General features: G+C 34.4%; 1 protein-coding gene and 1 long non-coding RNA gene across 2 annotated transcripts; one reads left to right on the forward strand and one right to left on the reverse strand.

The window, feature by feature from the left end:
* The first annotated feature begins 14661 nt into the window (after positions 1 to 14661).
* Positions 14662 to 36659, forward strand: LOC149966201 (uncharacterized). The gene is made up of 4 exons (XR_016478810.1): positions 14662 to 14772; positions 34414 to 34470; positions 35908 to 35972; positions 36588 to 36659. It is a non-coding gene; the product is annotated as an uncharacterized LOC149966201 (long non-coding RNA).
* A 10669-nt stretch (positions 36660 to 47328) lies between these two features.
* LOC149966202 (uncharacterized) lies at positions 47329 to 48330 on the reverse strand. The gene is made up of 2 exons (XM_090167490.1): positions 48001 to 48330; positions 47329 to 47697 (listed from the first exon to the last, which is right to left on the reverse strand). The coding sequence occupies exons 1-2, from the start codon at positions 48328 to 48330 to the stop codon at positions 47329 to 47331; spliced, it is 699 nt and encodes a 232-aa protein (XP_090023616.1).
* Between the last annotated feature and the right edge of the window lie 23759 nt (positions 48331 to 72089).

Raw genomic sequence — 72089 nt, forward strand, 5'->3', positions numbered from 1 at the left:
TTGTCAAGTTTCAAAACAGCTTTGAAAAAAGCTTCACTAGGCAACTTTAAACTCCCAACATCACTGTTTTCTTCAGTTGTGTATGCTTTCAAAACAGTCAATGTTTCTCGTGTAACCGTTATATGTTTGTCTTCTTTGAGGAGTGCTTTTGAGCATTCCAAGCAATCGCGATGTCTTTGCATTATTTTTTTCGCAAGATAACCGCTGATATATGTTATGACATTTGATCTTTTAGAGTCTTCAGGTTCAGGTATGTTGGTATCATCAAGCGTTTCATCTTCATTGTGGTAAATATCTTCAGATTGTATCGTCGTAACATCCGGTTCTAGGGTTGCAGCCATAGACAAAATACATTGTTTTTTGTCTATGGTTGCAGCATTTCTATTTTGTCCAACCGAGTTAAAAATATTGGTTAGGTACTCGTCAGTCATAGAAGAAACATCAGTGCTACAGTTAGCAGATTCAGAAACTTTGAACAATGAAGAAGCCATGACCTTTCTTAATTGGAATCTAAATAACTGTGGTGTCGGATTGTCATTACATGCACCAATTCTTCTGACTGCAGCGTATGTGTTTTCCAAAACATCTTGACTAAGGCGGCCCGTTAGAAGATATTCTAATCCTTCATTTTCAAACAAATCTTTTGATAACTGTATTACGCACGCGATGGTGAGTTTGAAGCCATACAAAACAAGTGGTTGTTTCAATCCTTTTGTTTGAAATTCAACTGTGGAAAGCCAATCCAGCTTTTTTTCTAAGAATGCAATATGGTCTGATCCTGGTTTTATCGCCCTGCGCAAAGGTTTGGTATCGTATAGACTCTTCGAATTCAGGCAATCAAACAAACTATCAAATTATCTAACAAAATTACAAGTTTCAATAGCTTTGCCAGGTAGTTTATCTTTCGTAATGTAAAAGATAATCATCATAGCCACTGCATAGCTCAACACCTGTACTGCAAGTTTTACCCTCATTTTCGTGAAACCAGGTAATTCTAAATGTGTTCTAGTCAATTTTGGAGCAATCCTAAGCTCTTCCTCAATGTCAGCTTTATAGGCTAGTTCAATGTGTTTCCAAGATGCAACGGAATGATCTTTTCCAAAAGTAACATCATATTTTTTAAAATTGTTCCTTATTCCCTTGATTTCATGTGATGGGTCATGCATAAAGAATACTTTTTTACCCTTGACAAATATGTATGGCGTTTCTATTGTTATATTCAATCGAGAAAACACGCTCTGATTACTGCTACCCTGATCACATACAACTAGAGCATAGCGCCGAACCAATTTTCAACGGCGGCGGCGGGAACGATAATTAGTTCGGCGGCAGAAAATAATCGGCGGCGTTGAAAAAAATCGGCGGCGGCGGCAACTAAGGGGAAAAACTGCCCCCCCCCCTCAGAAATAGCGCCAGCCTTCTAATAGACCGCTAGAACTTAAACTGTTAAACACATTTTAAAAAAATACAGGTTTAATAGAATGTATTTTATTAAAATAGGAACCATTTGTTTCCAAAACGAAGAAGAGGTAACTTTGGTTACATACTATCATATGTAACTTATTTAATTATAAGTGTGCCAGAAAGACCTTTTTCATAATGAGACCTTGATGCAAGGATACGACGTAATTGACGTCACTTCCCAGTCGATGACGGTTTTATCGTCATCAAAACTAGCTTTATATAGTCTATGGTGGCTGTGAAACAAGGTCTCATTTAAATTTTTAATACAGAGATGTTAAACAGAGGCACACTTATGAGTAACTATGTTACATATGATACTATTAAACTAAAACATTTACGCTAGTAATAACAATACTGTACTTATTTACTACCATTTAACTAGTATTATTATCTATACACTCTTTTTAGAAACTTTTACTGGGCGCCGCCATTATCGTACAGACAACCAACGAGCCAGCCCTCTACCGCAGAAATTTCATCCGTCCAAAACCCGTTTTTCCCCCGCGCATTTAAGTCTATTATCACAAATTATTTTATCTTTGTATCAAAGGAATTTTTAAAATATATTAGACTAGTTATTGCTGAATGCAGCTGATATGTTTCTGTACTTATTACAAAATACGAGGCGAGGAAACTCCAAAGCCGAATTCGTTTCTCTCTCCGATCCCAGCTATCTGCTGCAGAAAATCTTGGTGCGTGCGGTGCAGTGGTGACAGATCTTTTGGAAATTATTAATTATTTCCAATTTTATAACGCTAGTACGGGACACCCAACAGCCTAGGAATCGTAGCACTACCAAAAGAAAAATCTATGTAGTTCGAATTTAGATCTCACAACGCAATTATTATACTTTAATAATGGAAATTAATTCGGCGGCGAAATAAAAATGTTATTATTAAATTTATCGGCGGCGGCGTTTCGGCGTTATCTAAATAATCAGCGGCGGCGGCGTTCGATCGGCGGCGCTATCCTCTACATACAACAACTTTTACGTTGAATCCAATGTCAATCAACTTTTCTAGGACTTTGAGAAGAATGTCGTGTAAAATGTCTTTGCGCATTGCATCTTTAACTAAATAGTATGCAAAAACTTGTTTCCATTTAGCAGCAATTCCCGACACCATAAAGAGATTAGCGTGATTGGCTATTTCATAAGTACGGTGGGATCCAAGGTCAACAAAACCCTCGATGTAATCTTCATTATCGTTGTATTTCAATCCCTCCATCAAAGCGATCTCATCAAAGGTCAGAATCGCAAGTCTTTCTTTAGTTGACATACTATGGACTTTCTTTTCCAAAATTGAGCATAAATCTGGCATTATTCCAGGGTGACAGGGAATATTTTGCAGCCATCGACTAAGTGATCTCGATGAGGGCAAAGTGAACATTTGCGAAAGAAGTCTATACGCCTTAGGACCATGATAATGAAGTGCTAAACACAATTGTCTTTCACTATTTGTATATCTTCTTCCATTCTTCTCTTTTTGTCCGGATTCAATTTACATTCGAATGAACTGTACACCATTTTCTGGCAAATACTTCAAAATTTCTGCTAGCAGCAAATTTTTATAAATTTTCGGACTAAATCTGCGCGTTAATCTCCTTTTTTTGCTATACTGCAGTCGTAACAATTTTTTCAACTTATAAACTCTATTAGTAGAGGTTTTAGCGAAAATGACAGAATTATCTTGAACATTTACTTGGATACCGATTTCTTTAAATTTAGTTTTGCAAGATTCATGTACTTTAACATTGTAGTTCGATAAATCTATAGACGCTTCTTTATGAATTAATTCGCTTTCTTCTTCTGATCTTGGTATTTCAATAGATTTTATTACTGTGTTACGAAGTAATTCGCTTTCTTATATATTTTCTTAGGATCATGGTATTTCAATAGAGTTTGAGGCTGAAAACAATTCTAATATTTTAAACACTTAATTTCCTAAGTCCTAGTTTTATTTCTAAAAAATGCAAAAGCCAACTCTTAAATTTTTTTCACTTAAGTTCCTTAGTATTTTTATGGTTGTTTCTTTGCCGAAAGTTATCAAAAGGCAAAATTTTGATATTGATTTCCCGCACTAGAGAGTACACACCTGTTGTTTCGAGGAATTCTGTTGCGACCAACGCGGCTTCATTTCTCACAACTGATACTGATACATTAGTTTCATTTACCCGATCACTATCCACGTTAATGGCCTCCTCGATGATGATTGACCCTATTTAGTTACAATTTGTCAGGATCTACATCATAATATACAGTTTTTGACTGTCTTTTGTTTATTTTGCACGCGCAAACCTGAACTGGTTGACTTGTAAGGAAGAGGCACGGCTATTTTGGTCAGTCGATGCCTCAAGGATGGATTTAGAAAGCTGGATAGTTCGAAATGTTCGCCACAAACCTTAAGATTTCTGTTACCTAATTCATTTTCTTTGCTATCTAAATCTTTTCTTCCACTTTGAGCTATCCACATTTTACACCTAAAAATAAGTTTTTATTACCAAGGCTTATAGTTCTTAAAAAAGATAATTGTTTACCTTGCACTATCCTTGGGATACGTATAATATGAAATATTTTTCGTTTGCGCCTGTTTATTATCACAGTTTACAAATGAACAGACATTACCTCCATAATACCTATATATTGGACGCTTTAAGCAATTAATTGACATTGTAGACCCTAAAGCTTTCTCAGACGCCGCCATGATTGTAAAAGAAAAATTTATGACGAAACCGATTGCGAAACCTCGTGAAATGGCGTAATTTTCCTTTTTATTTTCAGATAGCGCCACCGTCGCACAGTCGGCAAATAGAGGCCCTAATGTCCCCTCCAGTTCTAATCCTCCTTGGTACGACCGTCGCGCGGCGTCAATCTCGTCGATGGTGATAGACTCGTTGTTGTTAATTTTTAGAAGCAACATGTGGTTTAATAGACTTGTTAAGGTACTCATCCAATGATTGTCAGGGCACGGGTTCGAGTCTTGGCATTGAAGTTCAAGGAATGTGATTTTAATTTTTGGTGTTAATTTGTTGAGGTGACATTATTAAATGGTCAATAATTAATTATTTAAACGATTACATTGTTCTCTGTATTTTTTATTTTATAAGAGTAATTTTTAATTTTAAATCAAATTAATTTTATACTCATTTTTCAATATATAAATTTTAAACGTGATTTGTACTAATTATGTTTAGTAATTTATTTTGATATCTTTTTTAAAGCATTCTTCTATTAGACTCTATACAAAAAGGCATATTTTCGCGGGAAATACCGGGTACCTCAGCTAGTGTACTATATTTACAAGATGGAGTGATACATTACCAAAGTTAAATTCCGTGGTATATCTTCCATTCACGCCTAGATTACGTGTAAATTTAATTAATTAATTTGATTTCGTGTTGTAACCCAAATCCACACGTGTAGCTCACGCGTCAATTTACACTAATTCCATTTCGTGTATGGTAACCCAAAGCAACCCGCGTACATAAAGTGTAAATGTTCACTAAATAAATATAGTGTGCGCTAACCCAAATCAACACGTGTAGGTCACGTGTAAATTTACACTAATTTAATTTCGTGTATGGTAACCAAAATCAACACGCGTAGATCACGTATACATTTACACTAATTAAATCTCGTGTGCGGTAACCCAAATCAACGCGCGTGGGTCACGTGTAATTTTACACGAATTTCATTTCGTGTTCGGCAACCCAAAGGAACACGTGTAGAACACATGCGTATATATTGTGAACACGTGTATTCCATTACATTTACCAAATATCCATGAAATATACACGTGGCTTCGCTACCTAGGTAATAGCCTAGGACCGATAAATTAAAATACATAGGGAATACCGAACATTTGAGAGACAAGCTGAAAATCGGCCCATGGGTAGTTTTTGACGTATAAGAAAATATACTAAAAGGCCTGAAGTCTAGGACGCTTGCGTCGTCGCCATTTTCCAAGATGGCCGCCGTATACTATAAACTTAAAAAAAAATATATATATCTGTAACGGAAACCGATAAAATAAAAAATCAAACGGCCAAGAAAAAAATTACACGCGCGCCTATCGCCGCCATTTTCCAAGATGGCCGCCGTTTACTATACTTTAAAAAAAATTATATCTCGGTAACGGAAATCGATAAAGTAAAAATTCAAACGGAAAATATATTCTTATAAGGAACTCTATCAAGAAAAAACAACGTCCGCGCCTATCTCCGCCATTTTCCAAGATGGCCGCCGACTCAAATGCCTTTAATAAGTATATCTTCAACGGGGGGCATCCACCGTCGCATTGTAGGAATGAAACATTTTAACAGTACTGATAACTTCCATCTATTACTTGTTACATCTTTTCTGTTGAAGTCCAGAATAGCTACGTCTTATTCAAGAAAGAGGCTTAAAAGAAAGTACACTGGCAACATGGATACAGCTTGTTTTGAAATATCTGAAGCGGTGGAGCAGTTAAGTGGTGTGTGAAATAAGACCTCTGAAAAGCGCGTGGAACTTCGGGACCGTAGACAGTCACGTCATAAAGATGACACTAATAAGCTTGTGGCTTGGCTTAAAGATCACAATCCCTTCAAACGACAGTCCAAAGATTTAGTATATCTATTAAGTGGAATAGTAGCTGACGAATCTGTAAACTGAAATCGGAATGCTTTCAATGACCTCTATGGTTGGCGTTAACTTTGCGTATCAGAAATTAAAGCGCAGTAACAAAGTAAAAACGCTAGTTTCGATGGTGAATGGAATTGAAATCAGAGACGAGATTGTCGACGTAATTTCGCAGTTGCTGTTTAATAGAACAGCGGTTCCCAATTTTATTTTTCTATGGAACCATAAATTATCCACCTAATTCTGGTGGAACCCCAACTAATTTTTTTACTTATCTTAAAAGACTCTTGACACAAACAAAGATGGAAGCGCTGCGAATTCTCAGAACCCCTGTGATCCTTCCACGGAACCCTAGGGTTCCACGGAATACGTTTTGGGAACCACTGTAATAGAATTACGTGTGTGATTGACTCCAGTGAAGACATAAAAAAGTATCTGACCTACGAGCTTGCTCCTCGCTCACCATCTCTTTTTGACGATGTTTTAATGAGGAAAAGAACTAAAGCCTCTCTCGAAAAGCATTTGCTTACTATCGCCAATGAAGATACCGATGTCGAAAATAATATGATAACTCTTTATATTGTTGATGGTGGTTATTTCATGCATAAAGTAGTTTGGCCGAAGCCAGCTACGTACAAGGAATATTCTGGAGTTATATCAGTCCTACCCAAGTAGTGGTAGTATTTGACGGTTATTACACCAGTAATTCTATCAAAGTTATGGAACAGATGAGACGGGCTTCGAAAAATTCTTCAGTTAACTTAGAAGTAAAAGAAAACATATATGTCTCCACTACACAAGCAGAATTTCTAAATAATTCGCGCAACAAAAGTCAATTTATTGACCTTTTACGTGAAAAACTATATCAATCTGGAATTAAGACCTACCAAGCAGAAGAGGACGCCGACAAGCTTATTGCCACAACTGCAATTGCAGATGCCGAAAAAAAAATATTCCAGTAACTTTTGTTACTGAAGATACCGACGTCCTCGTAATACTAGTATATCTTGCAAATTCAGATTTGAATTTGTTCTTTTTGAAGCCGGGGATTAAGAACTCTCCCACTACTCTAATCAAACTTTCTTTCCTTCGGAGCCCATTAGGGGAACTTAAAGACCACCTTGTTTTTACGTATACTGTAACTGGTTGCGACACTACGTCAGACCTATATAGAAAGGGCAAGAAATCGACTTTAAAAGTACTTGAAGCCAACAAAGAATTCCGAAATTTAGTGTCGGTTTTTAATTATCATAATCAGTTGCACGACGATATAGCCACAGCTGGAGAAAAGTTCTAGTTTCATTGTACGGCGGTCAAAAGACAGATACCCTAGACTTCTCTAAAATCGGCATTTGAACTGGCAAAATTACCCCTAACAAGTGCAGTGTCAAGGCAGCATTCCCATAGGGTTTATCTCCAAGTACAAAAATGGAAAGGTGTTGACTTAAACGCGGAACAATTGGGATGGCAACGGAATTCAAACGGTGATTTAGGCCCAGTAGTAACTACACTCCCACCAGCACCAGATAACCTCTTAGAGCGTGTTAGCTGCGCTTGCAAAGTTTCATGCAAAAGGAAATGCGAATGCAAAAAAGCTGGACTCGTATGCACTGCCATGTGTGCGCGCTGTCGATGAAACAGCTGTGATATTGTGGGCTTAATTTCCTTAAATGCCGAAGATGAAGAGAATGATTAAAACTTGAGTTCGAAGCCTTAAATTAATTCTGTTAAATGTTCAAATAATTTGTCAATAAAATTTTTAACCTACGTTTTGTAAACATGTTTTGAATAAAAAAAATGGCTTCATTATGTATTAGGTAAAATTTGATTATCAATTTATTTATAAGCTGGCGGCCATCTTAGAAAATGATGACGATAGGTGCGCGTTAATTTTTTCTTAATACAGTTCCTCATAAGAATATATTTGTCGCAAGTTCTTTTATTTTATCGATTTCCGTTGCAATGATAAGTTTTTTGAGAAAATTTGTAATAAACGGCTGTCATCTTGGAAAATGGCGGCGATAGGTGACAGCTTTATTTTTTTCTTGATAGAGTTCCTAAGAAGAATATATTTTCCGTTTGAAATTTTATTTTATCGATTTCCGTTACAGAGATATAATTTTTTTAAAGTATAGTAAACGGCGGCCATCTTGGAAAATCGCGGATATAGTCGCGCGTGTTATTTTTTTCTTGACAGAGTTACTTATAGTAATATATTGGCCGTTTGAATTTTTATTTTATCGGTTTCCGTTACAGATATATAATTTTTTTTTAAGTTTATAGTATACGGCGGCCATCTTGGAAAATGGCGACGACGCAAGCGTCGTAAACTTCTTAACTTTTAGTATATTTTTTTACGTCAAAAACTACCTATGGGCCGATTTTCAGCTTGTCTCTCAAATGTTCGGTATTCAAACCTAAAGTGACTGTACTATAAGGGCCTAAAAAAACCAGATACTTAACACTGACATAAATATAACGAAATCCTCAATAACTCTTATTTAACAGCCTGAATGAAAAACAAAACTTTGTAAAATAAACATTAGGTTAAAAAATTACATTTCATAATATCTTCGCCTATGATAATTTACCATGCACATAGATAATTAAGTGCCTTATTAATTATATTTTGTGCGGTACACTCAGGGACGTACCTTTGGGGGGGACAGGGGGAGGCTCCCCCCCATAGCTTTGTAGATTTGGCAAATCGAGGTGGACTTGGCAAAATGAAAATTATGAAACATGTTAGTTAATTAAAAAACTCCTAAATCGATGGTAACGATATTGCAACAAATCATTTAGAATTTCCCAGCAATTTACGTCCCTAAAATCATTAACTATGTTTGAGATTTCTATGTAGTTGCTTCTCCTTATGTATGATAAAATACGCGAAAAAGTAGATTAGTCCATAATTAAAAGCGATAATATATCTAAATCCTAAACAAATTTGAAGAAATTAAAAAACTTACTAATAACTCGTACCGATAGGTCTTCGAACGAATCTCGGATCAAATAGATCTTCGAGTAATAAACGATATAAAAACTAAATAAAATAGCCAGAGATTCCAACGGTAGACCGGTTTCGTTCTATTTGGAACTCATCAGTACCGTGCGGGAAATCTGGCTTATGTATAACTTACAAGGCCTGATTTCTATGCTAGGCAGCTAGTGTGTCGGAACTTTAGTCCATGGTTCAGCCTTGCGGTAAAACCTTTTTAAATAGTCATTTTTCCTACAGCACCTTATAAAATGGAAAGGCAAATAGACGCGTGATAGAGAATATCGGTTGTTCGTTAATATTTCAGTGTTCATTTTCTACGTTAAATTTGCCAATCTCTATAAAAATAGTTTTAATTTCTATAGATGTTACAGTTTTTTTTTTACTTAAGGTAAATTAGGTAAGTCGTGAATATTATAGTTATATTCTTTAGGAAAGTGAAAATTTCACAAGCCAATATTCCTAAAGTTGCGTTGGGTAAAGATAACGTGTGATCATATGGTGTGATACAGTGTCGGTTGTTCTTACGTTAATATTTCAGTAATAAATGTTTGAATTGTTTATGTTATATTTGGGTATGAATAATTCCAGTTATTCAAAGCTGTTCAGTTAAACAACAACTAGTATTCGTCAGGATGAAATGTATGTTTTTTTTTACTACAGCGGGATACACGACGAGAAAATAGTAATCGGGTTTGATGGGATTTTTAAATTGCTGTAGCATCGTTCAATCTCTTTTTACTTCTTCGTGTATCTCGCTATTAATAAAGAGAGTACGCAAATGCTTCACTCACTATAACTAGACGCCGAGCCGTTTTCGCCACTGAATTGGGAATAGTACCGCTAGAATGACATATGCGCGTTCGGGAGTCGTGGTTTCGCGAAAAAAATTCTGAAATTTCCCGTCGGCGCACTCAGCCGTCAACTCTATCATTATACGGGTGGCGCCATCTATAACTTTCAAGGTACATTAGTACTATTAATTCAATTGTATAGTATATAGTTCCCGCCGCTAACAGCGGGTGGCGCCACCGAGTATAATTTTAATGAAACATTTAAATTTAAATCTACCGTAACAATCCAAACTTAGACGACTTGACTTACTTAGCCAATTTCACTTACCTCCCCCCCCCCCAAATGTACTCTCTTCGGTACGCCCCTGCTTGGAAAAATATTTCAAATTGCGTCATAATCATTTGACAAAAAATGACTGAAACAGTGAAACTAAACATTCCACTTCTCTTTTCAGATTAAAATTTCTTCGGTATAGGGGAGAATCCAAACGTTCAACCCTTCTTAGAAAAGTAAGACTTTAAAAAAGCACGAAAAAAAGTATTCATCCGTGAGGTATCACTTCCCCGATTACGATGCTCAAAAGTTGAGTAGATTATCGACAATTACTTATTTTCGGAGTTTTCCGAATTTCACGAGTTAAAAGTTATTTGCTCGTTTTATCTTAATGCGTAAAAATGTCCCTAAAAAAGTTCACTTTCTAAGATTGCAACTGAGAATAAGACATCCACAATTGATTTAATCATAGCTTAAAATCCGCAGCTTGGATTTAATCAAATTATTTTGTTCAGAACGTAAAGTAATTTAAGTTGTTAAATTTTGAATTTCAGTGGATAAAGTTGCTGTTTACGCCAACTGCGTATTATAAAAAATCAAGATTGTTAAAGATTGCAATTGATAAATATTTTCCACAGAATATCACCGCTATGACGGAAACGGTTCCTAATGAAGAACTTGAACAGGAAATAGTAAAAGCGCATTTTACTCTACCCTATTTAACGGATGGCCGCCACATCTACAGCTGTTTGGACGGACAGGGAGAGAATGACCAAGTGCTGATGGCCCAGGAAGCCCTGGGCACTAACATTTCAACCATTCTGCTTATGGCCTTCTTGACCTTCTCCCTGGTGACAGCCGTGGCATTCGACGTGAGAAGAACATCCCGTCGAGGAGGAGGACACGAGACCATCGCGAAGAGGATCTGGGACAGCTGCTTCTTCTACTTCTCGCATCTCGTTTTGAACCGTTAATAAAAGAACATTTTTCTAATTTAAAATTTAATGGAAATAACCTTTTAATGTATGTTAACAGCAACTGACTTATTCTTGAATGAGCAACAACCGGGACTCAGATTCCTCCTATGTGGCTGGTTGTTGGGGGCAGGGTTCCTCCTGAACCGCTTCTACCTTTGCAACATGAAAGGAGAGCTAGCCGCGGCGAAAATAAATTACATCGACAGCTTCCCTCAACTACTCGCTAGAACCGACATTAAGCATATCTACATATTTGAAGATGAAATGGTAATATATTCGCTATTAAGTTCAGAGCAACAGCATTTTCCATTTTTAATGTTTCTACAGAAAGATTTCAGATGCCCGGAAATGCCTGATATCAATCTCAACCTTAGAATGCATGAAAAGGGGGCTGGCATGACTGACATGATGGACAGTCAAGCGGTTTCTGTCGCCGAATCTCAATTTTTCTTTGTTCTGCTGAAAAGTCATCAAAAGAAAAAGTGCAACAATATTTACCGAGGCCAAAGCCAATACCAGGCTTATTCGTGGTATGTGGCTGTCTCTCTCAGTTTGCCATCGTGGCTCAAGGAGGCTGTCGATTATCGGTGAGTATTGTCCGCGGCTGATGAGCTCGGAGGGACATACAGTGTGTGGCGTTTGTGAAAATATTCGCTACTCAAATATATCATTTTACGGGTACATGGCATTATTTTCCAATTGATCACGCAAAACCAATGCTTTATAACTAACATAACTTATTTTAAAGAAAAGTTATGTTTTTGAAATTTCATATTTTAAACCAGCATTTGATATTTAATGACGTGTAATGGGTTCCAGTAAGAATTAATTACGGGAAATACTTATTTGCCCATGCAAAATATATTAGCAAAATTCCCCAGAACTTGCTATTTTCGGAAATAAACCATGATTTGCAAATACTAATTTGCCGATAACGTTTTGCAAAATGCTTTACTCATATTTGGAAATTTTCAGGAATTGGCCGTATTTTGCAAATCAGACAAATATTTACCCAGATCGTTTGCAAAACGCTTTACTGCAATATTTAATTAACCCTGATAAACTTTTGAATAGGTCATATTTTTGCAAAACTAATACTGATTTAACCTGAACTTTTGAAAACTGCTTCAGTACTTCTGTCCGCTATTGAATTTACACAATTATATTTTAAGAAGATGAATTTTAAAATTTAAAATAGGCCATAGTTTGCAAGTTAGAAGAAACCACCTAGAAATTAATTTCTACTTTTTCGCGTATTTTATCATAGTTTGCAAAATTGATTCTTATTTAGAATTTTTATCAAATATTTCATGGCAAAATTAAAAAGAAGGTAACGCATTTTGTTAAAATTCTTGGTGAATAAATATCATATTGCGAACTATGGCCTGTTTAAACTTTTAAAATGAATCTTTTTAAAATATAATTGTGAAAATTCATTAGCGGAGATAAGCAGTTTGGGAACGAAAGAGCGAATTAATTCTTAATTTACAAAAATCACAAACCGATTTATGAATTAAACGCAAAATTCATTGGATTTAAAATTTGAAGAATTAATTTTATCACTTATAAATAAACCAATATTGCTGTACATTGAACACGAATGTTTTGGTTCCAGAGTGACGCGATATGTGGAGACGAGACAGAGACGGCCATTCGAGATGTGGTATAAATTTCGTCACCCTGAATTGCAGCAACAGGAGAACTCTCGAATCCCTCCCAAAGTGACGACCCTCCACTTTCTGGGACCCATTCTGAAGGCGTGGTTCTTTGGCGTTTTTCTTTCTGTGGCGTCATTTACCGTCGAGTTCGCCTATCCGCTCATCGTCAACCGGAAGGCACAACGGAACAAAAAACCAACAGGATAAACCTTGGACTGGCACCAGAAACACGGTCCCGCTTTTGAACGAAAAATGTTCAATTGCTTGTGTCCAGTAGCGTAGCCAGGATTTTGTTTCGGGGGGGGGGGGGGGCACGCCATTGAAAAAAAGTAAAAAAATAAAATTAGGAATTCCTAAAACGTTCAATCTTATAAAAAGCTAATTTAAATATTTCTGGAGGTATAAAATTTAATAGTAAATAAAGTCCACTGATATTAAAATATATCACATTTAAAAATCTTAAATAAATTTTAAATTTAAATTTTATTTTATTATAAAGGTAAATAGTTACTGCGGTTTAATATACGGAAAATATAAATTTAATCAGTTGTACAAATTTTTGTAACTAAAAAAATGGCATCTTGCAAAATTCCAACTATGTGTTGAGCCGGTTATCATGAAACAGTTGGTTAGAAGATGCAGTGCTCAGTCGTGTAGCTTTTAAATACTATCTCTTTCTTAAATAACTCAAAACAATCTAACTATAAAATTAATTTTTGCAGTGATATAAATTACATCACCGGGGGCCACCAAAACACTCGAAATCCAAAACATTAGGTGAAGACTTGGTTCAAGGTCATTGAAATTTTCATTGTCATTTGTCCCCCTACACCCTCTACGTAACCTGCAAATATCAAATTCTTACATAAAATATATTTTGAGTAATTGGCTCTGTATCGTTTTTTAGTTAACACCCTGTATGAACATTTCAAGTGAGGTTTTAATTATTTACACGTATTTAACTCGAGTTATTTGATTATTATTAATACAGACATTTAGGTTTTGAGGTTTTTTCTTGTCTTTATTGGCGAAGATCATGTATACGGTTTATTTTTTTAGAGTTAAGTTAATTTTTTGAACTGGAAAATTAAAGTTAACATCGTTATCTAAGAGAGAGCCGTCAGCGTATAAGGTTAGAGAATCGTTATCATCAGAATTGAATAAATAGTTTACGAAGAGGTTAAACAATAGAGGGGATAAAATCGAACCCTGTGGGACAACGCATTTCGTATAATTTGAGTCAGATGATCAGTTGTTTACCTTAGTTTTACAACTACATGTACGTAGGATTAGATACGAGCTGATTCTGTCTTGTGACTTACCTCGGATACCGAGAATATGAAGATTTTTGAGAAGTACATCATGTCGGAGCGGATCAAATGCCTTTCTGAGATCTAGAGAAACTCCTAATAAGTTCTTTCTTTCGTCCAGATTGTTAATTATCTTTTTATATAATCGGTTTAGAGCTTGCTCAACTCCTCTATTTTACTTATTTAGTCGATAAATTTATTTACATTTGAATTGGAAATATTTCTACATAAAAGTGGAGCGTTATGATTTTGATAATAACCGAAATTATCCCAATCAGAGAAGATGCTGGTTTCTTTGGCAATTGGAGTAACATGGTCTAATAAGGACGCTGTATCAGTTACCGTTGTATAGGTTCCAATCATCAAGTATGACGAAGGTTTTGACATTTTCGAGAGTTCGGCCTTGGAAACCTACTATATAATTCTATGCCGGTTAGAACTTAAAGTTCGAAATACAAATTAAATTATTGATATGATGTATTAACTTGTTAGTTTTGAAACAGCGAACGGTGTTTGAGCTGATAATTTGCACTTTAAGTTCGTTCTTTATGAATTTCTTTCCAATTCTAGATTATAACTTAATTGTATCGAAACCACTTCCTTCGCTTAGAAATGGTGAAATTCGTCATGCTGTTGGGGGCCCTCCTCGCTGTAAATGTTGTTGATTGTGATGATATTAGTAAGTAACTAATTTCCTTATTCGCACGAAAATTTACCGAGTCGCTTCAACGCTGATCTGCGCCACTACGACTTAAGTCAAAGCAAATTTGTTGGCGGAATTCAGAATGTTCTAGATGGTGTCTTGTTGTCCACTGCAGAAGCGCGCCTTGATTTCCACAATGTATTGACCAAACAAGTAGCGAAGAAATTACAAGTGTATATTTGCCCAATCAAATACCAATGAATAAAACTGCGCGTATAGGTTTAAAAGGGATCTTAAGAAAACCAATACTTTGATGGTTTGACCTAAAGTTATTAGATTTTAATTAAACTGACTAAAATTGCAAAAGTGGTTTCTCATCATAGAGTACCATTTTTCTTTAATAATTTTTTATTTATTTGATTAATTAATTTAATAAATAATTTAATTTAATGAATTTTTTAATTTAATAAATAATTTAATTTAATGAATTTTTTAATTTAATAAATAATTTAATTTAATGAATTTTTTAATTTAATAAAGAATTTAATTTAATGAATTTTTTAATTTAATAAAGAATTTAATTTAATGAATTTTTTAATTTAATAAAGAATTTAATTTAATGAATTTTTTAATTTAATAAAGAATTTAATTTAATGAATTTTTTAATTTAATAAAGAATTTAATTTAATGAATTTTTTAATTTAATAAAGAATTTAATTTAATGAATTTTTTAATTTAATAAAGAATTTAATTTAATGAATTTTTTAATTTAATAAAGAATTTAATTTAATGAATTTTTTAATTTAATAAATAATTTAATTTAATGAATTTTTTAATTTAATAAATAATTTAATTTAATGAATTTTTAATTTAATAAATAATGTAATTTATCGTATAATTTAAAAAAACGAATAATTGAAATTAAGGAATAATTTAAATAAACGAATAATTGAAATTAACGAATAATTGAAATTAACGAACAATTGAAATTAACGAATAATTTAAATTAACGAATAATTTAAATTAACGAATAATTTAAATTAACGAATAATTTAAATTAACGAATAATTGAAATTAACGAATAATTGAAATTAACGAATAATTTAAATTAACGAATAATTTAAATTAACGAATAATTTAAATTACGTTTTTTTAGTCCATGGTTTAACCTTGTTCCAATACCAAGCTACGCACACGTTGCGCAACTGTAACATAAAGCTTTATCTCGAAAATCACTAGCTCTATCACAAAGGCATTGAGCTGCAATGAAAATCGAACTTTGTGTTTCATGAGCAATGGATTGAATTGTATCGGTCAATTTCAAGGTGTCTAAAATATCTTGACCTATATAAAATTATTTATTCCTCCAGGTAGTTTTCAAATGTCTCTTATTTTAAACCAGACGTCTGTGACAAGAACGTGAGAACTTCTGATTGTCGTCATAAGATCTTTACTACTAAAACCCGATTTCTTTTGAAGCAGAGACGAAAACAAAATAATTTAAATGAGTACCTTTTACACAGGACTAACAAATGTTTATAGGTATAGTTAAAAGATTTGGTTCAGGAAAACAAATATGGCTTCACACGGAAAAAACAAAAACACTTTTTTCTGGCCCTCCAAAGTTCAAAATAAAATAATTCTACGTTTCAATTGTAAATGTTTCTAAATCAGTTCAAGAATAATAAATTCCGAACGAGTTCGCATACCTTTCGGTTTTTAATACAGTTGTATCCTTTAAAATGAGATATAGAAGAACAAATTATGTTATTTGGGAATGAAAATTTTAATTTATAATTATTGCTTTTATATACATTACTTTGTATTTTTTATTTAAAAAATATTAATATCGAAAATATCAAATGTCGAAATGTTTTACTATTTGTATTATAATTTTACTTTATAAATTCGAAGTGATTGTTCAATATAGAAACGATCCTGAACCTACGTCCTAATGACCTAAATTTTGGTTTTAGTCATGGTCATTTGCCTTATGCAGACCCGGTCGGAGGGCGGAGCCCAAATCCCAAAGATGAGACCCTCAGTTTTGGTTTCTGTCATGGTCCTTTGCCATAGGCAGACCCGGTCGGAGGGCTGAGCCCAAAACCCAAAGAAGAGACCCTCAATTTTGGTTTCTGTTATGGTCCTTTGCCATATGCAGACCTGGTCGGAGGGCTGAGCCCAAAACCCAAAGAAGAGACCCTCAATTTTGGTTTCTGTCATGTTCCTTTGCCATATGCAGACCCGGTCGGAGGGCTGAGCCCAAAACCCAAAGAAGAGACCCTCAATTTTGGTTTCTGTTATGGTCCTTTGCCATATGCAGACCTGGTCGGAGGGCTGAGCCCAAAACCCAAAGAAGAGACCCTAAGTTTTGGTTTCTGTTATGGTCCTTTGCCATATGCAGACCTGATCGGAGGGCTGAGCCCAAAACCCAAAGAAGAGACCCTCAATTTTGGTTTCTGTCATGTTCCTTTGCCATATGCAGACCCGGTCGGAGGGCTGAGCCCAAAACCCAAAGAAGAGACCCTCAATTTTGGTTTATGTTATGGTCCTTTGCCATATGCAGACCTGGTCGGAGGGCTGAGCCCAAAACCCAAAGAAGAGACCCTAAGTTTTGGTTTCTGTTATGGTCCTTTGCCATATGCAGACCTGGTCGGAGGGCTGAGCCCAAAACCCAAAGAAGAGACCCTAAGTTTTGGTTTCTGTTATGGTCCTTTGCCATATGCAGACCTGATCGGAGGGCTGAGCCCAAAACCCAAAGAAGAGACCCTCAATTTTGGTTTCTGTCATGTTCCTTTGCCATATGCAGACCCGGTCGGAGGGCTGAGCCCAAAACCCAAAGAAGAGACCCTCAATTTTGGTTTCTGTCATGTTCCTTTGCCATATGCAGACCCGGTCGGAGGGCTGAGCCCAAAACCCAAAGAAGAGACCCTCAATTTTGGTTTCTGTTATGGTCCTTTGCCATATGCAGACCTGGTCGGAGGGCTGAGCCCAAAACCCAAAGAAGAGACCCTAAGTTTTGGTTTCTGTTATGGTCCTTTGCCATATGCAGACCTGATCGGAGGGCTGAGCCCAAAACCCAAAGAAGAGACCCTCAATTTTGGTTTCTGTCATGTTCCTTTGCCATATGCAGACCCGGTCGGAGGGCTGAGCCCAAAACCCAAAGAAGAGACCCTCAATTTTGGTTTCTGTTATGGTCCTTTGCCATATGCAGACCTGGTCGGAGGGCTGAGCCCAAAACCCAAAGAAGAGACCCTAAGTTTTAGTTTCTGTTATGGTCCTTTGCCATATGCAGACCTGGTCGGAGGTCTGAGCCCAAAACCCAAAGAAGAGACCCTAAGTTTTGGTTTCTGTTATGGTCCTTTGCCATATGCAGACCTGATCGGAGGGCTGAGCCCAAAACCCAAAGAAGAGACCCTCAATTTTGGTTTCTGTCATGTTCCTTTGCCATATGCAGACCCGGTCGGAGGGCTGAGCCCAAAACCCAAAGAAGAGACCCTCAATTTTAGTTTCTGTTATGGTCTTTTGCCATATGCAGACCTGGTCGGAGGGCTGAGCCCAAAACCCAAAGAAGAGACCCTAAGTTTTGGTTTCTGTTATGGTCCTTTGCCATATGCAGATCCGGTCGGAGGGCTGAGCCCAAAACCCAAAGAAGAGACCCTAAGTTTTGGTTTCTGTTATGGTCCTTTGCCATATGCAGATCCGGTCGGAGGGCTGAGCCCAAAACCCAAAGAAGAGACCCTCAATTTTGGTTTCTGTCATGTTCCTTTGCCATATGCAGACCCGGTCGGAGGGCTGAGCCCAAAACCCAAAGAAGAGACCCTCAATTTTGGTTTCTGTCATGTTCCTTTGCCTTATGCAGACCCGGTCGGAGGGCTGAGCCCAAAACCCAAAGAAGAGACCCTCAATTTTGGTTTCTGTCATGTTCCTTTGCCTTATGCAGATCCGGTCGGAGGGCTGAGCCCAAAACCCAAAGAAGAGACCCTCAATTTTGGTTTCTGTCATGTTCCTTTGCCTTATGCAGACCCGGTCGGAGGGCTGAGCCCAAAACCCAAAGAAGAGACCCTCAATTTTGGTTTCTGTCATGTTCCTTTGCCATATGCAGACCCGGTCGGAGGGCTGAGCCCAAAACCCAAAGAAGAGACCCTCAATTTTGGTTTCTGTTATGGTCCTTTGCCATATGCAGACCTGGTCGGAGGGCTGAGCCCAAAACCCAAAGAAGAGACCCTAAGTTTTGGTTTCTGTTATGGTCCTTTGCCATATGCAGACCTGATCGGAGGGCTGAGCCCAAAACCCAAAGAAGAGACCCTCAATTTTGGTTTCTGTCATGTTCCTTTGCCTTATGCAGACCCGGTCGGAGGGCTGAGCCCAAAACCCAAAGAAGAGACCCTCAATTTTGGTTTCTGTCATGTTCCTTTGCCTTATGCAGATCCGGTCGGAGGGCTGAGCCTAAAACCCAAAGAAGAGACCCTCAATTTTGGTTTCTGTCATGTTCCTTTGCTTTATGCAGATCCGGTCGGAGGGCAGAGCCTAAAATCCAAAGAAGAGAAGAAATCATCGTTTGAATTCTAATTATTACATTTTAAACAAATTAAGATAGTTTTTACATAGAGCCAGTAACCCATTTGTTTCAAAGTAATCGATTAAAGTTATCCTTTATAGTTTTAAGTAATACAATAAAGTTTTAGAAATGTTTTTAATGATAAATATGCGAAAAATAATAGCCTAACTCGTTATAAATTACATCGATGAGCAGCTGTGCAGGTCCATTTTCTTTACAAAATCTACAAATGAAATAAATTAAAATTTCTAATTTGAAGAGATTGCTTACCAATTTGGTTGAATTTTTTTGAGACATTTTAGGAAAACTTGGTGCATTGATGTTTTTAGGTATATGAAATACATTTAAACATTTCTACACTAGTATTTTCGCAAAACTACCAGCCGTATTTTACTCAAAAAGCAGCGTTCAATCAGTCTAAAATTAAGTTATATAGAAGAGGGTGAAAGACATTGCTGTATAATAAGAAAACGAAATTCGTCTAGCCGTTATAGAGCCTCCATAGGTTTACAACGTCGAGATAAATGAGGTAGCCGTTGAGACTCGAGTATGAATCATGCCTTTACATTTAATTCGTTTTTAATTTACTCGTTGACGCGTGAATGCAAAATAATGAGACCCGAGCTGGCATAGTTAATCCGCTTCGCACATGATTTTTCCTGCGAATGAATTATGAGACGGGAGAGGGTTTATTTAAAAAATTTAGAACCCTTAAAAATTCATCGTCTTCTTGAAATCTACGCATCGCCTTTCAAAGTGAAATATATAAAATTAATCGCAATTATTGAAAACTGAAGAATATAAAGCGCAATCTGTTAAGGATTATTTATTGCTTTTTGGAAAGAAGAGATTACCTTTTCTATAATACGATTCGAGAAATGGATACGCGTGTCACAAATATTTTCATTGCGTGTGCCCTTCCGTACATTTGTTCAATAGCGCTGCATACAGTTCTGGAAAATAACCATTAAGTGTACGTATTACGTTCGGAGTTGATTCGAATATGTCATCTCGCCTTTGGCACGTAGTCGATATATTCCGCAACCACCTCTATTCAGACATGCCAATTAAAAAAGCCTACTTTAAAAAAGATAACAAAATCTTATTTTAATTTTAGAAACTAATTCAAATCAAATTAAAATGGTTTTACCGCCGATTTAACTTAAGCCAGTTCATCATAGCTTTCAGAGTCTGATGTGTTCAATTTGTGAGTTTAATGAAAAGTAAGCTCGAATTTCTCAAACTACCCCATGAAACTGACAACCAGGACTGACGAGTTTGATTTTCTTAACTTCGCGCCCTTGAAAACATTAAGGATGAAACTAGTTTATTTAAAATTAAAACATAAACATTAGGCTTTCCAAAAAAGCACTTGAGATAAATTTATAAATATAAATCCAACAGGTCTTGAAGAAATGTTCTCTGTTACTCGTTTTTGCTGAGCATACTAAACTTTTTTAAATTAAGGTAGGCCTTGTTCGTCTAAAATTATTTCTTTAAACGGAACCTCAAGATGTCCACCATACGTTTACTAAACTTCATCGTCATCAGCGACAATTGCGTGCTCGAAACTCTTCAATTTAATTAAAAAAACCTCGCACTCAATTTTGCGTTCAGTCATGTCATAACGAAGTCAATTATTCGTTGGCGAAATGACGATTTTCTAGAGTTCTTGCAATGTCATATTCTGATTGAACGGTTGATGTCATCGCGTGAAAGAATCTTTTAACAGCATAAAAATTACTTGTCCTAATACGAACATGTTCAGTCGCTCAACAAGTTGCAACGTCCGTCAGTGATCTTCAAGCGAACATCTCTTCCTTCAAATCTGCGCTTTTTTTCGTAAGTTAATATTTTGCGATCGAATTTCTTTGGTTAGTGAATTGATTTAGTTAATCAATATTCACAAATGTAAGATAAACGTATTGTCTACGCAAAATTTTCATTTCTTCTTATATTTCCGTTCATACGACAAAGAAAATTGAAATAAACTAAAGAATAGTCTACGATTTAGTTCTCAGTATTTAGCAAATTTGGTAAAAATAACATTTCAGAAATATAAACCTTCTTAAATCATATATCCTACCACAAATCTTCAGAATATCATATTAAAGATACTTCAATGTTGAGGGACTACTATGACCTACTCGATCGCGCATTACGTGCTATGATTATAACAATATTCTAAAATGATACTACAAGGTTTTAAGTTTTAAAGTTTACTATTTTATTTAACGTTTTTTAAAAAGATTGGCTATTAAATTTTTGCCCTATGTTTGAGACATTTTGTTGTCCCATGACTATCCGCTCCCAGATCTTCTTTCAATCTGCCGTATATTTCGCTCACGAAACCCAAGTCATCCTTTTGGCGCGAAAATGGTGGTCAGCGCGCTCGGGAAAACCAGGGCGACTTTGGGAATTTTCCAAAACGCCGCTACGTTGCCTTCTACAAAGTGCTTACAATACGGCCTATGGTTTTTTTAAATTGTCCATGAACGGATATTGGAATTTTACCAATACAACAAAATACAAAACTTGAAAAATACATTAATAAATTGCTATTACAATACACTAAAAATGCTAAAACTAAAATATTACACATTGAAATTATTCATTTTATACACTATTATTATTAATTAACAATTAACACTTATAATTTAATTAAATTTAATTAGCTTGTTGGCTAAGTTTTCTACATCTGGACAGTGCTCTCCAATTTCTATTACTTTTACCCCTAAATATTCCAATTCCCAAAACGCTTTCAATCAATCGCTGATATTGAATTCGGATTCTCCCTGAACTACTCCCACTTTCAAAATGCTTACTGTCCCACAACTGTCACCTTCGGAAACGACGACCATGTTCGCTGCTATATCGGCTCCGTTTATGACCCATGCGTCAGATTTACAGCCCGGTGTACCGGTAAGATTCAAACCACACCACCGGAGGTCTATCATCATAATGCCCTACGCCAGCGTCCACAAGCCCGGACAGGTGACAAAACCAGCATGGGTAGCAGAACCTTACTACTGATGGTCGCACCTTTGACGCAAGTCACTCAACCCAGCAGAAGGTGCAGCAATGGATCGACCAGCTACCACTTCGCACACAGCAGTGGGAATAAGAGAGGATGCTCTGGCAACGCCGGCCGACACCCTACCTAGGAAGGTAGAGAGCCCATTGGAAAGAGCTCCTAAAGGGGAACGGTGAGTGCACAGCAGTCCCAGTAACCCGGCACAGCTGGCACCGGATATCCCGGTGGGAGTCCAAAAGGCCGGGAAACAGGACCGCCGTGCTTTCATACGGAGGCCCACAGCCCAACAGCAGGCTACCCAATCCGCCGAGGCGGCCAGTTGGCCTGGACCTTCTCCGTTAACCTGGGCCGAAGCCCAGTTAGCAGCCCACAACGGACCACAATCGGAGGTGGAGATAGGACCATTTGGACAGAGCTCACATCTCCCAGTGCGCCACCGCCCGTATGGGTTACAAGAGCCGGACCCGGACTTCCCGGTTAATCCACCAGTTATCGCACACTCCGACGAATTTGGGGGTGTGTATGGGGTTTCCATATGCATGTCCGTTTCATCTTTCTAAAAAAACCATGAGTAATTTATTTATGAATTTTTAATTACCGTCAGCTTTTATATTTGAAGCCGCAATGGCATTTATTCATGCTAGCTATGACGCAAATTGTGGTAAATTAAAATTCCGTTTTCTTAGCACATTATCTTATTTATACACCTATACATATATATATGGGCCCTTAGAGTGTGCAATAACTGGCGGCTTTACCGGCGCACTTGGAGATGTTAGCTCTGATCAAATGGTCCTATCTCCACCTCCGACGTCAGTCAGGTTTATGCTGGATACCGAGCTTCGGCTCAGGCTAACTGAGAGGGTCTGTGCAAACTGGCCGCCTCGGCGAATTGGTTACCCTGCTGTGGGGTGGCGGGCCTCCGTATAAGAGCATGGTGGTCCTGTTTCCCGGCCTTTTGGGGTCACACCGGGATCTCTGGTCCCATCTGTGCCGGGTTACTTGGGCTGCTGTGTGCCCATCGTTCCCCTTTAGGAGCTCTCTCCAAAGGGTTTGACTCCTTACCTACGTAGGTAGAGTGTCAGCTGGAGTTGCTACAGCATCCACTCTTAATCCCACAGCTGTGTGCGAAGTGGGAATTCATCCGCCAATTGCTGAACCTTCTGCTGGGCTGAGTGGCTTACGTCTAAGGTGCGACCATTAGTAGTAGGGTTCTGCTTCCCATGCTGGATTTGTCACCTGTTCGGGCTAGGTGGACGCTGGCGTAGGACACTATGATGATAGACCTCCGGTGGTATGGTCTCTGTTACTAGATACACCGAGCTATAACGGGAATATTAATTCTAATTTCCTAGTTCAAGAATTAGTTTATCAAAATTCATTCTTCTGTTTGCATAAGTACCCTGACAAATATAATAGAAATGAATTTTTCACGCAATGACCAAAAGAGGGATATTTTGGAATAAGCCTTTCCCTAATGGAGCGTTCTATAAAATCAGCCCAAAACCGGCCAAATTTTTCAGAAGGGCTAACAACTCTTGTTATTCTTTGGTATAAGAGAATTCGGCTTATGTCCTGTCTTGATATGAATATTTTAGACAAGTACCTTTTAGGAGTTGTAGGAGGGACCCTAGGTGTTGAAGTATGTTTGGGGTTAAGAATATTTTCATGATATAAGTTTCTATTTAATCCCGTGGATTTCGGACTAGTATTTTAGTATATAAAAATGGCGCGGAAAGCCGGAAATTATTTAAGCCTAAGCTAGCAACTACGCTGCTCCTAAAAATCGACTTCTATCAAATTCTTACGGGTTTGCCAGATTAATATTTTTCTCTCCCACCAAAAACCGGCCAAACCTTCACCTAATCCGAACTCAAAAGGGGGAAAGCACACCACACCGATTTTATAGAGCGCGCTATTCTGAGAAACTGCGTACCCAGCGATTACACTTTTCCCCGAAAACGCGTACGTGTTCGCAGCCCAGACCCACAGACGCACACCCCACCCACAGACACGGTGATTGTAAAACCCCTCCTAGGGTACATAGTAGCCTCGGAGAGGTAAAAAGGTCTACTGATGATTAAAGAGTTACGAGAAAGTCAATGATTAATATAGTACAATTAATATAATACATATTTATTATACAACGTAAAACGGGTCAATAGTTTAGCGGCAAAATATCAAAGTCCTAAAACCACGCTCCCGGTTTAATTCCCGACCATTTTTCAATGAAATAAAAACCTGATCAAAATAAAAAAACTTATCTTACAAAAAAGTGAAATTTATATACGCTTCCGATTCAACTGAATTTCTAATTTTCAATGCAGCGTTGATCGGGTTCGAATCCCGTCCGGCGCAATTTGATTATAACAAGACGGATGCCGTAAACATTTGATGGGAACTCTGCCGTTGGTCGAGGGGCAGGTCACTTCCATTTTGGGTGCGTCTTAATCATAGTAAAATGATTAAATCAGGGTAATCGTGATTAAATCTGGGTAATCAAGATTAGAAAATCTAATCACGATTTAAACGAGATTTAATCATTCTAATCACGATTTAAACGAGATTTAATCATTCTAATCACGATTTAAACGAGATTTAATCATTCTAATCACGATTTAAACGAGATTTAATCATTCTACTCTTGACTTAAACGAGATTTAATCATTCTAATCATGATCTTATCTTTTTAATCAGGATTTAATCATTTAAACGAGAATTAATCATTTAAACGAGAATTAATCATTTAAACGAGATTTAATCATTTAAACGAGATTTAATCATTTAAACGAGATTTAATCATTTAAACGATATTTAATCATTTAAGCGAGATTTAATCATTTAAACGATATTTAATCATTTAAACGAGATTTAATCATTTAAACGAGATTTAATCATTTAAACGAGATTTAATCATTTAAACGAGATTTAATCATTTAAACGAGATTTAATCATTTAAACGAGATTTAATCATTTAAACGAGATTTAATCATTTAAACGATATTTAATCATTTAAACGAGATTTAATCATTTAGACAAGATTTAATAATTCCAATCATGATCTTATCTTATTAATTAGATTTAATCATTTTATCATGATCTTATCTTATTAATTAGATTTAATCATTTTATCACGATTTAATCAATATAATCGGTCGAATAGATAATTTATCACTAAAATTAAAACTAAAGTACGATTTAATCATACTAATCATGATATATATTTTTTCCGGATTAAATCATTTTAAAGAGATTTAATCATTTTAATCAGATTTAATCGTTAATCATGATTAAATCAGATTTAAACTTTCTAATCATGATTAAACATGATGTAATCAACTTAATAGTCATTAAATTGAATTTAATCAAAATAATCACGATTAAATCAGATTTAATCTTTTGAGGGGTGCGTCGTTAATCAAGGAAGTGACCTGCCCCTCGCCGTTGGTATGCCAAAATGTTTAACGTAAAATTCGCGTTCGGTCCGTCGGAAACGTCATATATTCGTCACGTACAATCACAATTTGCAAAAAACGATTATACTACACCCATTGAAAAAAGGAGGACTCTTTTGGAAACACCTTTTCCCCAATTCCAAAAAACTACTTACGCAGTGATTACACTTCGTCCCGAAAATGCGTACGCGTTCGCAGTCCGGACAGACAGACAGACAGACAGACACCTTGATTGTAAAACCCCTCCTAGGGTACACGCTGAACGATCTTAATCAAAGCGGGAAATGTCTGTTTTCAGTTCGTCAACTGAAAACATTTGCTTAACGATTATTTAAAGAACGTTTAATTTTTAACAAAAAAGGTGTAAATTATTTTACGGCACTTTGAATCGACATTAATATTCACTTTTTGTTTCGTTTTTAGGGAAAGATAAAAGCATTAAGGAAGTTAAACGGTTCGTAAATTGCGTTTCGTCTAAAATGCCTGAAGTGAGTTTGAGAGTGCGGAAAAATACTCGTTGCAGACCGGTTGAGTTAAGCAAATGTTAAAAAACGCAGTGCGTTCCGCAGCAATCGTGTCTATCCTCAGGTTGTAAAAGACTGCGCTCAATCTTCTGCCTGGTAATAGTTATTGAAGGGAGCTGTTGGCTCGACTGCCATGAAAAGCTTGCCACCAACCTCTTACGCGGTATAACCCTGCCACCTGAATTAATGGTATTAAAAGTCGCTAAAGGACATAGGCCTAAGGTGTTGCATTGGATATTACCCTAACATCGATACAATTTTAAGCTTTATCTCGAGTGAGGGACATTTGTTTTGTTTCAAAGGATAAATATGTTGTACGTTTAGTTGGATTTTATCTAACTTTTAAAATACCATCATTATTTAAAACGGTTTAATTTATTAAAATTAATCTGTTAGAATTTATTTAAATTGTAAATTAACGTAAAATTACTATAAAGTTCTTTTAGATAAGCAATTTTAAAATCTAACAGCTTTTCTCTTTTATCTTACGATAGTTTTTGAAAAATGTAAATTTTAAATGGCCTTTGTGTTCCATTATTAATGTCTGGGGTTTTTTTTTCATTCAGATGGATAAACAGATAGATGAATGCGTGAAAAAGACCAAATATCCTTTGAAAAATAAATCGCAAAAAAAGATATCATTAAAGGCTTATGCCAATCACTCGGGGCTAACAGTCGCAATGATAAGGAAGCAGTAAGTTTAAAATTAGCAGGAAAATGGACAAAACTAAAATAACGACATTGTTTTCATAGATCAAGCTATTTAGTTGATTCATTAATACGAGATTAGGAAGAGCGTTTGATAGCGAAGAAGTGATAACCGGCGAGTCGCCGTTTTGGCCTACTTTATTCATCATTCGGGTAAGAGTTTATTTCATAATTCTTAAAAATAAGCGATTTAGAATTAAAACCGCGAAATGGTACAGCGCATTACTGATCTTACGACTGAAATTTAATTGATGTTTAATTGCAAACTAGCCGAGAAGCGGGCCCTCAGATAGTTGAGTGTTTCAAGACAATCCACCGCAGAAAGTCCCCCTACACCTTTTTCCCACGCGAGAATTTCCCTGGCACCGTTGTCCCCATAGGTGAATAACCCCAGAAAAGCCCACCCTCCCCCTTTTTTCCATGCGTGAATTTCCATCGCACCCTTTCCCCCAAAGTTGAACCACCCAAGTGAGGCCCCCTTCTCCCTTTTACCCATACGAGTACTTCTGTCGCACCCTTTACCCCATAGTCAAACAACCGCAGTAAGCCAACTCTCCCCCTTTTTCCCATGCAAGAATTTCCGTTGTAATCCCTCCCCCTTTTTCCCATTCAAGAATTTGACGGTACCCTTTCCCCCGGCAAAAATCACTCAACTCACCTTTCTCTGTCGCCCCAATTCCAAACCCTGAGTATGGCACCCCCTCCTCCATTTTTTGAACCACTCCAGTAAGGCCGCCCCCTCCCTTTCCCCATAATTGAACCATCACAGTAAGCCCCCCTTTCCCTTTTCCCCAGAGAGAACTTCCGTTGTACTCCCTCCCCTTTTTTCCTATGCGAGTATTTTCGTGTTAACCATTTCCCCATTGTCGAACCATCACAGTAAAGCCCGCAACCTCCCCTTTTTCGCAAGCGATAATTTCCGTGGTACCCTTTTCCACATAGTCGAACCACCGCAGTAAGGCCCACATCCTCCCTCTTTTTCCCATGCGAGAATTTCCGCGTCACCCTTTTCTCCATAGGTGAACCATCCTAGTAAGCCCCCCTCCTCCTTTTCCTCATGCGAGTACTTCCATGGTACCCTTTCCTCCATAGTCGAACCACCGCAGTTAGACCTGCCACCTCCCCCTATTTTCGCATGCGAGAATTTCCGTGGTACCATTTTTCCTCATAGTCGAACCACCTCAGAAACGCCTACCCCATCCTTTTACCCGTAAGCGAACCATCCCAGTATTCAACCCCCTCCTCCCCTTTTCCCCATGCGAGAATTTCCGTGGTACATTTTCCCCCATAGGTGAACCACTCCAGTAAGGCCCGCCCCTCGCCCTTTTTCAATGCGAGAACTTCCGTGGTACCCTTTCCCCCCGCAAAATAGCTCAAAACTCGCCTTTCTCTCTCGTTCCAAACCCCCTTGTAACCCTTTAAATCCCTTGTATTCAATGGCTGATTAGCTCCACATTCATGACGAACAGAAAAATACGTCCCGAGAGAGCCGCGTAGGGATAGATTTACCTCCTTTTCGCCTCGGGCCAACGTGACCTAGTATTAAGGCGATCAAGCGCAAGTCGGCGGCTTATAGACGAATAAAGTATCAGTAGAAATTATTCGGCGATGCCACGTTAGACGGCTGGGGAAATCCCCGACGAAAGGGTCTTGGAGTTTTATAATAAAGATATTTCACCGTCCCGGCATTTTTAATACTTGATAAAAGGAAATTTACCCTCGTTGATGTATTGCGCCTCGCGATTCATGTTTTAGTATCACGTATTTTAAAATAGTTGCTCGAGCTTGTTCGGGTAAATGTTTCAAGAACAAACATTGGCATGTAAGGAGATAAATTCGAATACGTCTCAATGTGGCTGACGGTTTTTTTACGTCACTATGTTAACTTATCAAACAACAACGTGAGAGGGGAGCGCGCGCAAAGGCGATTTTTTTTATCTCGTAGGCGGGGCCAAAGCCGTCAGAGTGCCAAGCCCCGAAAGCCTGCAGCATATATGACAGTTGAAACTGTGTGTTTAAACGGCGAAAGAAACGGGCTCGATCATATTTCCCGTAACATTGCTTTTACCGAAATCTAATGTTTAATGCGAAACAAGAAATTTATTGATTTATTTTTACTGCCGGATAAATTAGATTAGACAGCTTTTTAGAAAATTAAATTATTAAGATTTAGAATCGTTAATTTTTCCGCTTTATTTTAAACTATATAAACGTTTGAATAAAAAATGAGGGCCCGGGCCCGAAGGAAGTCACCGTGCAGACATTCTATTTTTGTGGAGACTTAAATCGTTTTCCAATAGGGTCGCTAAAATCATTTTCACTTCAAATTAAACACTTACGTGGTCCGTACAAGTTCCACACATTTAAAGAGCTTCAAACTAGATTTAATTGAAGAATTGGTTTAATTGCAATTCATAAGTTTGAGTAAAGCCATTTGGAACAGCAACGGCACTGATTCAGATTGAGATTAAGGGAAGGTAACGACCACCACCACACAAACACTTTGGCTCGCGCGATGGCTCCGCTGGAAATATATTTCGATGTGAAACTAACATTTTGATGAATGATCCGGTTTCTGACGACGCTGCCGTAAATATTTCTGTACCTTTTTTGGTTATCTCCTTTTTTACCCAAAGTTGCAAATATTTAAATGAAAAGTTATAAAACCGAATACAAAACATATAGTTCGACAAATCAATTTATTGGATAAACATTTATTTATTTGACAATTTTTTATAAACTTAAATTAAACCATGGTATTTTTTAAGTTTGTTTCATAGTTATCTGTTGATATTATAAGATGTTACAACATTAAACATTATTATTTTATGTTTTTACAGAAATGCGATCCAGATTATTCGAAGGCAGAAACAATTAAAAAATAAATAAACAAAAATAATTTAACATTTATCCCACTTAAATCGTGGTTTATCAATATAATAGTATTTAATTCGATCTTCGTAAGGGATATAAACAATTTCAATTAAAGGGTTCAAACAATCTTTTGCAAGTACGACTTCTATTAATTATGAAAAGTTCTACCTCACGTATTTGTAGTAGCGTCTGACAAGTGAGATGCAGTCGCGTACAACAACAGTAGCCCTTGGCGGTGCTGGAATGTCACATTCTTGTGACGGGTACTTTTCAGGAGGTGAATTATCCCTCGATGGACAGTCATGATTCCCAATCATGTAAGACGCCGTGGCACTTGAATCATCGTACATCATCCCTACGTTGTATAGGTTTAGTAAAATCCGGCGGCTGCAATTTGTTCTTTGGTGACGTGTGGTTGGCGACGGAAGGTTTCTAGTCGAGTTTCCCCTAATTTTCAAGATTCGAGATATATTAATTTTACGTTAGTTAGAGGCATTGCTCAACGACACTCAATTCGACTGGAGTTTCCCTAAAGTGTTTCTACATACGATCAAAGGTTATAGCTTATCGAGATTAAAACAAAAAAAACCGAGCGTTTTAACTTGAATATGGTTACCCATATCGTGAAATTTTGGTACTAAGAAAGGTTACGTGTACTTTGTGTCAAATATTTTCCTTGGGCCTTAACATAAGTGGGATTATTTTAAATCTTATTTTTATCATGCGCGATAAGAAAGGGTAGAAAATGATAAGGTTCATTACCAATAAATTACCATTTCCCTAAAGGTAAATCACTAAACAAAATATTTTCAGAAAAATAAAAACATTTAAAGAAACATACAATGTATTAAAATTAGATTACAATTGAACATTGATATGTGTTAGTCGCTAAAACCATGACATCTTTTTACAGTTTCTTTTAGTTTCTGTTGAGTAACAAAATAGGGTATAAGATAATGTGGATATTTAATTTAGTTAGGAGGGTAGTTAAACTTACTTTACATATTACGGCTGATGGATAGATAATCTTCTCACAAATCAGTTGCGCTACTTTATCAGCCCTTGAAATTTTATAATCGTCTTTCCCGTGATTGATTAAAATAATGCCAACTGGTCCAGTATAGTCCATGCCAACTACAGCTGCTGGAACGCCAATCCCATGATGTACTGACAAACCACTGCGTGGAGCATTTTTTAAGGTAGTAAATCCTGAATTGATAATTAAATTTAAGTAACGTAGTCAAAAATCCAATTGAATCTAAAATAAAGCTCTTCCCTAATCATATAAATAGTAATAATATGTTAGTCTACACAGCGTGGTGACCGGGTACAAAGTAATGCGGGGCATATTAACCAGTTCCCCTGTCGAGATTAATATCAAAACTACAACTAATGCAGATTTTCTATTGGCTGTCGTCTCAGACAACCAGTACAATGGAAAAAATGTCAACGACTGGGTCACTTTTCCAATCAATGCCCAACAGAAAGGCCCATCTGTGTCAACTGTGGTAAAATACATGATACGATAGAGAATTGTACAGATCCATCAAAAATGAAAATTGCCATACCAATACAACCAAAAAACTGTTAATTTAAAAAATTGCATTGCAAATTCTCCATATACAAGAAAGAGACAGAATCACTCACAGAGCAGCAATAGAAAAATTTTGTTCTTCAAAAAAAATCTCCACCATATACCAAACGTGAAGAAAATTTCCCTTCTTTACCTACCACATCAGATGCTTCACAAAACATTTCCAGCACTTCATGGACAAGTTTAGCCACAAAGAAACAAACCCAACAATTTGATATTGACCTACTTTCTGACCAATTAACATCCAAATTAATTTTAATATATCTGATATCCTATTTAGAGTAGTCCAAGCTGATGTGATTGATCTTTTAGAGCTCATTAATGAATGTACAGTCCCGATCAAAAGTTTCTGGCGATTTTCTCTTGGCAGCCATTTTATTTATATTTTAGGTAGAGAGCCGAATGAGGGCTTCTATGAAAGAATACCCTCACGAAAATGATATGCTTTGAAAATCAATGCCCTACCCCCATCAGGGCGCGAGAAAAGCCGGTAATAGCCAAACCAATCCAAAATGACGTCATGAAAAATAAATATAATTGGTCGTGTCTACACGTGTTCGAATCGTCATAATATTCGGAAACCAAATATGGTTTGATTTTTCAAATTGGATTTGTAGTTGCAAAGTTATTGAAGACAAAGTGATGACGGAAAACATGAAAATTAACCCCAATTTAATTTTTAAGTGAAACAAAGCAATGGTGGCCGTACAATAATTTGAAGAAATCTTTAGAGGGTACCATTAATTCGTATCAAAATATCTTATTTAAACCATCTACACTGGATTTAATGGATTGATAACACATTCGGTACTTTTAAATCTAGTATTCTAGTATTCACTAAAAAAGGATTAATCATATATACTTCATTGTCCTATTTACTCTGCTATACAGAATTTCAATCCCTGCATTTCATCAAAACATTCTTCATCAATGGAATCAATTCTATAACAAGAAGTACAGAAATTCAGGAATACAAACCGATTGAATGTACAGAAAAATAAACTAAATCTTCCTGTATACATAAATTCTGGACTTAAAGGAAAATATTACATCTTCATTGGCTTAGAGCTTGCTCAACTCCTCTATTTTGCTTATTTAGTCGATAAATTTATTTACATTTGAATTCGAAATATTTCTACGTAAAAGTGGAGCGTTATGATTTTGATAATAATCGAAATTATCCCAATCAGATAAAATTTTGGTTTCTTTGGCAATTAGAGTTAACATGGTCTAATAAAGACACTGTATCAGTGGTTACCGTAGTATAGGTTTTAATCATAATGTATGACGAAGTTTTTGACATTTTCGTGAGTTCGGCCTTGGAAACCTTCTACTCTATAATTCTATGCCGGTTAGAACTTAAAGTTGGAAAAACAAATTAAATTATTGATATGATGTATTGACTTTTTAGTTTTGAAACAGCGAACGGTGTTTGAGAGGATAATTTGTGCTTTAAGTTCGTTCTTTATGAAATTCTTTCCATTTCTAGATTATATTTTGTATTGATACAACTTCCTTCGCGTAGAAATGGTGAAATTCGTCATGCTGTTGGGGGCCCTCCTGGCTGTAAATGTTGTTGATTGTGATGATCAAAATAAGTAACTAATTTCCTTAATCACAGGCAAATTTAACGAGGTGCTTCAACGCTGATCTGCGCCACTACGACTTAAGTCAAAGCAAATTTGTTGACGGAATTCAGAATGTTCTAGATGGTGTCTTGTAGTCCACTGCAGAAACGCGCCTTGATTTCCACAATGTATTGACCAAAACAAGTAGCGAAGAAATTACAAGTGTATTTTTGCACATTAAAATACCAATGATGAAAAGTGCTGGCATAGGTTTAAAAGGTATCTAAAGAAAACCAATACTTTGATTGTTTGACCTAAAGTTATTAAATTGTGATTAAACTGACTAAAATGCACTTCTTGAAATTTTAATATGATTTTTATTTTTAGTTAAATGAATTCCAAAAGTTATTTCTCATCATCTAGTAACATTTTTCTTTAAATCTTTTTTATTTGATTAATTAATTTTATAAATAATTTAATTTAGTGAATTATTTAACTTAGTGAATTATTTAATTTAATGAATTATTTAATTTAATGAATTATTTATAAATAATTTAATTTAATAAATAATTTAATTAAATAAATAATTTAATTTAATAAATAATTTAATTTAATGAATTATTTATAAATAATTTAATTTAATAAATAATTTAATTAAATAAATAATTTAATTTAATAAATAATTTAATTAAATAAATAATTTAATTTAATAAATAATTTAATTTAATGAAATTTATATTTAATAAAATTTAATTCAATAAAATTTATTTTAATAAAATTTAATTTAATAAAATTTAATTTAATAAAATTTAATTTAATAAAATTTAATTGAATAAAATTTAATTGAATAAAAATTAATTGAATAAACTTTAATTGAATAAACTTTAATTGAATAAAATTTAATTTAATAAAATTTAATTTAATAAAATTTAGTTTAATAAAATTTAATGATCAGATCGTGGTCAGCGCAAAATTAATTAACTCGCTACAAAACTTTTCTGGAAAATTTTCCGCATTTTATTTTTCCGGAAAATTAACAACACTAGTTTCTATAAAGTAACTCTGGTCTTCTTGTTACGATGTTGCTGCTGCGTCCGGATGGCGTGTCGATGACGTTTTACTACGAAAATCACAGGACATAAGAGTAAATTCGACGAGGCACCCTGTTTTTAAGCATAAACTGAACTGAACTTCTACGTATTTCGTGACGAATGAGTTACGGTTACTAAACTGGTTTTTATTTATCTTTTTTTATGGAAATGCCTATTATTATTGGGGGTGTGTATGGGGTTTTCATATGCATGTCCGTTTCATCTTTCTTAATGAGTAATTTATTTATTAATTTGTATTTAACGTCAGCTTTTATGAAGGAAGCCGCAATGGGATTTATTAAAGTTATGTATAAAGCAAATTGTGGTAAGTTAAAATTCAGTTTTCTTAGCACGTTTTCTGATTTATACACCTATACATATATATAGGCCCTTAACGGGTCGGAGTGTGCAATAACTGGTGGCTTTACCGGGGAGTCGGGGTCTGGCTCTTGTAACCCATAAGGGCGGTGGCGCACTGGGAGATGTTAGCTCCGATCAAATGGTCCTATCTCCCCCTCCGACTTCGGTCAGGTTTGGGCTTGATACCGAGCTTCGGCTCAGGCTAACGGAGAGGGTCCTTGCAAACTGGCTGCCTCGGCGGATTGGGTAGCCTGCTGTGGGGCGGCGGGCCTCCGTATGAGGGCACGGCGGTCCTGTTTCCCGGCCTTTAGGAGTCACACCGGGATCTCCGGTGCCAGCTGTGCCGGGTTACTTGGGTTGCTGTGTGCTCGTCGTTCCCCTTTAGGAGCCCTCTCCAAAGGGTTTGAGTCTTTACCTCGGTAGGTAGGGTTTCGGCTGGAGTTGCTAAAGCATCCACTCTAACTCCCACTGCTGTGTGCGAAGTAGGAATTGGTCCACCCATCGCTGCACCTTCTGCTGGGTTGAGTGGCTTTGCGTCAAAGGTGCGACCATCAGTAGTAGGGTACTACCACCCATGCTGGATTTGTCACCTGTCCTGGCTCGGTGAACGCTGGCGTAGGGCACTACGATGATAGACCTCCAGTGGTTTGGTCTCTGTTACTAGGTACACCGGGCTATAAATTCTGACACACTATACATATATTTAGAATATAATTTTTTAACGCGTAATAGACAAGATTTTAAGGAAACACAATTTGCCACGTGTCAGAAAAAGTTTAGGATTGAAATATTAATTATAGTTCAAGAATTAGTTTATCAAAATTCATTCTTCTGTTTGAATTAGTACACTGACAAATATAATAGAAATGAATTTTTCGCGAGAGACTTAATGTTTGAACAAGTTGGCACTCTAAAATATATATCTCCGTGGTTCTGTGGTAGAACGCTTACATGTCGTGCAGAAAGGGCTCGAGTTCGAATCCCGACCAATACTGACACAAAGTGAAAAAGTTTATACACGCAATGACCAAAAGCGGGCTTTTTTTCAATAAGCTTTTCCCTAATTCTAAGAAACTGCGTACGCAGCGATTAAACTTTGCCCCGAAAACGCGTACGTGTTCGCAGCCCAGACACACACCCCACTCACAGACTCGGTTATTGTAAAACCCCTCCTAGGGTACATAGTCCCCTCGGAGAGATAAAAACGGAACGGATGACAGAAATGAACGCGTACACGCTGAACGATCTTATTCAAAGCGGGAAATGTCAGTTTTCTCTTCGTCAACTGAAAAAATTTGCTTAACGATTATTAAAAGAACGTTTAATTTTAAACAAAAAAGGTCGAAATTATTTTACGGCACTTTGAATCGACATTAATACTCACTTTTTGATTCGTTTTTAGGGAAAGATAAAGGCATTAAGGAAGTTAAACGGTTCGTAAATTGCGTTACGTCTAAAATGCCTGAAGTGAGTTTGAGAGTGCACAAAAATACTGGTCGTCAGACTAGTCGAGTTAAGCAAATGTTAAAAAACGCAGTGCGTTCCGCAGCAATCGTGTCTATCCTCAGGTTGTAAAAGACTGCGCTCAATCTTCTGCCTGGTAATAGTTATTGAAGGGAGCTGTTGGCTCGAATGCCATGAAAAGCTTGCCACCAACCTTCTACGCGGTATAACCCTGCCACCTGAATTAATGGTATTAAAAGTTGCTAAATGACTGAGGCCTAAGGTGTTGCATTGGATATTACCCTAACATAGATACAATTTTAAGCTTTACCTCGAGCGAAGGATATTTATTTTGTTGTTTGCCTCAAAGGAAAATTCGGTCGTACGTTTACCGAAATAGTTGGATTTTATCTAACTTTTAAAATTCCACCATTATTTAAAACAGTTTAATTTATTAAAATTAATCTGTTAGAATTTATTTAAATTGTAAATTAACGTAAAATTACTATAAAGTTCTTTTAGATAAGCAATTTTAAAATCTAACAACTTTTCTCTTTTTATTTTACGATAGTTTTTGAAAATTGTAAATTTGAAATGGCCTTTGTGTTCCATAATTAATGTCTGGGTTTTTTCATTCAGATGGATAAACAGATAGATGAATGCGCGAAAAAGACCAAATATCCTTTGAAAAATAAATCGCAAAAAAAATAGCATTAAACGCTTATGCCAAGCACTCGGGGCTAACAGTCGCAATGATAAGGAAGCAGTAAGTTTAAAATTAGCAAGAAAAAAGGACAAACGAAAATAACGACATTGTTTTCATAGATCAAACTAATTGTTTGTTTCATTAATACGAGATTGGGAAGAGCGATAAGTAGCCCACAAATTATAACCAGCAATTCGCCGTATTGGGATGATTTATTCAGCATTCGGGTATGAAATTATTTAACGCTCCATTTTATAATTTCATAATTCTTTAAAATAAGCGAATAAGAATTGAACTGCTAAATTGTACAGTGGATTACTGATCTTACGACTGAAATTTAATTGATGTTTAATTGTTAACTAGCCTAGAAGTGGGCCCTAAGCTAGTTGAGTGTTTCGAGGCAATCCACCCCAGAAAGCCCCCTACCCCTTTTTCCCATGCAAGAATTTCCGTGACAACCGTTTCCGTATAGTCGAACCACCCCATAAATGCCCCCACACCCCTTTTTTCCCTTGCCATAATTTCCGCGCAGTAAGCGGCCCCTGCCCTTTTTCCCATGCGAGAATTTCCGTGTACCCTTTTACCCATAGGTGAACCACCCCAGTAAGACCCACCCCCTCCCTTTCCCCATAATTGAACCATCCCAGTAAGCCCCCTTCCCCCTTTTCCCCACGCGAGAATTTCCGTGTTACCCTTTCCCCCCGCCAAAATAACTAAAAACTCGCCTTTCTCTCTCATTCAAAACCCAATTGTAACCCTTTAAATCCCTTGTATCCAATGGCTAATTAGCTCCACAATCATGACGAACAGAAAAATAGTCCCGAGAGAGCCGCGTAGAGAGAGATTTACCTCCTTTTCGCCTAGTATTAAGGCGAAGCGCAAGGACGGTGGCTTATAGACGAATAAAGTATCTGTAGAAATTATTCGGCGATGCCACGTTAGACGGCTGGGAAATCCCCGACGAAAGGGTCTTGGAGTTTTATAATATAGAGTAGCTGGGAAGCCCACCTTACAGCTAGTGGTGTGTTTCGAGGCACCCTTTACCCCATATTCGAACCTCCCCCCAGTAGCTATAATATAATGTCTGATAGTCTAAATAACCTTCATACGTATACGGCAGTTAAAAACACATAAAAAATGCAATACTCCAAAATATTTCAGCCAAATAAGCTTAACTGTAATTGTCTTATATTAGTTATAATATTTAAATAACGACTTTTCTTAACATTTTATTTTTCTGCTAAAAAATGTTATTTTAATTATTTCATAATCTTTACACTTGTTCATAATTTTTTTTATTGAAATAATTTTTTATTTTTACGCTTAAACTGAGTTTTCTCTCTGTAATTGAGGGCTATAAGTCGCAAGAAGACTTGGCCCTCAAATATCTTAAAATGACTTTCGAGTAAATAAATAAATAATTTGATTTGATTTGATTTGAAGGGGATAAGTTCCATTGTACTCTTTTCCCCATAGTAGAACCACCCCAGTAAGGCCCTTCCTCTACTTTTTCCCCATGTGATAATTACCGTGGTACCCCCTCCCCCTTTTAAAATGTGACAATTACCATAGTACCCCCTCCCCCCTTTTCCCGTGTGATAACTACCGTAGTACCCTTTACCCTTTTTCCCGTGATAATTACCTTGGTACTCCCTCCCCCTTTTCCCATGTGATAACTATACCGTGGTATCCCCTCCACCCTTTTTCCCCATGTAATAATTACCGTCGTATACCCCCCAACCTCTCCCCATGTGATAATAACCACGGGACCCCTCCCCCTTGGTCCCATGCGATAATTACCGTGGTATCCCCTCCCCCCTTTTCTCATGTGATAGTTACCGTGGTACTCCCCTCCCCTTTTCCCATGCGAGAATTTCCGTGGTACCCTTTTCCAAGCAAAAATAACTCTAAAACTCACAGGCGTCCCAAACCCCCCTGTACTCCTTTAAACCCCCTGTATCCAATGGCTGATTTACTCTCATGACGAACAAATAAAAATACGCTCGTCCTTGAGTCCCGATTTACAGTGCGAAATTCGAGCCAGTGCGAAATCCGATCCGAATGACAAAAATTATACCTTCGGCGATGTCACGTTAGACCTGATTTCTAATATATACTCAATGACCTAGTATTAAGGCGAAGCGCTAGGTATACCTTCGGTGTGTACCTCCGGGTTCCTGCGGCGATGCCACGTTAGAGAAAGTCAGAAAAAAATGCGATGAAAGGGGCTTAGAGTTTTATTATGTAGATGCGACGAAAGGGGCTTAGAGTTTTATTATGTAGATATTTCACCGTCCCGGCATATTTAATACTTGATAAAAGAAAATTTACCGTCGTTAATGTATTGCGCCTCGCGATTCATGTTTTAGTATCAAGAATTTTAAAATAGTTGCTCGAGCTTGTTGGGGTAAATGTTTCAAGAAAAAACATTAGCGTGTAAGGAGATAGATTCCAATACGCGCTATTCAACCACCAAGCCCCGAAAGTCGCAGCATATAAGACAGTTGAATGAGTGTTTTTAAACGGTGAAGGAAACGAGCTCGATCAACGGTTATATTTCCCGTAACATTGTTTTTACCGAAATCTAATGTTTAATGCGAAACAAGAAATTTATTGATTTATTTTTACTGCCGGATAAATTCGATTAGAGACTGGTCTTTAGAAAATAGAATTATTAAGATTTATATTTTTCGATTTATTTTAAAGTATATGAATGTTTGAATAAAAAATGAGGGCCCGGGCCCGAAGTAAGTCACCGCGCAGGCATTCTATTGTTCTGGAGACTTAAATCGTTTTCCAATAGGGCCGCTAAAATCATTTTCACTTCAAATTAAACACTTCGTAAACCATCCGTAAAAGTTCGATACATTTAAAGAGCTTCAAAATGCCGACTTATTAGATTTAATTGAAGAATTGTTTTAATTGCAATTAATAAATTTGATAAAAGCCATTTGGAACGTTCAGATTGAGATTTAGGGAAGGTAACGACGACCACCACTCAAACCCTTCGGCTCGCTCGATGGCTCCGCTGGAAATATATTTCGATATAAAACTAACATTTTGATAAATGATCAGCTTTCTGACGATACTGTCATTTTCATTTCTAAGCCTTTCTTGTTAATCTCCTTTTTAACACTAAGCTGCAGATATTTAAATGAAAAGTTATAAAATTGAATACGAAGCATTAAGTTCCACAATTCAATTTATTGGATAAAAATTTATTTATTTGACAATTTTTAATAAACTTAATTTAAACCATGGTATTTTTAAGTTTATTTCATAGTTATCTGTTGATAATATTATAAATATATTTTTTTTTAAGAATAAGGTTCCTATTATCTCACCAAAGACATTGCAACATTAAACATTATTATTTTATGTTTTTACAGAAATGCGATCCAGATTATTAACAATGTATCGAAGGCAGAAACGATTTCAAAATAAATAAACAAAAATTAATTACGATTATTATTTATATATGCTTTATTAAAATATCTGTTGATATTATTATAAATATATATACACATTTCTAAGAATAAGGTTATTATTATCTCAATAAAGAGGTTACAACATTAAACCTTATTATTTTATGTTTTTACAGAATTGCGAACGTGCAATAAATGGTAAAAAATAAAATTAATGATGCATCGAAGGCAGAAACATTTTCAAAACAGCCTTTTCCCCCACCCAAAGCCCCCTTTTGACCCCTGGTCCCGTTTAGTTGGGGAAATCCAAAGCGCATTTTGCACTAAAATTACTACTGGCCCTAAAAAACATACTATTCCCAGTAAAATACTGTATTTCAACCCTGAAATCACGAAATCTTATAAATAAATCTTAAAAATAAATATTTACGATTATTATATATGTATGGTTTATTACAAATCTTATAATAAGTATAAATTAGTAAAGTAACACATATAAAAAATTTATATATTAATTTATATTTCTATATTGATGAAAATTTATAAAAAACTGGGTTATTTTTCAAATCAAAAATATTTAAGATCACAAACTTTACTAAAAAATATTACTTTTTTGATGTATTTAGTTAACATTAATTGAAAAGTTACACCTATTAATCGATATTTGGGGAGACTAAAATTTCAGCGATTTCAAGGATGAGCGTCATATTTGGGGAGACAACCGTTACCGTGATTTCAAGAATGAGTGCGATATTTGGGGAGACAAACGTAACAATTATTTCAAGGATGAGCGCGATATTTGGGGAGACAAATCGGATATTTTCTGTGTTTTCATTTTAACGTTTATACTTACAATTGAAAGAGGAACATTTTGCAAGATTTATGTGATGAACTTCACTTAAACGTTGAAACAATTTTTGTCCATTATGTAAAAACCTCAATATATCCAGAAATGTTTCTTCTAAATCGTGTATTTACTTTTTTCTCAAATATCAGACTCGTCTTCGGCGTATTGAAGTGACACAGATATGGAAAACTTTTCCTAAGCATCGATTATTTTTTTGCTAATGAATTACTAATTAGTAATAACCGAACCACAATATATAATAAATAATCGGTATGAAACGAAGCAGCTGCACGCAAGGGGAAATAGGTCAGTAGTAGAGCATTCGACTGCGTATAAAGGGTTCCTTAGTTCTTAACCGAAATCCCCCTTGGTGGTTTCGCTTTCTTTTGACAATCTTGATTAAATTAATTAAATCAATTCACTGAACAACAAAGAAAATATTTCGGGCTCAAATTTAGGTGATATTAATGTATTTTTGTCTGCTGAACACGAATATGACAATAGAAAATGTTGGTTATCTCTAGTTTTTGAGATACAGTCGAAGTGACTATTATAATAGGAATTGTCATATTTATGGTAATAATGATACTTACGCTACACAGTATCTAAAGTAATTGAAATTTGAGTTTTCTAAAATAGGGTGTAAGTTTTTAAAAATTAAAATATTTCCACTATCAACTAAATTATTAAATACTTATATATTTTTTCTTTTTGATAAGTCACATAATTATTTGAAAATTCAATCCGAATTTAGGCAGCTCCTCTTTCGAACCTTTTCCCCGAAATTCAATGATTTTCTGACCCTTTGACTCGCCCGAGGTTTTCCTTACAGATCAGCCTAATTCTCTTTAATTCGAAACTAAATTGGACGTGTTTAGAAAAAAAAATTTCTAGACTAATACCTAGGGAACCACCCTACGCTTAAATCGTCTAGCGTGTTAAATTGCAATCATGTGGAACCACATCGAGATATTTTTTTTACTTGACGTTTTTAACGATTTTTCGTTTTTCTCCATAGGGACAAATGGCATATCAGGTTTTAAGTAGTACTATGACACGTATCACCATAAAAAATTTCATAACTTTGCCACCTTTACCACCCGAGATACACGCGATTTACCATTGTTCCCTATGGAGAAAAATGAAAAATGGTAAAAACGTCAAGTAAAAAAAATACCTCGATGTGGTTCCATATCAGGTTTTAAGTAGCACTGTGACACGTATTACCATTAAAAAATTTATAACTTTACCACCTTTACCACGCGAGCTACACGCGATTTACCATTTTTTATTCCTAAAGTTGCGGAGATGTGTTGCAACGTAGAATAAATTAATTTAAAAAACCCAATAAACTAAGATGCGCGCGTCCTCGGCAACAAGGGCGTTTTTTGCTTATAAACGTTTTTCCAGTCGGTTTATCACCATGCGCTCTCACTATTATCCCCAATGATAAGATTAATTCGTAACCTGTAGGTTTTTGTAATTACCTCAAATGCCCTAATCTCACCAGACAATATTTGGATGGTCATCCCAAATTATTGTTTCATATCATGAAATGAATGACAATATTTTAGCCATACACGCAACCAACTTCCATCCAAGACAAACTCTCACATTTAAAACCCAAAGCTGGATTTATTCAACTGGCGGTGTGTCGCCATCTGCAACCAACCAACGAACATAATTTCATTGAGGTAAACTAAAAACATCCCTAACATGATGTTGAAATCCAATTCTTAAACATAAAACACTTATAACGTACTCTGTAATTAAAATCATACCTCTATTAGGATTAACACAAAAAACGACTGAAAAATAATTTGATTAATTTATATATTTTTTATTCATTACGCACTTTTATATAAATATTCCGTTTATAAAAATCTTCAACCAAATAATGTTTTTAAAACCTTGATCTTGCCGTTGAATTTATAGAAAACCGTTCATAATTATGAAACATCTATTCAGAACCGTAACTAGGTGTTCTGGCACTTTTGGAAAATTGAAGATTTGGCGCCCTTTTAGTGGTGTAGCAAAGGGTTGAATTTTGACCCCCGAGGGCCTTGACCAGCGCGCCCCCTATGAAACGACCTTCACTAGCAGCTGCCCAGTGTGCTCATAGGGGCAGAAAATGTTGTGAGCCCTTGATGGGGTGGCGGAGTGGTTAGCACTTTCGCCTCACAGCGTGAGGAGCCGGTTTCAATCCCAGCTTGTGGCACTGTGTGAAAACTCGGAACAACTCCTTCTACATTGAGTTTGCAAGTTCTCTCGCCACTGGTTTAAGGGGTTTCCCCTTCCATAAAAACTTGTTGAGGTTAACGCTAATAGTTAGTGTAGGGAGCTGTTGGCTCGCGTGGCACGAAGGGCTTGCCACCACCCTCCTACGCATTGTAACCCGGCCACCTGAATTAATGGCTTTAAAGGTCGCTTGATGACTTAGGCCTAAGGTGGTGCCTTGGGTATTAGCCTAGCCGTTTATTATTATTTTCCCGTCTGGTGCAACTTTTTGTACAAAGTCCGGGCCTGTGCATTAACGGCGTCGACACAACGTTTGAAATATTACAAGATTTTTTGTCAAGTGTCAAAACGATTTGTCTCTACGCTGTTAATAGATATTAATATTAGGTAAGATAGCCATCAAATACTTATAATGTTTTCGTAAATGCATCATAAAGTGTCTGTAATATGAAATTGTGTTAGTCAAATAACAATATCAATTTTACTATAGGAAGAATATAACTATATAAGAAACCAATTAAAGACCAAAATAAGTGTTTAATTTGGTTTTAATATTACATCACATTTTTTTAAATAAAACGATTAAACCCGAACTTTTCTAGCTTTTAACGAGGCAAAGTCATTTATTATATCATCGAAGTCTATATTTTTGGCTGTCTTCTGTTCAATTGAAAGAATTGCAAAATTAGTCAGTCGTTCTTGACCCATACTAGATTGGAGATAATTCTTTATTAGTTTTAGTTTACTAAAACTGCGCTCGCAGGACGCCCCTGTAACTGGTAGGTTCAAGAATATCCTGAGAGCTATTTCAATATTTGGATAAGCGTCTTTAAGTGAATATTTGTTAGTATATCTTAACAAGTCAAGTTCGTTAGCTGCCTCTAGATCCTCAAATATTCCCGTAGCTTCCCTTACCAAAATGGGAGTCTTACTTTAGTCGCCAAATAGTCTCAATGTAGGATCAAGGATTTTTAAGTATTATGTAAGCATAAAACACTGAGACCAGAATTGTGGGTCCTAAATAAAATCTATTTTAGTCTCAATAAAAGAGTTTTATTATTATATATTGAAATGAAATTCATTTTAGTCTCAGTTAGGAAGACTCATTTCTGGAGACTTGAAAGAAGCTTAATTGAGAGTTGATTATGAGTTACAATATTAGATAAAAATAAGAGTCATTTAAGACTTCACTTTAGTCTCATATGGGGAGACTAATTTCTGGGGACTTGAAAGAGGCTTATTTGAGAGTTGATTATGGGTTACAATATTAGATAAAAATAAGAGTAATTTAAGACTTCAATTTAGTCTCATATTTGAAGACTCATATTTGGGGACTTGAAAGAGACTTAATTGAGAGTTTACTATGGGTTAGAATTTTAGATAAAAATAAGAGTTATTTAAGACTTCACTTTAGTATCATATGGGGAGACTAATTTTTGGGGACTTGAAAGAGGCTTATTTGAGAGTTGATTATGAGTTACAATATTATAATAAAATAAGAGTCATTTAAGACTTCACTTTAGTCTCATATGGGGAGATTCATATTTGGGGACTTGAAAGATGCCTAATTGAGAGTTACTTAGAGGTAACAATTTGAAGTTAAACTAAAAGTAATCGTAAATTTCATGTTTAACTTTCGACTGTATCCTATTATCTAGCTATTTTGGCAGTGTTATCTGCAATGAGTTTCCCTTACGTGCCGCGCAATTGATATAAATATATGTACATTAGTCCAAACAATACACCAAATATTTCATATGATCTACTGTACTATACTTATAAATTATACTTATAAAATTATATTCTAGTAAAGTCCGAACAATGGAACTCATCATGAGCTCAACTATAATGACCCCTTAAGATGAATATTAAACAGGTAAAGGATTTGCAACTTGAATCTTGAAGCTTGGTTACAAAATGGTCATACGGGATTGGCTGGCTATATTTGGTTAAGCTAAACTTACTTGAAACCCTCACATACTTAAAATTAAAAAATTTATTCTAAAATAACAGTTTAAAATTTTTAATTCTATTTACTAAATAATATACTTGAAATTCTTCAAATAGGATATTTCATTTCAAGTAAAATTAATTCTAAGTATGAGTGTGTAAAACAACTGAACTGGGTCAAAAATAGCCTAGCATCTATAGCGCCATCCTTGAAGTCTGGAGATTTTAAAACTTGCAATCCAGCATGGCAGCTGAACAAAGTAGTCATTTTTGATTCAGTATTTGAGTAGCCAGATAGAGGGTCATTATAAAATTAGATATTTAGAATATAATTTTTTTTAAAGGACGCCTGAGCGTAAAAACTACCTGCTATATAGCGATCACCATGCAATAATTGGTGAATAATTTCCAGATTTTCTTTTGCGTGTGACATTGAGGGAGTTTTAAAAAATTTATAATTCTTGTTTTGGTTATATTGTTTAAAGGGAATAAATTGATACAGTTATTCTTAATGTTTTTAAAAATAAATAATATACAGGCATACCTATACATTTGATCGATGTTTAGCAGTTTACTTTTATAGTATAATTCTTTAGTGGGGTGTCGCCAATCGGCTTTGTAAATATTGCGTATCGCACGTTTCTGCATTTTTAAAACTTGATATAAATTGTTTTTGGTGGTATTGCCCCATGCTACTATTCCGTACATTAAGTGAGAGTGAAAGAAGCTAAAATATATTTGGAATAATATGGTTCTAGGAAATATATCCTTATATTTGAAAATTAAATGGGAAGAGCTTGCTAGTTTTTTACACATTTGTTTGATATGTTCGTTCCAATTCAGGTAGTTGTCAAACCAAACACCCAAATATTTGTATTTATAGACTCTAGTAACGACGTCACCCATAATTTTTATATTGCACACATTATCTGGTATAATTTTGCCGATATTAGAGAACACAATGTATTGGGTTTTACCTATGTTTAATTTTAAACCGTTGTTTAGAAGCCAAGTGTTTAACGACGACAGAACGTTGTTACCAGCCTCGATTAGGGAGTCAAGATCATAACTCTCTAAAAGGAGTAAGGCGTCGTCCGCATATAAAGTTAAGTACCCGAATGGTAGCATACATATAATATCATTGATATATAAGTTGAAGAAGAGTGGGGAGAGGACAGATCCTTGGGGAAGGCCAATTTTTATGGGTTGGGGGTCAGATAGCAAGTTTTTTATTTTTGTAACGCATTGTCTGCGGCTCAAATAACTTCTGACCCAGTTCAAAGATGTACCTCTTAAACCCAGACGTTCGAGTTTGCGAAGGAGTCTATCATGGGGGACGCTGTCGAAGGCTTTCTCTAAGTCGAGGAAAAAGCCAAGGCAGTACTTCGAACTGTCAATTGCATTTAGAATATATTTATAAACTGTAGCAATAGTTGTTTCGGTGTTTCGTCCAGCCCTAAAACCAAATTGGTGGTCAGAGAGCAGTTTATGTTTATCGCAAAAGGCGTTTAGTCTTAGTAAGTAACATTTGTCCAGAACCTTGGCAAAAAAGGAAAGTACAGAGATGGGGCGATAATTGTTCGCTATATTTGAGTCACCCTTCTTAAATATGGGAGTAATAACTGTGTTTTTTAATAGATCAGGATAAATTCCGGTGGTAAAAGACAGATTTATAATAAAAACTAGAGGGGCCAGAATGAGAGGACTGATAAATTTCATGGGCTTCGGATGGAATCCGTCCAAACCCGGGGCACTGTTTTTGGGTAGAGATTAAATTATTTCTTCTACTTCTTTCTCCTTAGTTAAAAAAAGGGCACAAGTTGACGAGTTATTATTTATGGAAAGAGGACAATCTGATACATTTTTTTCGCTAACTATTGTGGTGAAATGGACGTTTAAATTGTTGATCACACGCCACTTCTCCCTAATCGAATTAGCTGATTCTAGTTTATTCCTTATGTAAGACTTGTTTTAGACTCAAAACAAGTATGAAATAAGTAATCAATAAGGATGTATTTGGAACTGTGGCAGCTTAAATTAAGTCTTAAATGTGTTTATTCTTGCATACTTATTTAAAACTTGATTTTACAAGATTTTTGCACCGTAATTAAGACTCTCATTTTCTCAGAATAAGTATGAATTAAATCTGATCTGAGACTGTATTTGGAACTGGGGCAGCTTTAAATAACACTTTTTTAAGTTTAAAAGTGACAGTCACGATTTTGGTAAGGGTTGTGCTTTAAAACGTTCAATTCGAGTTACTAATTCCTCAGCATTTATATCCTTTGAATATTTAATACCAAAATCGGCAGCACATTTTTTGAAAAAACTCATCAATCTATCATAAACGGCGTTAATTTCGTTCTTAAAGTTTTGTTCTGGTGTGAAAACGTAACCATCTTTTGTAAAGTCAGAGCTCAAAGCCTTTGCCCTTTTCCGCCTTCTATCCGGAAAAGTATGTTCAATACCCATTACATCAGCACAATCGATCACGGAATCTATGTCTCCATCACGCATTGTTTGAAAGGTGTTTCTAAGACCTCTTAACATCGTCGACGCTTCATTAAGAGAAAAACGTTTGCTCTGAACAGTTTTGTTTATTTTATCTATGTTCGTTAAAATTCTATTCCACAACTGTAAAAGGCTTAAGAATCGAAAATCAAGCTGTTTTATGAGAGGTTTCGCACCAGTTATATTATTTGTTGTTTGTCATTTCGTTTAATATTGAGAAAACATCAGTAACTTTTTTTAGAGCAGCTACTGCATTGTTTGGATGACCACCTCGCTTCAAAATGACTCTTAAGAATGATACCAAGTTTATCTACTAAAAATTCCAATCTACTTGTTGGAAGCACTGAAAAAATTAAAAATATTTTGCAACAATACCAAAAAAGTCACCATCATAGGCGACACACTAGCTGAATGTGTTCCAACAAGGTTCAAGGTATGGGCAGCACAGGGAACAAATCTAGCTAGTTCATTTATTTGGAATATTTGAGCTTGAAAACCGTGGTATTTTCCGGCAATGTTGGCAAAATTATCATATCCTTGCCCCCTACAATCCTCAATATTCAGTCCATCAGACTTTAGTTTTGTCAATATTTCAGCCGAAAGGCCTTCTCCAGTTTTTAAATGAGTCTCGACCAAGTCAATAAAACACTCTTCTATGTTACACTGACCATCTAGTATATTAACAAATCCTATCATCTGAGACATTTGCGCAACGCGCCCGCTGTCAGATCTGCAGTCCAGTAAAATTGTGAAGTATTTTGCTTTTTTAATTTTTTCCAAAATTTCAATTCGGCCTTTATCAGCAATTAATTTTGATATTTCGTTTTGAATAACGGGTGAAAGGTAGGACGGTGCTTGTTTCACTGATTTTAAGTAAGCAGTATGTTCTGCTAGTTGTGGATGGTAATGACTTATGAGCTCCAAGGTACTCAACAAGACCCCACAACCAGGCTGTCCAATGACTTCCGTATTGCCCCTTAAAGCCAAGTTATTTTTCGCACAGTGTAGAATTACATCCACAATAACCTTTCAAATGTTGCGCCACTTGTGCGTTTCCTTTTGTACAGAGTTTTGCATTTCCGAGTCCAAAGTTTTCCCATCTTTCAAACGTTTTTCGAATTCTTTTCAGGTCCTGTAGCATATTCGATCGGAAGTAGAATTTTCATGTACTTGAAGAATAGGGTTTAAATGTTTCCAATCTTGAAACCATTGTAGAGGATCCGCAAAGAAAAAGAATGACAAGATATTCGACTTCTTGTAAAAAGCAAACAGGGAAAGCCAAACAGTGCATTTTTAGATTGGCTATACAATAGCCACTGTCGATTGACACGTTCACTGTTGGAAAGAACTTTATAGAACCACTTTTTATCCAAACGTCTACCTTTATCTGATTCGGGAAATCTGAAATTGGTGAAGTCGATAGGTTTTGGACCATACTCAACAAGTTGTATACGAAATATGTGGTATTCCTGGCGACTTAGTAGGATCTTCATAAATAATATCTTCTGGTTTAAAATGTTTACCTTGAGATTTATAATCAGAAGATATATTATCCGCAACTAAATTGGGGTAAATGGTTGTTGTTGTTGTACTAGAACTCGAACAAGCCATAGTTTCACTTTCATAAGATATATCATGTTCAAGCTAGAGCTGTTTTTGAATTTCTTTTTCTTCATTGGATTCTGCTGAATTATCTTTACTTTCAGAGTTTTATGTTCTTTTGTGCCTCGCCATTTTTCTGGATTTGAAGCATCCTTTTCTTTTTTCTTTTTCTGCTTTCTAAATGCACTTTCAGGCGCTTTATTTGGGCCCATAACTATTAGTACAGTCATTTTAAAGTTTCACCATAGACTAAATATGCTTATAGACTGGAGGCCGGAATCGGGTGAAATGTTAACGGCTTGGCTTGATACCCTCTACCGGGTGGTCTTGAAACCTCAGGCCATGTGATTCGTGTCGTCTGCTTAAGTTGTTGTTTCCACAGCTCCACGCTGGTACCACGTGTGTTATGCTTTTGAAAATAAAATTCTGGATAGAAGACAAAGGTATGACTGATTAAAATTATTTTATAAATTAAGTTTATTGTTACACTTCTTATATTTTATTTTCCATAGTTTTATGGATATCTTCTGTTTTGTGAAGCCTTGTTTATAATGAAATTTAAAATTGGAACCAGAAAAAGGTATAAAAATGAATAAATTTGTTAATGAAGCAATAATAATAGAGAAAGAAGAAAAAGCTAACAAAGCAAAACAAAAAAGGATAGCAAATGGGCAAGTACCTATCATACAAACAAAACCGTCCAAGAAATTATTGAAACTACAACATTTACCTTGCTAATTTTGGTATATGTATAATCTAGACACTGAAACATCCTAGTTTCGCTAATTGCATTATTTTATGTGAACATTGCAAATGATTGCACTACTGTTTTAGAGGATGATGTGAAACCACCAAAATCATTTTTTTCCTATGAATAAAAATGTTATATACATCATCCCTTTAAAATTAATATCTGTGTTCTTTTTGGCAACTGGTGTTTTTTAAGAAGAAAGCAAGATATTGTAATAATTTATCATAGTCGATTTTTTCAAACCTGTTGATTTGCATAAAAATTATTTCTGTTATAATGTTTTGACAAAAAAATTTGGACTGTATATAAAAATAGTTTAATCATGCTTGTTAAGCTTAGAGGTATTTTTTTCAATAAAAACGAATAGTTATTAAGACAAATATTAATTTTCTAATTGTAATAAAAAAAATTTCAAAAAACCAAAATATAGGTAATATTTCGCTGATTGAAAATCAGTGTTTTCCAATACAATGTGCAAGTACATTAAAACCATTTTCTATAACCAAAAATATTTTTAGCACAAAAAAAATAATTTTTAATTCTAATCAAAGTTTCAAAAAAGGTTTTTCTTACATTAACAACAGCAAAAATAATTTTTAAGATCTAAATATTAATTTTATAATTCTAATCAAAGTTTCAAAAAAGGTTTTACTTACAATTACCCATTCAAAGTAGCAAATATTTCGCGCCCTAAAGCGGGTATGTAATAGCAGCGGTGGAGGGGTAAAATGGGGGTTGAAACCTAGTTTAGAGACCAGCCGCTAGAGGTCACCGTTCCGAGTTTTTAACAGTTTTATAACGTTAACCCTCCCGTCTATAAGCATATTTAGTCTATGGTGTCGGCTGGAGTTGCTACAGCATCCACTCTTACTCCCACTGCTGTGTGCGAAGTGGGGATTGGTCCACCCATTGCTGCTCCTTTTGCTGGGTTGAGTGGCTTGCGTCAAAGGTGCGACCATCAGTATTAGGGTACTGCTACCCATGCTGGATTTGTCACCTGTCCGGGTTATGTGGACGCTGGCGTAGGGCACTATGATGATAGGCCTCTGGTGGTATGGTCTCTGTTACTAGGTACACCGGGCTATAAATTCTGACACACTGTCAACGGATTCTGCTGAAAGGGTAGGTAAGTCCCTCAAGAGCTCGGCGGTGACTGATGAGGAAAGGGTGGATAAAGATGCGGTGGTAGGGCTGCAAAGATTGCGGAAGAAATCCGAGGAGTATATTTAAATTAAGAAAGTTTCAATAATCATTACTTTTTTATGTAATATTTTTTTTTGTTTGTTATTTTTATATATGTTTTTTAATATTGCTAAAATTCTAAAAATAAGAGAACAACACGCAAGGGCTTACAAGTCAATTATGACTTAGCCCTACAACTCATGTAACCTTAAAAGATATATTTAATAAAATAATTGAATTGAATTGAATTGAAGAGACGAAATAAGGTTACCTTGAGAGTCGTATTTTTTAGCGTGCAAAACTCGTGCACCCATAGAATTTACCGAAACGTACCAAAATTTGAATTCCAACAATTAGATTTGAATTTTACTATAAGGCGGAGCAGGAAATATCTTGGGTGCCAAAGTTTTTTTGCCCTCTATTTTATTTTTGAACGGTCACCTTTTAAAGACCTTAGTAGTATCCCATTGGTTAATATTTGTAAAGAAGAACGCTATTGGGTAATTAAAAACTCGCCAAATGCATTTATGACGCGCAGCGAAATTAATTTAGTGGGTAGTAGATAAATGATTTGACGCCCTTAAAACATTAAATAGTGTGCATAAAAACGTATTTGAGCACGCTATAAATTATTTAAGCGCGTAAAAAAACTGACTAGATTTTGGCACGCAGTGAATGGTTATTCGAGGCGCCCAAAATATTTTGACGCATAGGAACGAATGACCTTTGCAGATTTCGATACGCTGAAAACTGTTTGTACGGGTAAAATAGTTAGCCTTGCTTAGATTTCGGCACGTAGTAAATGGTTATTTGCTGCCTAAAAATATTTTTGAAGCGTAGAAAATAATGAAGTGTTTAAAAAGACTTATTTTTTGGAAAATTAAAATAAATAATTGTTATATTCAAATAATAGATTTGCAAATTATTCTTTACCACGCTTACGTTTAAAATACCAAAGTTTCATTGCTTTCCGTTTCGTAGATAATTGGAACGCCAATACAATTTGAAATTTAATTAGCGTATCACTGTTAAAAATTGCTGTTAAAATTTACAGGAATTTACCTGGCAGAAAATTACCAGGAAAATTCCTGTAAAATTACAGGTATTTTTTCCTGTAAACGTAGCAAGTAAAAACATGTTCTAGACACGAGAAATATAAAGTACCATTAACAGTAAATTTTCAGTTGCTGTTGTTCCAACATGAAATTTCCCATTACGTTTACGGTAATTTAAAAATAGAACTTTATTATCCTGTTGTCGCAAAAATTATGCTGGGGCTATAGGCCTACCCAAAATTAAATCTAAATATTAATTACTACATGATAATTGTACATGAATGGCAATTTTAAATTTAAATAGATAAAACTAAATTATTGATGAACTTTTTTATTTGAAAAACATGATCCAGCAATTGAATCAAATCAGGTTATGTGAACAAAATTTTTAAAACATCAAAAAGTGCATAAACATCACCAAGATTCTTTTTACTAAAAATACTTCTACAATTTATAAAATTTAAAGTTCAAACATTCAAATCAATTATTAAAATAAAATCTGTCAACGTTCGTTAACACTTGTATTTCGGTGAAATTAAATTATAAACGTGAATTTTCTGCTATTTAATACTTAAAGGGTTAGGTTTTCTTCTTCCTGTCACCCTTTAAATTTACTTTCCAGCCACACAAATATCCTGGTGGTAGGCCAACTGCAGAAAACGTTGGCCTACCACCAGGGAATTTGTGCGGCAGGGAAGTAAATTTAAAGGGTAGCAGGCAGAAAAAAAAGATAAGACCTTTAATTTAATTTAACAATTGATGTTTTTTGAAATTATCAGCTTCAGCTTTCTTGTCTGATTGCCATTGATGGAGATACTCGAGATGAAACTTTAGTCAAATCCTGGAATCCAGCTGTTTCCATTTCTCAATCTTGATTTTAATAAATTCAGCCAAAATATTTTTCAATTTGAATTAAACTCTTCATCAGTGTTCAATGTCTTCTATGAGTGTACTGCAGCTAAACAATATAATAATTTTAATAACTGGAAATTCTTCATACAAAATCACAATTATTGAACCTAAAACATATGCACATTAAGCATAGTCATTAAGATTTTAGGCAGGTTCTTTCAGCGGTAGTGATTAAAATACAATTGCAATTATTTTTAGTAAAAAAGTTTAAATAGATAACCAAATTTCAAACTCAATTTTAAAAAGGGAGCTAAATGGATTTTTTTCACCTACATGTAGCTTACTCAATGGGTGACCACAGACTAAGAAAGATAATTTTTGAAGCTATTTAAATTCAACTTCTCTTACATTTCACCCAGAATCACATTTATTGAATAAAGAAAATGTAATCCCCTACTTCAAGACTACTTGGGCAAGGTGGTTTTTAGAGGTAATAAAACAATAACTTAAATTTTAAAATAAGTGAAATTTTGGTGGTATACACACTAGACCTTTTTTTTCAATTTGATACCATCACTTAAAAACCACTTTGCCAAAGTCTGAATAACTATGTAAAGTAATAAAAGGGTGGTTAAATATTTTTGGATTCAATTATTGTGATTTAGGGCAAAACAAATTGAATATATTAAAGTTATCGTAGTGAAATAAAATAGTTTCATTTAAATGTAGCTGAAAAGAAACATCATTAGTTTGTGTTCACCCATTGAATACGGTAGCAGGTGTAAAATTTTCATTTCGCCAACTTTAAAAAAAAAGTGGTTAAATATCTTTTGGTCCAATAATTGTGGTTCTGGGTTAAAAAAAATCATATATTACAGTATTAAGCTGCTTAAATAAAATTTTTCATCTGCTACCATACCCAATGGTCACACAAAAACTAACAAAGATAATTTTTAACTATATTTAAAGGCAACTTCCCTTACATTTCACTGTAAAAACATTGAAACTTAATTCCTTCACTGCCATTACTTTATTATATGCAGTTTTATTTTCCAGAATTACAATTATTGAAGAGAAAAAAATACGTAACCACCTTAAAATTACCCAACACAGGTATTCAGACTTAGGCAAGGTTGTTTTTAAGTGATGGTGTTCAATTTAAAAAGAATTACTTCAGCTTTTAAATAATTTTTTTTTGTATCCACCCTATATCATTTACATATCATTTTTTTTATTCTAATTTAACCATCACTTTAAAAACTTTCCAATCTCAATAGCTGTGTAGAGTACTATTAACAGCGTTAAATATTTCTTGGTTCAGTTAATGTGATGATTCGAGTGAAAAATTTGCATATGTTAAAGTTATTGGATTGAAGGAAACTTCAGTGTTTTCAGGGTGATAATTAAGGGAAGTTGCCATTCAATATAGTTGAAAATTATCTTTTAAAGTCTGTGTTCACCCATTGAATATGTTAGAAACTGAAAAAAATTCATTTAGCAAGCTTTTCTTAAATTTTGGTATCCACCCTGTATCATTTAAAAGCTCAAGCATTTTTTTTTTCAAATTAATTTTAACCATATCTTAAAACAAGCTTCCCTAAGTCTGACTAGCTTTGTAAGGTAATAATAAAATAGCGAAATATTTTTTGGGTTTAATAATTGTGATTCTTAGTGAAAATTTTGCATATATTACAGTATTAGGTTGGCTATTTATTTTTTTTCACCTGCTACCATTTTCAACGGGTGAACATAGAATAACAAAGATAATTTTCCACTATATTTAAAGCCAACTTTCCTCACATTTCACTATGAAAACACTGAAGCTTCTTTCAATGCGATAACTTTATTACATGCAATTTTTCCACCCAGAATCACAATTATTGAATCGAAAAAAATATGTAACCACCTTTGAATTACCCAACACAGGTATTCAGACTTGGGCATGGTTCTTTTTTAAGTGATGGTGTTCAATTTTAAAAAAAATTACTTCAACTTTTAAATAAGATTTTTTTTGGATCCACCCTGTATATCATTTATATAAAACCTGAAATAATTTTTTTATTTTTATTATAATTTAACCATCACTTTAAAAACCTTGTGCAAGTCAGAATAGTTGTGTAGAGTACTAATAACGTAGATAAATATTTCTTGGTTCAGTTATGTGTAGGGAAGCTTGTTTTATGATTTGGTTAAAATGAATTTGGAAAAAAAAGGCTTGAGCTTTTAAAAATATGATACAGGGGGGATACCAAAATTTCAAAATAAAATTTAATAAAAGCTTGCTAAATGAAATTTTTTCACTTCCCAACATATTAATTGGGTGAACACAGACTTAAAAAGATAATTTTCAACTATATTTAACAGCAACTTCCCTTAAATTTCACCCTGAAAACACTAAAGTTTCCTGCAATCCAATAACTTTGACTTAGGCAAATTTTTCACTCAAAATCATCACATTAAATATGATCCAATCTGTATCGTAAATTTAAAAGCTCAAGCAATTTTTTTTCCAAATTAATTTTTAACTTATCTTAAAACAAGCTTCCCTAAGTCTGACTAGCTCTGTAGGGTAATAATAAAATAGCTAAATATTTTTTGGATTCAATAATTTTGATTCCGAGTGAAAACTTTGCATATATTACAGTATTAGTTTGGCTAATTAATTTTTTTTTCATCTGCTACCATACTCAATGGGTGAACATAGAATAACAAAGGTAATTTTCCACTATATTTAAAGCCAACTTCCCTTACATTTCACTATGAAAACACTGAAGCTTCTTTCAATGTGATAACTTAATTGCATGCAATTTTTTTCCCAGAATTACAATTATTGAATCGAAAAATTACCCAACGCAGCTTATCAGACTTGGGCAAGGTTGTTTTTAAGTGATGGTGTTAAATAAAAAAATATACTTCAGCTTTTGAATAAGATTTTTTTCTATCCTACCTATATAATTTATATAAAAGCTGAAGTAATTTATCCATTCAATTCAACAAGCATCAAAAAACCAGGTTCAAGTCAGAATAGCTGTGCAAAGTACTAATAACGTAGAAAATGTTTTTCGTTCAATTGACCTGATGAAAAATTTGTATATGGTAAAGTTACTGGACTGATGGAAGCTTCAGTGTTTTCAGAGCGAAGTCTTCTGTTCACCCACTGAATATGTTAACGAGTGAAAAAATTTCATTTAGCAAGCTTTTACTAAATTTAAGTTTGAAATTTTGGTATCCATCATCGTGTAAAATATACTTAAAAGCTATAGCAAATTTTTTCCAAATTCATAACTTAAAACAACCTTCCCTAAGTCTGACTAGGGTAATAATTCAAATTCAAATTCAAAGTATTTTATTTTTATGAGTTAAGTAGGTTGTCAAGGGGCCAAGTCTTCAAGCGACTTATAGCCCCTTTTTGTCATTAATAAAATTAACAAGTTTTGGTAAATAAAGAAAAAAAAACAAACAAACAAACATTAAAAAAAATTAACAAATTTGAAATAAATTTGAAATAAATAAAAAATAAAAAAGAAACAAAAGAGTATACACAAAAACGAGAAAAAAAAATATTTTTAGTTTCAATAATTGAGATTCTAGGTGAAATATTTGTATATATTACAGTATTAAGTTGGCTAAGTGTTTTTTAACTGCTATTTTCCTTCAAAGTGATAACTATAATATATTCAAATTTATCACTCAGAATCATAATTATTGAACCCAAAAATTAAAGTTTTAAATTATAGCGTTTAACCGGATAATTTAAAAATTGACGCGTTATTGAGTTAAGCCTAGGCGATTTGTTTATACCAATCAAGAATAAATAAATACATTCTTGACCAAATACGCAATACAAATATCTACTTAACTAAAATGGCCCCATTATTAACTTAATTAATACTTTAAAATAATGAATTTTAAAATTCTACTAACTATTTTGTATTTGATGATAATTTGTGTGCCGTGATACGATCATCTTCAATTGCACCACAGCAAAGCCGTTACACTTTGAAACTAGTGAAAACTGCAACCTCCACAATATGGCGGGCTCAAGCCGTCGGTTACCGAAAATTTACTGTTAATATAACGGTTCATCGACGAACAGAACTATAGCTGTTGCGTACAGCAACTATCTAGTAACTCTAACGGTAAAAGTTGGTACTGGAATTTACCTGTTAAAATTTAACAGCAATTTAACAGGAAGCTACAGTAATTTTTAACAGATGACTTCATTGAATACACGTTATTTCTCATTGGCCGCTATTCCCAACATAAAGTTGAGGCTTGCATACAAAATTTAGATGCTACTGATTCCAATGTTGAAACCGAAAAATCACATGGGATTCTACTACTGAACGTTATATATCATTCTTTGCGTGTAGGTGGGGCTTCTGTCTGTTAAATGGGACATCTCTTGAAAAAGAGCACTGATCAGACACGAGGAGCAAATGGACAAAATTACAATTTGAATCGGTCCAATCTAAGTCGCCTATCACCATTGTGAAGTGCTTGGTGGAGCGTGGTACGGTATGAATGAAAGTTATGGTAGTCAAGGAGACTCCAGACCAAATGTAAAACAAAATTATTAAATAAAATTGTATTGAAAAATATTGAAAAAATACGTTGGTCAGTCCAAATCGGAGCATTCCATTCTTATACTTGCTCGAGGGTAGGTGACAAAATAGGCGATGACTGTGTCTTCCATAATGTTATGATGTCGCCGTCCGCGGAATCTGGGATTCACGTAAGTGTGGTGGCGGAGTGGTTAGCACTTTGGCCTCGCAGCAAGAGGAGCCGGGTTCGATCCCAACTTGTGGCACGGGGTGAAAACTCGGAAAAACCCATCTGCGCTGAGTTTGCAAGTTCTCTCCCCGCTGGGTAAATGGTTTTTTCCCAAGTTCTACGGTTTCCCCTTACATAAAGACTTGTTGAGGTTAACGGTAATAGTAATTATAGGGAGATGTTGCCTCGCAGGGCTTGCCACCACCCTCCTACGCTTTGGAATCTGGCCACCTGAATTAATGGCTTTAAAAGTCGCTTGATGACTTAGGCCTAAGGTGGTGCCTTGGGTATTAGATTAGCTGATTATTATTATTATTATAATAGTGTGGTGATCTGATCGACTGTCAGGATAGAACACTTGAAATAACTGATTTACTACTACTACTATGTAATCGGTGTATAAGCCTGTACGTTTGACTGTACTAATGAGAGTACGCGTAATCTTTAAAATCTGTACCTTAAGCCGTGTTGAGTACGCGTATTCGGTGTACAGTCTATCTGACAGTGGTTACCCATTCGGGCACACTAGGTACATGCTTAGGGCGGCACATTTCAAAGGGCGGCAAATTTCTAGTCTAGTTGGGGCAAATTTCTGGGACCGGGGTGAAACCTTTGGTGCCTGGGCAGAAAATTTGTAAATCCGACCCTGAATCGACCCAAAACCCTTCTAAAGGACCCAAAATAATATTAGAGGGTCAATCTGAATATCTGCATTTTAAAAACTACATTTTAAACCCGCACAAAGCGTTTAAGGGGGGAACGGTGATGGTAAAGAGGGAATTGAGACGGTAAAGGGGGGACGGGAACGGTAAAGGGGGGACAGGAACGGTAAAAGGGGAATGGAGATGGTAAATCGAAATGGAAACGGTAAAGTGGGAACGGGTACAGTAAAATGGGAATTGAGATGGTAAAGGGGGAACGGGGACAGTAAAATGGGAATTGAGACGGTAAAGGGGGGATGGGATCGGGAAAGAGGGAACTGGGACAGTAAAATGGGAATTGAGATGATAAAGGGTGGACGGGAACGGGGAACTGGGACAGTAAAATGGGAATTGAGACGGTATAGGGGGGATGGGATCGGGAAAGGGGGAACTGGGACAGTAAAATGGGAATTGAGATGATAAAGGGGGACGGGAACGGGGACAGTAAAATGAGAATTGAGACGGTAAAGGGGGGATGGGATCGGGAAAGGGGGAACTGGGACAGTAAAATGGGAATTGAGATGATAAAGGGGGACGGGAACGGGGAACGGGGACAGTAAAATGAGAATTGAGACGGTAAAGGGGGGATGGGATCGGGAAAGAGGGAACTGGGACAGTAAAATGGGAATTGAGACGCTAAGAGCTGTGATTTGGTAGATCGTAACTAATCTCCTTCGCAAATCTGTTTTTAAACTAATTTGATTAAAGCTTTTTCTGTAATATTTAATATGGTGTTATGGCTATTTAATATAGCTTTCAAACATTATAAACTGTTCCCGAATAGAATTTTTTTTTAATTTTAATGTTTTCAAAATGTACTCCAAAGTACATGTTCAGATGAAATTTATCTTAAAATATGCCACAAAAGCGCCATTTAAGATCACGTTTAGATTGAATGAAAATTTGAAATTTGCTTCAAGGACTTTTAAAAATGTTTTTACCACGAATTTATTAGTTAATATGCTTTCAGAAAGCTAAATATTTAGCATTGTGTTCTAAAAGTTCAATATTTAGCATTGTGTTCTAAAAGTTCAATATTTAGCATTGTGTTCTAAAAGTGCAATATTTAGCATTGTGTTCTAAAAGTGCAATATTTACATTTTAGTATATTTTGAAAAGGTTTATACTTACAATATTTACTATGGTGTTCTAATTGTGCAATATTTACTATGGTGTTCTAATTGTGCCATATTTACTATGGTGTTCTAAATGTGCAATATTTACTATGGTGTTTTAAATATGCAATATTTACTATGGTGTTCTAAATGTGCAATATTTACTATGGTGTTTTAAATATGCAATATTTACTATGGTGTTCTAATTGTGCAATATTTACTATGGTGTTCTAATTGTGCAATATTTACTATGGTGTTCTAAATGTGCCATATTTACTATGGTGTTTTAAATATGCAATATTTACTATGGTGTTCTAAATGTGCAATATTTACTATGGTGTTTTAAATATGCAATATTTACTATGGTGTTCTAATTGTGCAATATTTACTATGGTGTTCTAATTGTGAAATATTTACTATGGTGTTCTAAATGTGCAATATTTACTATGGTGTTATAAATGTGCAATATTTACTATGGTGTTTTAAATATGCAATATTTACTATGGTGTTCTAAATGTGCAATATTTACTATGGTGTTTTAAATATGCAATATTTACTATGGTGTTCTAATTGTGCAATATTTACTATGGTGTTCTAATTGTGCAATAATTACTATGGTGTTCTAAATGTGCCATATTTACTATGGTGTTCTAAATATGCAATATTTACTATGGTTTTCTAAATGTGCAATATTTACTATGGTGTTCTAAATGTGCAATATTTACTATGGTGTTTTAAATATGCAATATTTACTATGGTGTTCTAAATGTGCAATATTTACTATGGTGTTTTAAATATGCAATATTTACTATGGTGTTCTAATTGTGCAATATTTACTATGGTGTTCTAAATGTGCAATATTTACTATGGTGTTTTAAATATGCAATATTTACTATGGTGTTCTAATTGTGCAATATTTACTATGGTGTTCTAATTGTGCAATATTTACTATGGTGTTCTAAATGTGCCATATTTACTATGGTGTTTTAAATATGCAATATTTACTATGGTGTTCTAAATGTGCAATATTTACTATGGTGTTTTAAATATGCAATATTTACTATGGTGTTCTAATTGTGCAATATTTACTATGGTGTTCTAATTGTGCAATATTTACTATGGTGTTCTAAATGTGCCATATTTACTATGGTGTTTTAAATATGCAATATTTACTATGGTTTTCTAAATGTGCAATATTTACTATGGTGTTTTAAATATGCAATATTTACTATGGTGTTCTAAATGTGCAATATTTACTATGGTGTTCTAAATGTGCAATATTTACTATGGTGTTTTAAATATGCAATATTGACTATGGTGTTTAAATATGCAATATTTACTATGGTGTTCAAAATGTGCAATATTTACTATGGTGTTCTAATTGTGCAATATTTACTATGGTGTTCTAATTGTGCAATATTTGCTATGGTGTTCTAAATGTGCAATATTTACTATGGTGTTTTAAATATGCAATATTTACTATGGTGTTCTAAATGTGCAATATTTACTATGGTGTTCTAAATGTGCAATATTTACTATGGTGTTCTAATTGTGCAATATTTACTATAGTGTTCTAATTGTGCAATAGGTGTTTTAATAAAGTTTAAGTAAATGTGTTACAAAAGGTTTGTATTTTAATGTTTTAAAAATGTTTATTTTTTAATATGACTTTAAAGGGTTTATATTTTAATGAGTTTTTATAAGGTTTATATTTTAGTATATTTTGAAAAGTTTTATATTTTGATGTTTTGAAAAGTTTTATATTTTGATGTTTTGAAAAGTTTTATATTTTGATGTTTTGAAAAGCTTTATATTTCAAGATGTTTTAAAAGGATTGTAGTTTAAGATTTTTTTAAAGGTATATATATGAAGACGTTTTCAAAGGTTATAATGTTTGCAATATGAGTATATTTTAATGTTTTCAAAATGTGTATATTTTAATGTTTTCAAAATGTGTATATTTTAATGTTTTCAATATGTGTATATTTTAATGTTTTCAATATGTGTATATTTTAATGTTTTCAAAATGTGTGTGACACATTATATAAGTAGAAAGGAATTAATCGAATTGAAGTCCATTTTATTGTCCAGGGGAATTTTTACTAACGTACATAACGAAAAGTGTAGACATTGATAATGAAAAATATTTGCTGATGCGGTGCTACAAAAGTTACTTATCGATTGATTAAGCTAAAGGAGGTCAGCATCTTGATCTAGTTGTCGAGCTGAGAGCAGGAGCCCAGGAGGGAGAAAAACACGCCCCTTTTTATACCCTCAGGGGATCAAAGTGGACAAAGACCACTACAGGGTCCACATTAGTTCTTCCAAATTGGAAAGCGTTGAAGAAGTTAGCAAAAACGTATTTCTGGGGGTGGCGTAATATCAGAGTCCACTCGCGCATTTATGAAACCGGAGCCAGCCACGGGGTAAAAATATAGGGGGTCATTTATAAATGTTCTATTGGTAACGGAACGTTACATGTGTTTATTTTAATGTTTTCAAAATGTGTATATTTTTTAATAGTTAAAATAGTTAAACTTAGTCTGAACGGATGGATTGGTATTTGATAAAATCGTAGTGCCCTCCCGTAGTCAATTTCTTAATTGTGAATTGCTTATTTCTAATGGGGACATAAAGCATGATTTGTAGATTAAATTGTGGCTTACATTTCTCGAAATGGACCGGAACGCAGTTCCGTTTCGTAAAAGTTTTTCCTCATACCGGAAAAAGTCCATTTCGAGCACTGGTCACTAATAATCATGATCTGATTAAATGATGAAAAATGTATTCAGTTATTTAATAATTTAAATCAAAACTTAATAATTTAAATCAAAATTTAATAATTGAAATCTAAATTTATTTAATGATATCAATAAAAATTTAATTATTTTAATCAAAATGTAATTACTTTAATCAAAATTTAATTACTTTAATCAAAATTTAATTATTTTAATCAAAATTTAATTATTTTAATCAAAATTTAATTATGTTAATCAAAATTTAATTATGTTAATCAAAATTTAATAAATGAAATCAAAATTTAATAATTTAAATCAAAATTTAATAATTTATATCAAATTTTAATAATTTAAATCAAAATGTAATAATTTAAATCAAAATTTAATAATTTAAATCAAAATTTAATAATTGAAATCTAAATTTAATTATATCAATAAAAATTTAATTATTTTAATCAAAATGTAATTACTTTAATCAAAATTTAATTATTTTAATCAAAATTTAATTATGTTAATCAAAATTTAATTATACAAATCAAAATTTAATAATTTAAATCAAAATTTAATAATTAAAATCAAAATTTAATAATTAAAATCAAAATATAATAATTTAAATCAAAATTTAATAATTTAAATCAAAATTTAATAATTTAAATCAAAATTTAATAATTTAAATCAAAGTTTAATAATTTAAATCAAAATATAATAATTTAAATCAAAATTTAATAAATTAAATAAAAATTTAATAATTTAAATAAAAATTTAATAATTTATATCAAATTTTAATAATTTATATCAAAATTTAATAATTTAAATCAAAATTTAATAATTTAAATCAAAGTTTAATAATTTAAATCAAAATATAATAATTTAAATCAAAATTTAATAATTTAAATAAAAATTTAATAATTTATATCAAATTTTAATAATTTAAATCAAAATGTAATAATTTAAATCAAAATTTAATAATTTAAATAAAAAATTAATAATTTAAATCAAAATTTAATCATTTAAATCAAAATTTAATTAATTTAATGAAAATGTAATTATTTTAATCAAAATTTCATTATTTTAATCAAAATTTTATTATTTTAATCATTATTTAATTATTTTAATCATTATTTAATTAATTTAATCATTATTTAAATATTTTAATCATTATTTAAATATTTAATCATGATTTAAACTTCTGGAGGCTTCCTTATAGTTAGGCTTCCTTATAGTGATGATAGTGAACTGCCCTCGAGTAGCGCAATTTCACTACTTGAAAAACGTTCCAACGCCGATGCCGGCTTTTGCTTTAGTGACAAATTTTATCTTTTTGATTCCGATGCAATGTTCATTGGCGATTTCGACACAATCGATTGAGAGCGCTGTTCCCCAGAACCAGACACGGAAGATGGGCATCAAGAAGGACTTTGAGATCGGTTTCGGAGGAATATTCGATGATGTTTCATTGACTCTTCGTAAAAATTGGAGGTATATTTCGTTCGGTCCTTTCTGTCGTGTTTCCACAAATCTCGAAATTCTGAAAACCATAAAAATAGCGATTTAATGATATACAAATCTATATACAGATGTTAACTCAATACGATACAGATAACTTAAAATAAGTTTTAGGTACGATTTTTAAATTTTAAGGGTGGATAAAGAGTGTAGGGGTCCTCATTATCAAGATTTTTGAAGGTCCGCTGATTGATTTTGGAAGCTTATTAAAATTTTCTTCGATAAGTTTGCACTTTCGGCCGTAGCTTTCGCGGTGTTTATTTTTTTGGTTATATCAGAAATACCAAGAGTATTTTCGAAGTCGAAAACCAACTGTGCAAGCATCGGCGATTTTGTAAAGGAACGTTAAAGGGGCTTCCATATTTTTAGTTAATCCGATGATGCCTCCCTTTACTTTAAGTCGTCGGTTTTCGTGTTAGATCGCGTGATCAGGACCAAATGATGTAAACGGAATTTCACTTTTGGGAATGCTGCAATAACCCTTTTTAAGTTATCCCTAAACCTCTGGACTTTTGGTTTAGATTTCCTGCATCACTATACTCAGAAGGTATAAATGGAGTAGCCTAGTGTAGTTCAAGTGATCGTGAGCAAAAAATACTTCACGAGCTTGTCAGTTGCTGATAAATGCATTTCGAGACTCGCGTTTCGTGTCGCGCTAATGAATTTCAATATAGATAAAAAATTTACTCATATAACTAACAAGAAATGATCTCAGTGGGTTTAAATCGTTTTTAGATGATGATATTTATCGTAGAATTGGACCTTTATTAACTAGCGAACCATTAACTGCCTTCAATGTACCACTGCAACCACTCTCACTTATACTTTCTTACGAATATCTAATATTTGAGGCTATATTTTTAAAGGCATCAGCTTCGACTGGATCCTTTATCAGTACCTTAGATATATATATATATATATATAATTCGTATAGGGCAAGCACCGCTGTCGTGTGAGCTTCTATATACCGATACATGTGTTGTCCAGTTAATATTTTCGTCACTCCTCTCCCTTTAGCTTATCGTCACTGACAATCGTTTGCGGTATTTCATATAGGGAATAGCTATCCGTTTCGGCCCACCTTTCAGTGAGCTCTAAAGTGTTGGTACTACTCTCGCAAAACGTTGCTTTTTTAGTCAGTGTTCCATTGTTGAAAGAGGCTGCTTTTCATAAACTAATCTAATAGGGATAAAAGTGCTTTTTTTATCTGTTGGATCATTATACTATGACCCCAAAAATGTGTAATCGAAAACTGGTATTTCAATAATTTAACCCTATAAAACTCCAATAAATTGTTAAATTTATCCTAGTATCCTTATCCACGCATATTTCTAGATACTATTGGTTGCGAATTTGATACATAATTTTTATTGCTGAAGAATATTTGGAATGTCGAGTGGTCCGACTAATTTTGGCGCCCCCGCCGCTTCCATTATATTACTTTACTAAAATTATTAGTATTTCAAATCGAAAGTCTTTGTGGTAAATTTTCTATGATATGTAATATAAGCTTATTTTTCTTCTAAATCAAATGGAAATTTCAAATTCTATTTAAATTTTATTTTGCAATAATTAGTACGAGACGTACGTACACTGTACAGTATATCTCTTACTATATAGCTATACATCATAAATCATCAACTTTTGATAAAAGGATTAAAAATTACGCGCTTTGAATTTCGAAGTCGAAATTTCATTATCATTATTATTTTTTTTTTAATTTATTGGATAGTATATTTATTTATATAGGGTGTATTCTGGTGACGTCATCATCGCTGTAATGGAAGGTTAGTGTCATCCCCCTTTCCCCCATAACTATCTACCTTAGAGCAATGGCCGCCATTTTCTCGTGAATACCACCTATAGACTAGTGGTTATATTCTATCATTCGCCTTTGATCAAATTACGCGATTTGTCTTCGAAGTCAAAATTGAAAAATTTTATTTAGTTTAGTGTATTCTGAGAACTAGCAAAGCTTTGCCGAGAACCGCATTCTGGTGTAGATTATTAAACGAAAATAAATTTTTAAAGCTTATTTTAATTTCCATTAAATCTTAATTCAGTTGTATATAATTAATAATTACTAATTTTATGTTTTTAAATTGTAAACTGAAGTTTATGATATCTTTAAAAACGTTTCTTTATTGTATTTTTGTACGTCAACGAGTTGTGGAAACGAACGGTGTGGGACAATAGCCTAATCCCTATTGTTAGGGTCCGGTGTGGGTCGCTCTCGTATCCGAAGCTCGGTTCCATTCCCACTTCGGTTTTGGTTTCACAGCTCATCTCAAGGGCGCTTGAAAAAGACGAGGGCCCTCTTGTCTCATTGCTATAAACAATCGAAATTTTCAACCTTACCGAAAAAGTCATCCTTTTTGCCGTCTCCAAATAAGTTTAGCACTTGTAAAATAGCCGTTTTCATTTCTCCAATAATTAACGCGGTTTAAATTGTCCTTTGTTAGGTCCAGTTACCCTAGAAAGAGATTATCTCGCCAGGGGTCCCACGCAACCCTTCATAGCGTCCCATCTTCGCCCATACGCTTCATCTGACTGAACGGACGATAAAAAAATCGAAAGCCAAAAAATTCAACTCCGCGATTTACATTTTAGACAACAATCGAGTAAGTTGATATTCATCGAGATTTATTCGTCACTAATGAGCTACATCAAAATTTCAGTCACTTTATGATTTGATAATTCAGATTTAAAATTAAAGAAAAAGTACTATAATGGTCATTACGTAACCTTTTTTAAAATTGATAAAAGAAACGATAGTTCGGAAACAATTTTTACACAATTAAAAATGGCACCGAATTACAATTTTAAATGTGAACGGGAATTTGATTTATTTGGATGAAAAAAAAATGCGATACAAAAAATATTTACAGATATACAAAAAAAACATTGACATTGAAATCCAAAAAAAAAAACAAAGAAAACGCTCAAAAGTATTCACGCCAAATTTTTACATTTTGTGAGATTCTGGTCAGCTCTTATGCAAAGATTAAATTTTATTTTGCAGTAGAATCGAATTTGATAAATATAGAAAACTTTGGTTTCTAAAGCCGGATTTATCAGCTTTATATGCAGAGAGCTTTACATTACATGAATGCAAAACAAAATAGAAGAAGAAATGTGGAAAACAATGGAGATGCGGTATTATAACAATGTATTTATTTATAATGTCAATAAATAATGGATGGTGGTAAACCATAAAAAGTGGGGATGATTCGTAAAAACCGATGGCCGAAAAGTCGAAAAATTCACCCTGATTAAAAAAAATCGAACGTGAAATTTTTGAAAATTTGTAGTTAAATAAACTAACAGCGGAATAAATAAATAAATAAATAAATAGCAGTATGTAGAATAAATAAATACATATAAATAAATAGCTACATAAAAATAAATAGCTACATAAAAATAAATAAATAAATAGCGGTATGTAGAAATAAAAAAATAAATGCATATAAATAAATAGCGGCTTAAATAAATACATAAATAAAAATCTACGTAAATAAATAAATAACAAATAGGTGATCTTCCCGCGCAAAAAAACGGCTTACCAGAAAGTTGATTTAAAAACCTCAATTTGTTATCGTACTGAAGTTTTTTGAGTATTTATAAAGTTATTCGTTAAACAAATGTAGTGATACCTAATTTCAGCTATTTATATGGTTCAAAAAAAGAAAAAACCAGGTACGCTAATATATAATAACTGGACAAGGCTCAATGAAAAGTTTTGTCAGTGCTACGTCATTGTTTTTTTCAATAGTTTTTATCGTGGGGAGAAAAATATAACCACAATGGCGGCCATGGCCAAAGCTACGGCCAAACCTCAATTTGTGTCGTACCGAAGATTTATAATGTTATCCGCAAAAACAAGTAAAGTGATACCTAATTTTAGGTATTTATATAGTTAAAAAAAGAGAAAATCAGGTAAGCTAATACATGACGATATTTCGCTCTTTAAGCCACGCCCGTTTCTAAGAGCATCATCATATATAAACTAGAAAATTCGAACTACAAAGAGTTTCGCGCAAGGGATAGAAATATTACCAAAGGGACAAGAACTAATTCAGGGAAAACATGGCACCCGGAAGTAACAATTGTAAGTTTAAAAGGTCGCCGATGATAAATCGCCTATATTGGGCGATGTATGAAAAAACATAAAATAAAACTGCGGGAAATCAGAACTATTATGCAAAAAAAGACTTTGAATTTGTTGAAAGGTTATGGGAAACAATATTAATTACAAATAGAACCAACTTGAGGTGTAAAATATTTTATGCATACAAATTTATTTTAAATAAGTTTTAATTAGGACTTATGAGTAACACTTATTAAAACTTTTTCCTACTTAAACGTGTTTTAAATTTAATCGCTAAGTTTTAAATTCTGTTTATTAAACATTAATTAACTTCAGTGAAATTTGTAAACTTTTATTTATTTTTTAAATTTTTAATGTCTTCCAACACATTAAAATTTCGTGAGTGACTGATTTTTCTCGATTTGAACTAGACCTATTGAATCGGCGTGTTTTACCGAAGAATCTCAATCTCTTCAAGATCACGAAATTATTTAAAAATACCATTTTGTTCCACTTCCAAAAAATAACCTCTGTTTTTTTCTGGGGTATAAAACAATTCAATGAGATTTACAGTGAAATTGTAAATATAAACTTATTAAGTACATTTAAAAGATTTTTAAAAAACGAAGTTTTAAAGGAGTAGTATATTTGTGTAAAGTTCTTTTGTTCTATATTTATATCTTACATTTTTTTTGTTAGCGCGTTAAATATATAATCAATTAAATATTTTAAACTATATGATGTATCACAGAGGGCTATAAGTCGCCTGATGACTTGGCCCTCTAATGTATAAATTTAACGTCCTTTTTAATAAACTTTTTTTTTAATTTGAATTTTGAACGTCTTACGCGCTGCAAAGATAGGTTTGCAGTTTAAGCGTAAAAGTAAGCATTATCTCTTCTGCCGTAGGCACTAAACCAAACACTGAACATAATCCTTTACCGCGAAGTCCGAGAAATGGGTCGACAGTCGCTATAATAGAGGGGCTACGAGGGGGAAGTAAAAATAATGTTTGAATCCTGTTTTTTGCGCAAGAGAGGGGGAACTTTAGGCCTAAAATATATGTAAAGAAGAGCAACGGGTCAACCCGGAGCGACATTCTAGGTCTAAGCAATATACGGCTCATGCCTTTTCACCCCTTACCAGGTGACCCACGGCAAGACCTCATCCCATAGAGTTTCTATAGGAGGAAAACGTTTTTCACAATCATTCTATCTGGTTATATTAAATGCGACTAAAAGTTGAAAATTTTATAATAATAAAACAAAAGTATTATTTTATAATTAAGTTAATATATTTTTATAAATACGAATCAAAGGAAGAATTAAAGAATGCTGTGTATTTTTTCGTCATTTTATAAATTTAAATATATCGGTTTTGTAGATGGCGTAGTAAGATTAGAACGCCCGCGAAAGGTGTAACGGTCAGCGCCATCTGTTGATTTTCATTGGTACGGTTCGAAAGAGAAAATCAAATATTCGGGTGTTTTTTAATTATTTAATTTGGTTTAGGGTTTAATTTTATTGCCCCTTTTCGTTTTGAATTTTCTTACTGTATAGTGCTCAGCTGACTTCATCACTCTCCGTCCAACATCGTACTTATCTTCCCATGCGCGTGATTTTTTTAAAGTGGAATTTCTCACCGATATTGTATCGTCTCCTGAATGAATGGTGGTAAACTGGCTGAAAGGAACAGGTGCAAAGACATTGGAAAATATTATTTCTTTCCACTGTAAATGTTCTCGCAATTTGAGCTTTTCTTGCGGAATTTTTCCAACCAATAAGATGGTGCGATAAATGTTGCCTTCAGATGAAATTCTGGCTTATTAAAAGTTTTCGCTTTCTCTAAATACAGTTTCGTTTCTGGCATCCATATTTTCTATCAAAAATAGTTAAAATATATTATATGTATATATAATGGTGCCGTATAAAAAATGTAAAGGAAATACGCCATGACTGTGAATCTTTAATATTTAACATCAGGCCAGTTAATAGCCGCCGCAGTGTATTTTCACATATAGTCTAGCAAAATTTAGGATTTTAAAACATAAGAGACTATTTAGATTACTACGTTGGACTCATCTTCACGCGGAGTAATTTTTTAGGTCAATTTTAGATCTTTGTCGCTGTTACGGTCATAGACATAATAAAGAAATATACCCAAGATTGTGGCTAATACGGAGGCGACGACTAGCAGACAACCGGTAGCTGTTCCGTAATCCTGTGGTAATACGTTTAAGCGACGCCTGTCCATTTCAGCAACAATACCGAATAATTCAGCCGCAAGGTATGATGACATGAACACTAAATCATTAAAATTTATACTTCCCAATATTTTACTACCAATCGTATATCTAATAAACCTCTCATTTAATTCTGGCAAGTACCCAGAGGCCCTAAAAAACAATTATTACGCCAATACATAAAAAAGGTGATACCGCTGACTGCAAAAATTATAGACCAATTTCTATTCTACCTTTCTTCTCTAAACTTTTTGATAAGGCTTTCAACAACCGATCTCTTTTACTAATAAGTATAAACTAATCTCGGATTCTCAATTCGGATTTCGTATCGGACTGGGAACAATAAATGCACTATCAGAAGCTTATCACACAATCATAAGTTATCTAGATAAAAAAGAAATCTGTGTTGGAGTCTTCCTAGATCTTCGCAAAGCGTTTGAATCTAAACCTCATAAAAATCTTTTAGAAAAACTTAACTATATGGGCATAAGAGGAGTAGCGGGTAGTTGGGTAGAGAGCTATTTAACCAACAGAATTTGCTATACAAAAATAAATGGAACTATCTCTGAGCCTAGAATTCTCCGTAATGGTACCCCTCAGGGTTCGGTATTATCACCATTACTTTTCAATCTGTATCTGAATGACATCACGGATGTCATTAAAACTGGTCAAGAAAACATAAAAATATAAATAAAATAATTGAATTGAAAAAAAAGATCAGAAAATAAAAATCATCACGTGTTCGTGTTTGTAATCTTTTAAGTACTCGGACGTGATTCGCGAATATTTCGGCTGTGAGAATTTAAAATAAGGTTAATTTTAATTATAATTTGCAAATAAGTCAATTAATTATTTCAAAACCCAAATAAAAAGCAGCAGATAATCTTTTAATTAACAATAAAAGAATTCTAATTGACGAAATTATATTTTGTCAAAGGCTTAAGTAACTCATCGTGTACTATACAGGAGTTGTGGTTATGGCTTGTTCCAAAATTAAATGCAATTTTGATGAAATGGATGATTCTACTAAAGGTATGTAGCTTTGTCCTTGAAATAAAATGAGCTTTGAAAATTTAATTCTGATGGCTTGACCCTTCATTTCAAGATTTTTGTCCTTCGCTAATTTGTGGAATCTGAGCTAGCAATATAAATTAATAACTTTCTTATTCAAACTGATGTGATGATGTTAGATTCCAACCTCAGAATCAAACATATGTTCGTGGAGATCTGGGAAGATGTCCATGCCAACAATATTTCGTAATACAGCAAGTTCTAGTTCTTAGACTACATTTATTTTATAGAGAGAGGAATATATCTACATAACAACAGAGAAAGGGATGTTCCGCCGGTGAATGAGAATTTCAGAAGTACATAAAACTCTTTTCCCCCATTCACTGGTTCCGTCCACCCTCCTTTCACTGGCTCCTTTCCCCCTTCCAACCCTCCCCATTCTCCAAAATTAGTTTTGCTCGTGCAGATATCTGGAGAATAGATTTTACCCGTTTGCTTATCGCTTCCGAACCCTTTTAATTTCTAGGATATAAGCAATAATAACAAGTTATTTTCAATTTAATTAATTTTTTATTTTATTTTTGAACTTTGTTTACATGTTAGTAGGTACTATCAGATATTCCATTAGATGGTTATCTTGTACATTACACAGTGAAAACAAATTAAAGTAGCTAAGTTTACAGGTTAATTGATTATCTACGAGTAAATTAGTAAAATCTTCTAGTACTTCCGAGGGTGATTTAAAACAGCCAAAATAAGATTTTACTTGATGGTACGAATTAAATTGATCTGGGTACAAAAATAAACCCTCGAAAGGTTTACCATATAATAATTCGTGAATTTTTTTAA

Source organism: Leiobunum rupestre, chromosome 1 (genome assembly GCF_980474605.1).
Source record: "Leiobunum rupestre chromosome 1, qqLeiRupe1.1.hap1, whole genome shotgun sequence".
NCBI lineage: Eukaryota > Metazoa > Arthropoda > Arachnida > Opiliones > Sclerosomatidae > Leiobunum > Leiobunum rupestre.

Bases quoted from the DNA above. Each gene is read 5' to 3' on its own strand.
- LOC149966202 (XM_090167490.1), bottom strand. From the start codon at position 48,330: ATGTCTCAGATGATAGGATTTGTTAATATACTAGATGGTCAGTGTAAC. The intron at 47,698-48,000 runs GTATTGTTGCAA...AAAACTGTTCAG, and splicing joins CTATGATGGTGACTTTTTTG to AGCAAACGTTTTTCTCTTAA.